Source organism: Onychomys torridus, chromosome 1 (genome assembly GCF_903995425.1).
Source record: "Onychomys torridus chromosome 1, mOncTor1.1, whole genome shotgun sequence".
NCBI lineage: Eukaryota > Metazoa > Chordata > Mammalia > Rodentia > Cricetidae > Onychomys > Onychomys torridus.
The window spans coordinates 104180418-104249686 of NC_050443.1; the positions used below are offsets into that span (position 1 = coordinate 104180418).

At 48.7% G+C, this 69269-nt stretch overlaps 4 protein-coding genes across 7 annotated transcripts; all 4 read right to left on the reverse strand.

Annotated features, from left to right (window-relative positions):
• Positions 1 to 5153: 5153 nt before the first annotated feature.
• Lat (linker for activation of T cells) lies at positions 5154 to 10649 on the reverse strand. 2 transcript variants are annotated; one of them, XM_036191918.1, is made up of 12 exons: positions 9864 to 10649; positions 9657 to 9684; positions 9523 to 9557; positions 9214 to 9301; positions 9008 to 9072; positions 8897 to 8926; positions 8752 to 8815; positions 8588 to 8682; positions 5921 to 5983; positions 5759 to 5821; positions 5561 to 5662; positions 5154 to 5393 (listed from the first exon to the last, which is right to left on the reverse strand). In XM_036191918.1, exons 1-11 carry the CDS (start codon positions 9964 to 9966, stop codon positions 5568 to 5570), a joined length of 729 nt encoding a protein of 242 aa, XP_036047811.1. In that variant the 5' UTR covers positions 9967 to 10649; the 3' UTR covers positions 5154 to 5393; positions 5561 to 5567. The 2 variants fall into 2 exon arrangements, with proteins under 2 accessions (XP_036047811.1, XP_036047799.1); XM_036191906.1 differs by having other exon boundaries at positions 8752 to 8926.
• Positions 10650 to 10701: 52 nt separating this feature from the next.
• On the reverse strand, positions 10702 to 18511 carry Spns1 (sphingolipid transporter 1 (putative)). The gene is made up of 12 exons (XM_036191893.1): positions 17898 to 18511; positions 17733 to 17798; positions 16028 to 16164; positions 14894 to 15045; positions 14603 to 14669; positions 13381 to 13526; positions 12990 to 13145; positions 12511 to 12700; positions 12102 to 12167; positions 11785 to 11883; positions 11387 to 11558; positions 10702 to 11045 (listed from the first exon to the last, which is right to left on the reverse strand). Exons 1-12 carry the CDS (start codon positions 18136 to 18138, stop codon positions 10951 to 10953), a joined length of 1587 nt encoding a protein of 528 aa, XP_036047786.1. The 5' UTR covers positions 18139 to 18511; the 3' UTR covers positions 10702 to 10950.
• Positions 18512 to 24465: 5954 nt separating this feature from the next.
• LOC118571167 (nuclear factor of activated T cells 2 interacting protein) lies at positions 24466 to 36998 on the reverse strand. Its single transcript, XM_036170094.1, has 8 exons — positions 36568 to 36998; positions 35859 to 35931; positions 33520 to 33640; positions 32926 to 33006; positions 32648 to 32834; positions 30786 to 30930; positions 30563 to 30672; positions 24466 to 26756 (listed from the first exon to the last, which is right to left on the reverse strand). Exons 1-8 carry the CDS (start codon positions 36937 to 36939, stop codon positions 26598 to 26600), a joined length of 1248 nt encoding a protein of 415 aa, XP_036025987.1. The 5' UTR covers positions 36940 to 36998; the 3' UTR covers positions 24466 to 26597.
• A 12060-nt stretch (positions 36999 to 49058) lies between these two features.
• On the reverse strand, positions 49059 to 55467 carry Cd19 (CD19 molecule). 3 transcript variants are annotated; one of them, XM_036174946.1, is made up of 15 exons: positions 55353 to 55467; positions 54870 to 55136; positions 54376 to 54582; positions 53966 to 54244; positions 52694 to 52801; positions 52402 to 52450; positions 52095 to 52183; positions 51670 to 51771; positions 51444 to 51545; positions 51297 to 51365; positions 51140 to 51196; positions 50967 to 51023; positions 49837 to 49923; positions 49631 to 49737; positions 49059 to 49476 (listed from the first exon to the last, which is right to left on the reverse strand). In XM_036174946.1, the coding sequence occupies exons 1-14, from the start codon at positions 55438 to 55440 to the stop codon at positions 49646 to 49648; spliced, it is 1653 nt and encodes a 550-aa protein (XP_036030839.1). In that variant the 5' UTR covers positions 55441 to 55467; the 3' UTR covers positions 49059 to 49476; positions 49631 to 49645. The 3 variants fall into 3 exon arrangements, with proteins under 3 accessions (XP_036030839.1, XP_036030832.1, XP_036030847.1); XM_036174939.1 differs by having other exon boundaries at positions 52694 to 52804; XM_036174954.1 differs by lacking the exons at positions 49059 to 49476; positions 54870 to 55136 and having other exon boundaries at positions 49646 to 49737; positions 52694 to 52804; positions 55353 to 55440.
• Between the last annotated feature and the right edge of the window lie 13802 nt (positions 55468 to 69269).

Below are 69269 nucleotides of genomic sequence, written 5' to 3' on the forward strand. Positions count from 1 at the left end.
CACCCACCCACCACCTCGGGGTACTGATTCTCTAAGTACCCACCCCACTGTGCTCACACCTGTGTCCTAGAGAAGTCTACTCAGTGAGAAGTCCTGTGGGGAAGCACAACACAGAGAGAGAAGGGCCTGGGAGCCACTCCTAGGGACTCCAATGAGTGTTGTGTGCTGGCTGAGAAAGGGGAGATTCAAAGCAAAGACTGGCCCCGAACTATTCCCTGGAGGGAGAACCACATCCTGACTAAGCCTGGCTGTCCTCTCTGGGCCTTTTTTTCTCTTGCTGAACAGTAGCACAGAGAAGCCATCCAAGGATGAACAGAATACACATACACAGGGCGTTGCACATGGCAATGTGGCAGGTGCCTGGAGCTGGGGCCCTTGTTGCAGCTGATGCTCCCACAGCATCCTGTCTTTGTGAGTCAAGACACTTTCATTTACAAACAGCAGACACCCAGCTGAAGCCCAAAGGGTGCTGCAGAACCAATGTCCAATAGCAGGTGTATCCAGGCCTCACTGGAGTTCTCTGGAACCTGCCTCCCTCACCACCCTATGTGGTCTGCTCCTCAAAGCTCCAGGCCTGTGTCCCGCTGAGTGGCCTCAGGGAGAAAGAGCGTCTTCCGATGTGTCAGGGAGAACTAGCTGACTGTAGTTAGTGACTCTTCTGCTTTGCCGTGTTTTTTCCTTCACCAACATCCAATGGTACACACAGCTCCCCTTCCTCCACCTCCCTGCAAACTGTGATTCTGTTAATAACTATGGAGATAGCTGTGTGGCCTTAAGGAAAGCATTTAAACTCCTAGGCCTGTGTCCTTGTCTACAGAACGGAGCTCCTACCTCCGAGTGCAGTTGTGAGCAGCTCAGCCACATCTCAGCAGTCCAGCACCTGCTTTTCTTCAGATGCCTTCTTATTTCCAGTCCCTTTGAGTTCAGGGTAGAATATATAACATGGGCAAGCCTAGGCTAGTGCCCAGGCTAGGCAGCACATGGGAGTTCTATCAGCTAGTGACTGGTTCGGGGGAGTCATGTGTCCTGATAAAGCTCAGTAAGAATAATTTTGTTTTTGCTGGAGAGGCTGAGACCTATTTCATGGGATCCTAGGATGTGACCCCTAGAGCAGCCAGAACCATCACATGACCACACAGGGAAACGCTGTGAGAACACACTCAACAGAGAACAGCTGAGAGCTGGGGAGACAGCTGAACGGGGAAATTGCTTGTGTTCAGTGTGAGGGTCTGAGTTCAGATCCCAGTACATATGTGAAAATCCAGATGTGGTAGCAAACACGTAGCTCTGGAAGGCAATGATCAACTAGGTTCTCCTTGTGCCTCCAGACACAGCCAACCAATCACTGTGGTCACTAGATTGTGCGGCCGTTTCTCTGTTAGCCCACAGGCTCCTCACGCTCTCCCGCTCTCCCTCCTCTAGGCCATTTGCTTCCCCTAGCCAGCCTCCACAACTAATGCAGAGATAGTTCTAAAGCAGAAACTTGGCCAAGCCATTCTGGGCTCCACAGCCTCCAGGGACCAGCCATGGTCTCGGGATGAATCTGTCGGCCTGCTCAGCCCCTCTGTCCACCCTCATGTCTGTTATGGAATAATCTTTGTGTACACTATGAAGATATGCCATTTAGATTGGCTTAATAACGAGCTGAATGGCCAGTAGCTAAGCAGACTTTCTAGGTACAGAGGATGCTGGGAAAGAAGAGAGCTAGTTAGAAACAAGCCCAAGCTATCTGCCAAGCTTTCGTAAATAGTAAGTCGTCTCCCTGTAGTGATTTGGGAGCGGCTGGCAGGACAGAGAAAGACTAGCTACATGTGTCTGTGCTTTCTCCTGTATCCTAACTAGGTTTTCTTCAGCTCTTCAAGTCACCTCAGGGCTTTGGTATATGTTGCCCCTAAAGCCTGGAGCACCTTGGGTAATTCATCCAATTGTCACAAACCAACCAATGACACCCTCTCCCATGGCTGCTTGTGACACATACACACACACACACACACACACACACACACACACACACACACACGCCCACCCTTCCTTCCTGGGCCTTGATCTTGTTTTTGTTTTGTGTTTATTTTGTTTGTTTGTTTTTCAGACAGGGTCTTGCTATGTAGCCCTAGCTGACCTGGGTGAGACTTGCCATGTAGACCAGGCTGGCCTTGAACACACAGGCGCTGCCTGCCTCTGCCTCCCGAGTGCTGGAGTTAGACACACACCATCATGCCCCGGCCCTTGTCTTAATTATTATGAAATCACTCAGACCTGAAAACACTTGAAGGATAGTTATCAAACACTTGTGGAACCCTCCCCGATCCCACTGTTTTGGGGGAGGCAGTGCTAGGGACTGAGCTCAGAACTTCCCACGGGCACAAGTGCTCTGCCACCCAGTACCCCAGGCTACCCCAGACCCCACTGCACAGTTCACTGAGGCCTTTGCTCCACTCCCACCTCAGTTCTCTCCCTCCACCCAAGGTAACACGTCCCCGAATTTGGTGTTCTCTACTCCTATACACCTGCCTTAATACACCACATACAGTGTCCCCAAGCAACATGTACAGAGAACATCCCTAATCCAAACATCTGAAACCCAAGATATCCCAAAGTATAAAACATTCCGAGTGCTGACATGATGTCCTGAGCAGAAAATCCTCTTCTGATTTCATGGGGTGGGTTTCAGTCAAATGTAGGTGCATTTAAAATAATGTATGAACCTGCCTTCAGACTATGTGTAGAAGGTGTATATGAAACATAAGAATTCCATGTTTACATTTGGATCCCATTCCCAAGATAGCCAATCATTCCAAATAACAATAATAATAATAAATCCAAGCAGACACAGATGGACTCTATGAGTTCAAGGACAGAGTTCCAGGGCAGCCAGGGCTAAACAATGAGACCTATCTAAACAAAGGAATCCAAATCAGCATGGCGCTCCTGGCAAGTGACCCACACCTATTTCACATCTTTAATTGCCTTTACGTGGCTCCCTTTGTTGCCTCCATGCATGCATGCTCTTCCAGCTGTGTATCTCCTGCTGACAGGCCTGACTCATTCTGCTGCTGGCACCCCACCAGAGACGGCACCCCACCAGAAACGGGACCCCAGGGCCGGCGCCCCACCAGGGCCGGGACCCCACCAGGGCCGGCGCCCCACCAGGAATGGGACCCCAGGGCCGGCGCCCCACCAGGGCTGGCGCCCCACCAGGACTGGCATCCTGCCCATCCACTGGCCCTGGGTCCCTCTGTTGTGTCCTGCTGTGACCACTGCAACACTGCCCTGTACAGCTTGTGCCTGTACATCCACTGTGATGACAAAGGTCCTGCTCAGGGAACCCACTAAGCAAAGGGCCGGTCTGTCTTCGGCTTTACCGTTTGTTGCTAGATTTTTTGACAAGGTTGTTCTGCCAAAGTGCCTTTGTCAGGAATCTGCTATTGGTGCCTCTGCCTATTCCTCCTACCCCCGACACGCAAATAAAAAGACCGAGGCCCATTAACTTACACCGAGGCTTCCCACACCCCACCCCCACTTCAATCTGCTGCAGCTGGATAATCTGAAGGGCTTCCCTGTCTACCTCACCTCTCTGAATCTGCTCCCTTACCTACAAAATGCAGACACCAGCCATAACTGTCGATAGGGAAGCCACAGTAATTATGGGAGGGGTACCTGGAACTCAGATTACTTCAGCAGCCAGAGAAAACTACTAGCTCTGTGTATTCATCAGAGCAGCGTTGGTTACACAACAAACACACCAAGCCAGTTGCTGACACACTGTGATTTACTGGCCCGCATGACCCAGAGGTTGTAGAGGTCATCTTGCTCATTTGTGATTAGATTCAGGAAAATAGTCATGTCTCAATCACCCCTCTCCTTTCCATGGCTTCATTCACAGGCAGGCTATGCAAATGCGGTCTCCAGAACTATATCCTTCTGGCCCAGTAACAGCTGGGATCAAAAGGGGTTTCCTGAAAAATCCCAGGCCCATCCCACTGCCCAGCAGGCCACAGGCCCGACCCGAACCATCGTGCAAGGCCAGAGAGGGCCAGCTCACATCCCAGGATGGAGGGCTGCATTGGTGCCTCTAAATCCACAAAGAATGGAACTGGGACAAGAGTGGGTTCTGAAGGAGACCAAGAGAAAAACTCCCAGAACACGGGCGATGGAGCCAGGCCAGACAAACCAGCAGATCACCAGGCCATTCCCACGACCAAACCTAGCAAGCCGGCAGTGAGACCCACAGACATGTCACCACACAGCAGCTGAAGCTTGCTGGCTACACATGAACTTCAGGTGCCTTAGCCACTTTGGTGGGGGATAAGATATGTTCCCACTATGTGTATTAGGCAGGCTTTAAACTCCTGAGCTCCAGAAATCCTCCCATTCCACCTTTGGAACAGCTGAAAGTACCAGTATATGCCACCAGGTCTGACTTGCTCAGACCACTTCAGTTATTTCATGAGAGCCACACAAAAGACAAGACCCAAGACACCTACTGAGGTCATCAAGGCCAGCCCTTTGTTTTGCAAGTAGAAGAACAAGGGTCACCAAGGTAGGATCTTGCTGCTGACACACACTCCCCACCCAGAGGTGCCCTGTACCCTGATCTGCCACTGCACAATGAACAGCTGCACGTCTATGAACTCTGTGGGGAGATACATTCTGAACCCCAAAAGGGCCAGGCTGGGTCGAAGGCCTCACTCGGAAAATGGCTAAGTCCAAGTCATGGTCATCTGTCATTTACAGTCTTTAAACCAAGACAGTTAAGAGGGCCCCTGTGGAGGAGGGAGACCCACAGACAGACAGACAGACAGACAGACAGAGCTATCCAGACACTCTGATGCAGACTTGGGGACACACACATGCACACACACACACACACACACACACACACCCCTAGACCCATAGGTCATGTATGCCCACATTCACAAACATCCCACAAAGAAAAGGACGGTCCTCAATCCAACACTACCTTCACTCAGCCTTCCAGGACCCCAAAGCCAACAGAGCTATGCACACTGGCACACACCTGAACTCCCAGCACCAGGGAGGCAGAGGCAGGATGATCACCCACAAGTTCAAGGCCAACCTGATCTACACGGCAAGACCCTGCCCCAATAAAAACAACAACAACAAAACAAAAAAAAAACAAAAAACAAAAGGAAGACTTTGGGCCACCACAGCCTTTATTCCATGACAGAGTCAAGCAGGAACTAGATTCATTTTCAGGCTTCGTCAGAAGATGCAGAATACTGGGGACACAGATTGGACCCCAAAGTGACAATAAGTTAGGGGGGTTCTCAGACTGTTGACAAGGCAGAGATCACATGGGACTCTCTTAGAGCTACGTTCAGCTGCCCAGTTCTGCCCTCCCAGCAGGCTAGTTCCAGGACAGATGGTTGCAGCTGAAACACAACAGGGCAGGGGAGACAGGGGGTGCAGAGTCACCGAGTCATGAAACCAGCCAGTATCCAGCCAGAGCCACCAAGTACGTGCCTAACCATTGGGGGTGGCCAGGAAGGGGGTCCTGGAGAGAAGGCCCAAGACAGGGGTGGGGACAGAGGCCACTCACCAGGCTCTCAGTTAAGTTCCTGCAGATTCTCATAATCGGGAGCTTCCTCTCCCTCCACTCCTTCCTCTTCTTCATCTTCCACCTCCTGGGACTTCAAGGCGGCTGGGAGGGAAAGACAGAGGAAGACTGGTGTTCGGCAGGCAGCTATCTGCTGAAGGCAACTCTCCAGCTCCTGCCCACTTACACCTCGATACACACCCAGCTCGGCCCTGGTCACTGGCTGCAGCTCCTGGGACACATTCACATACTCCCGGCTCCCATCTGTGGGGGAACAGATCAAGACGGACAGTCATGTGAAGGGCAGGCCATGTGGAGGGTGGGAGAGGCTATGGGCCGTACACAGAGTGCAGTGTCACCTACCCAGAGATGCTTCTGCACTCTCCTCGCTCTCGGGGACATTCACGTAATCTTCACCCGACTCCACTGTGGGACGGGAACAATTAATTACTAGAAGGCCCTCAGCCAGGCACTGGTTCCCAGAGGCCCCCCAGGTCTCCAGACACAGCCTTCCCCCCGAGGCAGTCCCACAGGATAGAGAGAATATCCAGGAAAAGCAAGGGGAGCAGCCTGGGAAGGGGAAGGGCCATGGAGGTGGACAGAGATCCACTGGACCAGTACCACTGGGGAAAATCGAACAGTGACAGTGTGGGACTCTGACAGTACGGCTGGGAGCAGGGACCATAGGAGCCCAAAGTACAGACATCTTGGTGGCATGTGGAAGAGACGGCATCCCCTCTTCATCAGACCTGTCTGGCTTCTCAGTATTACTAGCCATCGCCCATATTACACCTTCCCAGGCCCATACATGTCACTCGCTATGTTACATGGCTTTTTGCTTTCTGGTTTCACAGCTGCCTGGATTCTTTATGAGCATGTAAACTAGCTGGGCTTCGGAGCCAAATATCCTGGTTCAAATCCCAGTTCTAGCACCAACCAGCTATGTTACCTCAGATAAGTTACCTAAATGCTCTGTGCCTCAGTTTCCCCATCTGCAGGGTAAAATTTATAACGGGACCTGCTCTGCAGGACTACTGTGAGGATTGAAACAGTAAATAGTAAAATAGAGCCTGGCACACACCATGTGCTGCCAAGTATCTATTAATAAACCCACTGGGTATGGCAACACATGCTTGTGGGCCCTGAAGGCTGAGATAGGAGTAACTTGGGCTCCAGGCTTCAAGGCCAAATTTGGGCATCACAATAGCAAGACTATGTCAATCAATCAATCAGTCAATAGAAATGAAAAAATAAACCCTGGCATAGTACAGAGGCAGAAGTGAGGGGCAGGAGGGAAGGGGGCAGTCAGCAGTTGAGTTAATGTATACTACAAGGGCATAAAGTAGGTCCTCAGGTACCAGTACCTCTTTTAGTACCTTTGTGTATATGCTATGCCGATGCACACACCCATGAACACGTGGAGGCTTTATCCACTCCACCTCAGTCCATTGAGACAGTGCCTCTCGATGAACTTAAAATCAGCCATTTTGGCCCTAGCAATGATTCTTTTATCTTTACAAATTTGCTGAATTGACTCACTAAATCCCTAACATAACCCAGCAGACATACCCAGGAAATGAGTGAAGGGATGGATGGATGATGGATGGATGGATGGATGGATGGTGGATAGATGGATGGAAAGAATCACTTAAACAGTCTCAAGGTTTAAGAGAGAAATGACAAATTAGAAATCTGGACTACAAATGGAACCCGAGGCCAGGTGTGGTGGAACATGCCTACAATCCCAGCACCCAGCAAACGAGGCAATTGGATCTCTATGGGTTAAAGGCCAGACTAGTCTACAAAGCAAGTTCCAGGGCAGCCAGGGCTACACAGTGAGATTCTGCCTTAAACAAAACAAAACAAGCAGAGCTAGGGTACAGACATAATCGTCTAGAGTAAATACAGGTTGGGTGTTCCTGAATTAAAGCTCCAAAATTCAGAATATTCCAAAACCCCAAACCTTTGAAGTACTGGTGTAATGCCACAAATGGAAAACTCCACACCATGAAATTTTGGTTTCATGCAAAAGATTAATTAAAATTTGCATAAACTACCTCCAAAGCTGAGCATGGGCGCACACACCTTTCATCTCAGCATTTAGGAGGCAGAGGCAGGTAGATCTTTGTGAGTTTGAGGCCAGCCTGGTCTACATATCAAGTTCCAGGACAACCAGGGCTACATAGTGAGACCCTGTCTCAAAACAAAACAAAATCCTACCTTCAGACTATGTGTGTGTGTGTATATATATATATATCCTCAACAAAATTCACTATAATCTTAGATATTCCCAAATTTGTATCGTGGTAAGGGACATTCATGCTACACAGAGAGAAGAGGATAGAACATTGAAGATCACCAAACCCTAAGGGAAGTTCAGGGAAGGACAGCAGGAATGGAAGAGACCAAAGCAGAAAAACGCAGCCCAAGAGAAACAAAGACCACATGGTAAGCAGAAGCAAGCTTCAGTGAAAGAGTATGTGAGTGAGAGGCAGACAGACAGACAGACAGAGACAGAGAGAAACAACCTCTAACCAAAGTCCTTACAGATACATTAGATGATAATGCTTCCATGAAACAAGAACAGGGCACTATACAAAAAGAACACTGAGAAGCCCGAAAAAGGGCTTTCAGATAAGAGAAATGATTTTTCTCTTTTCTTTTTTGTTGGTGGTAGCGCTGTTTTGGTTTTTGAAACAGGGTCTCATTATATCGTCCAGGCTATCCTCAAACTCAACCGTCCTTCCCAGACTCCTGATGGCAGGGTTATAGGCGTGTGCCCTCGCATCCAACCCAGAAATAAAATTTCAATGGAAGGGTTAAAGAAGAGTGAGAAAATTTCTTAGACAACAGGAAAAATGGTGAGACAAAGAGGGAGGGAGGAAAAGCAAGGCAACCCGAAGTGAAGAGCAGGAAGTCCAACATCTGAAGGAGGAAATGGGAGGGCGGCAATCATCTCAGAAATGAGAGGGAAGAGAGGTGTAGCTAGCAGCACATGGCAGAGGGAGGTAGACAGAAACCCTGACTCACTGGAGAAGGCGCTGTCTCGGAGGCCAGGGTTGCTGGGCACAGGAGCAGAGGAGACCACAGGAACGGCGGCAGGGGTGCTGTCAGGGAGCACTTCTCTGGAAGGAAGGAACGAGGAGGTAAGAAAGGGTCCCCAACTTCCGCCCCCTCTGCCCCTCCCCACTCACAGGTAGCCCTCATTGGGATAGTCATCCTCGTCCTCATCTTCATCCACATTCTCACAGGCTGGCTCTGGGAGGAAGAAGAAGTCAACGTGACCTGGGACAGATCCAGCCTCCCCACCCCACCCTGTTCCCCGGACCCCAGACCCACCCTGGTTCTCGTAGCTCGCCACACTGTTGGCTTCGAAGAGAGAAGGGGAGGAAGACAAATCAGCTCATGCTGCACACCCTCCCCCAGTCCACTAACCCCGTACACTCTTACCGTCATCTGAATCTTGCCGGGAAGATGGCATCCGATGGGAGCCCCCAAGGGGCTGTGGGGATCTCCTGGAAGTCAAAGGTCAGGGACCAGGTCTAAGTAGGACTCTGGGACAAGCGGGGTGGCAACAGGGAAAAAGCCGCTTCCCCCAATCCTAGAGGGTGGGGCAGGCACAGTGGCTCAGAGGGAGGGAGCTGAGGGGTACTCACGGAATGGGGAGCAGGTCTGGCTGCCTCAGGGGTGGGAAGGAAGTAACAAGAGGGTAGGAAGTGGCGGATGTTCGGGGGACAGTTATTTCTGAGGACATAGAACCGAGCTTGAGGGAATGACTCCAGACACCACCACCCCCAACCCATGTCAAGGCCTCTAAGGACAGATGTACCCCTAAAAACCATGTCCTAAACAGGCACGGGGGGCTCCCGCTTTCCCCCAACCCAGCCCTACAGACAGCTTAGGATGAGCAGGACAAAGGCACACTCCTAAGAACCCTCAAGGAAGGCCAAGGACACTGAACTCACGAGGCGGTTTGATGAGGATGCTCCTTGGGTACAAACTGGCAGGAAAGAGGTAGCTGGGGTATAGGCCCAAGAGGGCCCCGGCCCCAAGCCCTCCATCAGAACAAAGGGAAAACACATGGGGAAATGGGACTCACCTTTCTCTGGAAGCACTCTCATAGGAGGCTGGAGGAGAGAGGGCCAATGAGGCAGGATCAGGGTGCAACAGGAACAAAGACACTCAGTCCCCTCCCGTCCCCACAGCAGGACTGAGGTAGGGACAGTTATAGGGAGAATGGGGCTGGGAAGAGCACGAGGATCCGGTGGGGTACCCGGCACCCAGTACCCCAGAGCTCCCCACTTACCTGGCAGCTCACGGCAGCGCACACACAGGGCAGCCAGGAGCGTGACCAATAGAGGCAGCAGCAGGAGGCCCAGCTCCAGGGGGCTCAGAGTGTCTGCTTCCATCTGCAGATCACCTGCCCCAGGCCCCGCTGCACTGCAGCCCCTCCAGGCAGAGCGGCAGCAGAGCTGTGGCACTGAGTGGGCCACAGCCTGGGATCCAGCGGCAGGCAGCTGTGTCCTCCTTTGGGGCTCAAGGACCCCCACTTCCTTGCTGGACCGAGTTGAGACCAGGGCTGGCAGTTTCTAGTCTGGGAGCCTGAGCTGGGGCCTGTGCCCCAGCTAGCAGACCCGCGATCCCCGTGCCCAGCTGTACCTGCCCCTCTCTTGCTCCCCGCCTGCCTCTTCTCCTCACCACCCGCGTGCGACAGGAAGCTGTGGTGAGGGCAGGAAATCATCAGGCTCCTCAGGCGGCTGCGCCTGCCCCCTGCCCACTCACCCCCACCCAGCTGTGGGAAGGGGGAGGAGGCAGAGGGACTGTGTGGGAAGGGGGACAAGCTGGCAAGCTGTGTCCTCCCCATGGGTGGGAGAACTGTAGGGAGGCTCTGTCTGGGACTGCGTGGAACAAGGGCAGCACCGCCCCCACCTCCCAGGCTAGCCTCTGGGAGAGCAGCTTCCAGGGACCACAATGAGTCACGGTCACACCGAAGCAACTCACTCAGAAAAGAGCAGTCCTCTAGCTCACCCAGGCCAGAAGACAGGGACCAACCCACAGGGTGACCCGACTGCCCTGCTAAGTAAGTCCTGAGGCGACAGACATTCCCTGAAACCAACGGCGCCCGCAGAGAGACAAGCGGCCAGTCACAGTCTGCTTACAAATTTTATTCCATTACAAATAGCACCAAACCCCTTGGGCTGCCCTAATAGACAGGACACCCCCCATTTCTGGACCCCCATCACTTCCCTGGGCTGCCCATGTAGTGTCTGGGAGCGGGGACATATCCCAGGGCTTCCTCCTTGGACCTGGGCCTGGTGAGGGCTTCTGCCTGGGCACCTCCTGGGGTGGGCCTGGAGCCAGCTGTGGTGCACCTGTGGCTGGGTAACAGCTCCTCAGATGAGCACGCTGGACACGGGGACCCGGGTAGAACGGCCTCGCTGAGGTACCACAATCCGGTCATCTGAGGGCCCCGTCTCATGCAGCAGACCTGCGGGGAAGGGGTCGGAGCCAAGGACAACCAGGTAAGAGCCAGCAGGGGACAGGAGACAAACAGGCAGAGGGGCACAGAGGAGGTGGCAGCCCAAGTCCTCAGAACTGTGAACAGACAGAAAGCCTGGTCCACTTTCAGACAGACTCAGAGCTGAGTGGGATGGTACCCGGGAGCTGGGACTCTCAACCCTGGCCGGTGGCCGGTGGCATGGGCCTGGGCGGATGGGATAGTCCGAGTGGAGGGAGAGCCGGGGACTAAGTGACGCGGGGTTTATACGGACGAGCCACAGATGAGCAGACTGACAGGCAGCGCGTGGGCTGACAGTGGCCCTCACTGACCCTGCACGTGGAGCTGAGCCCGCCGGCGGTCGTCCTCGATGAACATGGCCGTGCCCAGAAAGGCCGCACCACCCAGTGCCCCAACGAAAGCACAGAGCATGAGCGAAAACTGCAGGGCCCGGAACTCGGACAAGAAGGAAGCAGGCCAGCTCCGTCGGAGGCGGTCAGAGATCTGCCGGGACAAAAGAGTCAGCCCCACATCCCCACAGGTAAAACCTTCCCACAGCTTCCTTCCCACCCACTAGAGGCACCAAGGGGAAAAGTGCCGCAGGTGACTGGCGAACTAGGCCAGGCTATCCTAGCCGTCTAGGCTCATATCACCAGCCACAAGCCAGCTGCCGGGGTGGGGAGTACCAGGTCCCTAAAACCATCCCATCCCAGCCAAGGAGAGTACTCACTAGACCAATGAGGTAAGGGCTCCCAGCATCGCCCAGCAAATGCGACAGCACAATCTGGAAGGCCTCAGCAGTGGAGCGCCGAGTTGGGATCACCACATACTAGGAGGGATGGGGGAGGGGGCGGGGGGCTGGCTCAGCAGGGATCCCAGAGAAACCAAGGCCCAAGTCCACTGTAGGCCCAAGGCAGGCCCAGAGGCCCCTCTGTGGCTGGACTCTGACATACATACGCAGCTGAGGTTTGAAGGGGAAAGGCCAGAATCCAGGGCCACCACCAGAGCCCGACCCCTGCTCCCTTCAGCCTCTGCCCAGCTACTCACCAGTAGGATATCAGCCACAATGGCCCAGTTCATAGACAACAGGGTCTCCCCAATAAAGATAAAGATCTGGATGGCAGAAGCGGGAGAGAGTCACATGACCAGGCTTAGCCATCAACTCACATAGTCCCCATCACACCCCACAAGGCAGGAGCTAGCCTCACCACACCAGCACCTTACACGGGAGGAGACGCTGCTTTGCCAGCAGCGCCCAGCTGGGAAGGCCCAGGGCTGGGATCTGGAAGGAGGCACTCCACCTTCAGTCCGCTCTAAACTACTCTGCTGGCTGACTCTGCACCCGGAGTCGGCTGCTGCTGGTCCTCCCGATGGACACGGCGGTGCCCAGGAAGGCCACGCCACCCCTCCTGCCCCCGTGCAGAGATACCCACTAGGCCCCTGGTATCCGACTCACGTAGGTAGCCACGATGCTGCCTCGGGCACAGGCCAGGGACAGGAAGAGGAAGGGCGCCGAGCCCAGGAGGCCGGTAGCACAGACCAGTGGGTCAGCCCGAGGGTTGAAGCGGCGAAGGCGGCGGCTGATCTCCACACCCAGGCCCACACCCAGGACTCCAGTCAGGCAAGTGATGAGTCCAAAGATAAGACTGGGGGTTGAGTCCAAAGATGAGATTCCCCCTGGCATGATTCCTTCTCCTGCGAGGCCCTCTGACCCCCGCGAGCACGGTCCACCCCAGCTGCCCTCATACCCAAATCCATCCGGCACAGACCCTCAGAGCCAATGTGTTACCTCATCACATGGTTCTCGGAACCAGAAACTGAGACTCCAAGAGTGGAGGGAGCTGGTAGAGTCAGTATTCAAACTTTTCTGGCCCGAGTCCGAATCCCTCTTCTATCCCCTACCCGAAGTCACCCGGCCCAGCCCCTCCCACGCACCTGTCAGAGGAAGAGCATGATTCTCCAGGGAGACAGGGCAGGGTCTCCCCCAGAACAACACGGGAGCGCAGCAGGAACGCTGGGGCCCAGAGAGCCAGGGAGCCCGTGACGAAGGCCACAGCAGTGAAGCCAAGGGAAGACAGGACGAAACTCGGGCTGTGGGCATTGGGAGGAAGTCAGACCCACGGGTGTGCCCTCTCCTCCCTCCCTGGCGTATTCTACTGTCAGAGTTGACATGACCTGTGTCTATATCTCAGGCAAATGCCTCAGGTGGGCAGCAATGCCTGGGTCTCTGGCCATAAATACGGCTCCCTGGCAGGACACAAAACTCGGCCTGTTGAAGGCTGCAGCCCTCTGCGGCCTGAAACACGGAAGGAAGGGGTAAACTCACTTTCGTGCCAACGCCTTCAGATCTGCCCACCATGAGGTGGGGCTCAGGGGTGGTGAACCTGAGTGGCGCTCCACAGCTCCTCTTGGGGGCTCTTGTACCACCAGGAACAGCAGCAGAACAGCCACCACCCCCAGACCTGGTGTCACCTGGGGAAAGAGCAAGCTTTGGGATGCAGGGCAGGGGTATACTGACCCTCTGGGGCCACCGAGAATGAGGAGGGCAGGCAGCTTAGCTCCCCAGGTTTAAAACTCCACAAGGGCTGGTCCAGAGAAGTTGGAACTGCGACTTAGGAAGGTTTGCCACCGGGGACATCCCGTTTCTACAGGCCTAGGTTTGCTTCTTCTTTGGCAACAGCACCCTGATTTTGTTTCAAGGACCCCCAACCAAATTTCTCTCAGTCCACATGGTTCAAACTGGATCTAAGGCCGAACCAAAAGGGCTGTTACTCTCTAGCCTTCCATAACTGATTACATATTGGGCATGTGACCCACGTTCATCCAATCGGACACCATCTCATGGCTACTGTCCAAGGGTCTGAGGTGCCCAAGTTGCTCAGTTGAGGATGATCGCTTGGGAATAAAGTTAGCATGGGGAAACCAAAAAATGAGCAAATGCAGTGATGGCACGGGAGTCCTGGGTCAGCTTCACTTTCCAGTAGGAAAGCTAATACTGTCCCTTTCTGGGGCTTCCAGCTTTACATCTGCGAGCAAGACTTTTGGCTCCCTTTTGAAGACCAGGCTTGCTGAGGCTCAGCTCAGCACAATGAGCACTGCCACAAAGAGGGAGTGTGTGGGGCCAGGGAGCTTGCCTAGTGAGTAGAGGGTCTTGCCGCAAGCCTGACAACCTGAATTCAATCTCCAGGACCTTCAGGTAAAGGAAAAAACCAACTTCCTAAAGTTGACCTCTGACTCCCACGGTCAGGCATGTATGCACACACATACTTTTTTGTTGTTTGTTGTTGTTGTTGTTTTGGTTTTTTGAGACAGGTTTTCTCCGTGTGGCTTTGCGCCTTTTCTGGAACTCACTTGGTAGCCCAGGCTGGCCTCGAATTCACAGAGATCCACCTGCCTCTGCCTCCCAAGTGCTAGGATTAAAGGCATGCACCACCACCGCCCGGCACATTTTTTTTTTTTTTTTTAAAGAGAGTTAAAAAAGGGAATATCTGAAGAAAGAAAGGGAGATCAGTAAGGTTGCTGACTCCTCAAACTATAACCAGACTCACCCGCAAAGCCCAGTGCCAGTCTCCGGCCACATCCTTCACTTTGGAGCCTGCAATGTAGCCTAGTCCACTGTGGGAAGGCAGAGAGGAAAGTTACATGTGGTCAGTCAAGGCACACGCCTGTAATCCCAGCACTCGGGAGGCAGAGGCAGGTGGATCTCTGTGAGTTCCAGGCCAGCCTGGTCTACAAAGCAAGTTCCAGGACAGCCAGGACTGTTTCACAAAGAAACCCTGTCTCGAAAAATGCCCCATCGAGCCCTTGCCCCGCATCAGGCCTGCCCACAGCCTACTCACCTGCCCACAGGAATGGCAAAGTAGAAGACACTGAGCATCCGACTCCGCTGGTCTGCCACGAAGAGGTCGGCGATCAGGGTGGGCGCAATGGTGGAGTAACTGGCCTCCCCGACCCCCACCAGGCCCCGGGTCAGGAGGAGCAGCCAGAAACGCTGGGAAAGGAGACATGGGGGAAGTGGCATCCCACCCTGGAGCCAGCCTCCCAGGAGACCTCGCCAGGTAGTGCTGGAGAGGCAGCAGGGACAGTGAGAGAGGCCTGGGTTGAGAATCACACAGACCTGGCTGGAATCCTGGCTCCACTTACTAGCTGTGACTTTGAGAAAATAACTTAACCTCTCTGAGCCTCAGTTTCCTCATCTGCAAAAGGGGAACAACAACAGTTTGTTCACATGGTACTCTGAGGGCTTTGCACTCAGTAGGTGCAAAGTAAATCTTGGGTTTCTATTTTCCCTCCCACCGAGGACCCACTCCAATGGTGAATAATGATCTAAACTGGGGGACAGTCTGCTTACCAAAGGCACCTGGAGCCAAGGCCAGGGCACTAGGGCTGCCTGGGCCTGAGGACAGCAGAGAGGGGAAGATTTCAAAGACACAGAAAAGCATCTACCAGGGAATTGGGAGGGAAACTCGTGGCATCGTGTGTTTTCAGAGTTTGGAGAAGGAAGAAGTGGGTCACTGTGTCAGAGGCCCCCAAGAATGGGGCGAGAAGAAGAGCCCCATGAAGCAACCAGGAAAACACTGTAGTCTGCAGAGCCAGCAGAGTGTCGGGGGCAGCACTGGAGGGTGGGTGGACAGCTGCCCCAGGCTGCTCTCTCACCCACACTAGCACCAGCCTTAAGAGGAAGCCCGATCCCAGGAAGGGAGAAGACAATGGCCATCTGCACAGAGATCAATGGTGAAAACAGTGTTTAGGTGTGCAGTGGGAGAGTTAGGGGGCAGGCCAAGTGATGCGTGGAAGAACGCTCATGAAGAACAGTGAGCACGATAGGGTGGGCAGGTTAACTCAGGCCATGAAAAAGTGGAAGAAGGAGCAGAGGATGGACACCACAGAGGTTCCCCACACTCAACCCAAAATGTCTCCGAGGAACAGCAGCAAACACGGACAGGGAGTGGGGAGAAAGCATAGGGCCTCACCTCTCTGGGGATGAAGGATGACCCCAGTGTCACCAGAGACCAGAAGGCAATGCCCCCGCACATGAGGTACTTCCTATTGTACCTGTCACCCAGGTAGCCAAACACTGGTGCCAACACCATGTAACTGGAGATGAACACTAGGGGGAAGCAGAGAGTCACAGCCCGGTTTGGATCCCTTGCTGCCCCAGCCCCTCCCCCACTCCTATTCCAGTTAGGGAGCAGGGTATAGAAATGCCCAGAGATCCCCACCCTCCTCTTCCCTGATGAACACCATTCCCATCCCAACCCTGTGGCCCATCAGAGCCAGGGGGGCCACCCAGGCTCATCTTCACAACTTTCCAAAACATCCTGTATAGAATGGATCATCCAGCTGGCTTGTTCCTCCCTTCCACCCAGCCTGAAACAAAACCCACATCCACACCAGAGGCCTGTGTCCTGCCTGTCCTGTCTAATCCAGCCCCTTCCTCTCTCCCTCCCTGCACCTTCCCGACAACTGCCAAGATCAACACCACGTTAGGGTTCGGGACTCACTGTCCTCAAAGGAACATTTTCATTTCTCTCCTGAGCCTTACAAAATCCAATTGCTTCAAATTCCAACCCAGACAGTTACCCAGACTACCATCCATCCCAACCCCATTTTCTTTTCTTTTCTTTTTTTTGGGTGGGTGGGTGGGTGGGAGGGGAAGGTCTCCTGTACACAGGCTGCCCTGAGCTCACAGTTCTCCAGCCTTTGCCTCCCAAGTGCTGGGATTAAAGGATTAACACCTGCTGTGTGCTTTCTTTTACACTTTGACATCTTATATGTCATACTCATCCATCGGAAATTATCCCATGTTAATTAGCCCCCTTGGGCACAGGAGGACGTCCGCTCCGGCATGGGCCATGACTGTGGGTCTCACTTAACCCACAAGCTAGCACAAAACAAGTGTTCACGTGTGTTGCATGAAAAGCAGGATGGATGATGGAACCATCTAGGAAGGTCTGCTGCTTCTCTAACTCAGCACCACCTTGACCTAAGACCTCACTCTCGCTTTCTCCACACTTAAGGATGGAGTAAGTTCCGCATGGGCCGGGGGTTGGGAAACAAACACTTCAAGACCCGGTTTCGAATTCCCATTCACCTACCTGCTTATGTGACCCTGGGCAAATCCTAACTCTTCTCAAAGTCTGAGTTTGCTTATAAAACCTAAATCTCCGTGCAAAGCAGGAAGAACAACATTGCTGCTCAGCTGTAGGAGAAGCAAGCAGGAAGGCCTTGCCAAAGTCCTATAGGGCTACCACACTTCTAAGGTGCTCTACTAGGACCTGGCATATAGTAGGTTCTCAGAAAGAAAGGAGAGAAACGACCCCCACTCCCTCCCCCCAAGTACTCTTGCTTTGTTTACTGGTGCCTACTAGGTGCCACACCCAGCATTTCTTCATCCTCACACCAGTCCAAAGAATTAGTCCATTTTATTACTTAACTTCATTCTACAGACAAGAAAGATGAGGCTTGGAGAAGGTGAGCATGTCGCCTACCATCACATAGTTAGTAGCTGGCTCCCTCTGTAATTGTCACGTCCCAGCTCAACTCGGCAGCCCTAGCGCAATCAACCATTACCTCCGAGAGCTCTGGCCAACAGCCCTCATTGGCAAACCTGCATGTATGTAGGCCCAGTTGAGGCCACAAGAGGCGAGTGGCTGTGTGAGCAGGAGCCTCACTCACCAGTCTGGATGAGGCCAGAACTACCATCTCCAATGTTGAAGAAGTGCTCAATGTCTGGAAGGACTCCTGGAAAGAAAAAAAGCTCAGGATGAGCACGGAGAGGCGGCCCCATCCTGGGAAATTGCTTCCTTCCCCACGTCCCTTCTTCCGAACAGCAGTGCCTACCAGCCACGGTGAAGCGGTCCATGTAGTTCAGGAGGTTGATGTAACACAGCACCGCCACTATGAGGGTCGAATGGCCCTGGGACAAACCAGTGATGCGCTGCAGGCCTTCACGGTCTGGGACCTCGGGCTCCCCGGACTTGGGATTCCCCATGGGCCCCGGCAATCCCGGGTGGCCAGGCGCTGGCCCGTCATCTGGGTCATCAGCTTGGCTGAGGAACGGCGCTGTGTCGGACCCAGCCATGGTCCCACGAGAACGCAACCGCCCACGCTCCGGTCCCACCTCCGACGGAAGGAGATTAGCTTAAGGATGGCGAGGAGAGTTACCCACAGCCGGCTAGGAGCGTGCTCCAATGAACAGAGCACGACTGGGGAAAGCCCTGGGATTCGTCATTCCCTCTGGTTCCAACAGAGAGGTCGTGTGAGATGCAGGTGACGTTGGGGACAGGGGCGGGAAGACGAGGACCTAGTCGCCCTTCCCACGCTGATGCTCTCCTCACCCTGGGAAGGAGCGCGCCACACTCGCTGTCGTTCAGTCCCGGCGCTGCACCACGGCCGTCGCCATGTTGCCCCAGAGCAGATCATGTGACACCGGAGCCCGACCGGAGAAAGTCACCCGGTGCAAGGATTGAGCACGTGACCTTCCACCGACTACGGAAGCCTCCAAGGCTTCTTGGGCTCCTGCACACAGCTAAGCACCATGGCAATCGGATGCTTGTTCCCACTTTCACCAACAGTCTCCAGGGGGCCTCCCAAGATGACAAAGTCGAGCGCCTTAGAGGGAATGCCCATTTATCCGACTTCCTGTCATCACACAAGATAGTAAATCATAAAGGTTTGGAAATAATACATCTCTCCAGATGCTAGTGAGAAGTCCCCACTTTCTTCTTCGGTGATTGTCTGATGGCTTCATTGATCAGAAATTGTTGAATGAATAACGGCGAGCAGCTGCCCCCTTTTATTTCCAATCATGAGCTCTTACAAAATGTGGATACTTAGATTCCTATAGAGTCAGGCGCGGTGTCGCATGCCTTTAGTCCTAGAACGCAAAGGCAAGCGGATCTTTGCAACTTCAAGGCTAGCCTGGTTTACATAGCGAGTTCCAGGACAGTGGAAGCCACAGAATGAGACCCCGCCTCAAACAAAAGATTCCCGTAGACTAGAAGGAAGAGGACGCACCAGCTACGGCCACAAAGTTTACCTCCAGCAACCAAGACTGGAGTGCTCACGCCCTCTGGTGTCTCTCCTATAGAATAGGCAGAGGCTCAGAAGCAAAGAACTGCCAGCCCAACACGGAAAGCCAGGCAGTGATGGCACACGCCTTTAATTCTAGCACTTTGGAGGCATAAGCACACAGGTCTCTGCATTTGAAGCTAGCCTGGTCTACAGAGCAAGTTTCATGACGGCCAGGGCTAAACCAAGAAACCCCCGTCAAAACAAAACAAAACAAACAAGAACCAATCCCACTGGGTGTGGTGGCTCAAGCCTCTAATCTTAGCGCCTGAGGTTTTGTTTTGTTTTTGCTTGTTTTTAGTTTTTCTTTTGTTTTTTTCCAAAGTTTCTCTATGTGCCCCTGACTGTCCTAGAACTCATTTTTTTAGACCAGGCTGGCCTCAAACTCAGAGATCTACTTGCCTCAGCCTCCTGAGTGTTGAGGTTAAAGGTGTGCACCATCCCTACCCCAGATTGCTTGTTTTTCTTAATATACATACATTCTGAATAAAAATTACTATGATCCTATGAAAGTACTGCTCTGCAATCCCACTTCCAGAACTGGGGATGTAGCTCAGTTGATAGCATATTTGCCTAGCATGGCTGAGACCCTGGGTTCAATTCTCCAGTATCTCACAAGCCACGCCAATGAGTGGCAGGAGGCAGAGAGAGGAGGCTTGCAAGTTCAAAATGTTCCTTGATACAAAGCAATAGTAAGTTCAAGATGAGCTTTGGGTACATAAGACCCAGTCTCAAAAAAATTAAGAATAATTAAAAATAAATACGTATGAGGGTTTGAGGACGGAACTGTATTGCGAGTCATAAACCAGCCTGGACGAAATGATGATGAAGGTGAGGATAATAAACAGAGATAAAGCTCAAAATACTTAAGGGCCAGCAAGATGGCTCAAAGGATAAAATACTTGCTGCTAAGGCTGACAACCTGAGTTCCATCCCTCTGACCTCACATGGAGAAAAAGAGGACTGCCACAAGCTGTCCTCTCTCATATGGGTACCATAACACGCACCCAAATGAAAATATAATAAAAATAAACATATTAAAATAGTTAAATTAGAAGCTGGACATAATAGAATGCACACTGTATTATTCAATTCATATGAAAATCCGGTGACTGAGATGGGCCTATAGTCCCACATGCTTAGGAGGCTGATATAGTGATATTTTATTTGTATTGACATGTGATTTTATTTGTATGTTAATAAAGTTGCCTTGAGGTCAGAGCAAGCCAGAGCAGAAGCTGGGCGGTAGTGGTGCACGCCTTTAGTCCTAGCACTTGGGAGGCAGAGCTAGGTAGATCTCTGTGTGTTCAAGGACACAGCCCGAATGGCAGACACACGCCTTTAATCTCAATACTAACCATAGAAGACCTGGAGGTCTGTACAAACAGGCAGTGATGAGGAGGTCATGTGGCTGGGTTTACAACCAATGAGAAAACAGAACAGAAAGTATATAAATAGACAGGACACTCAGAAGTAGGTTTCTTTCGGAGAGGAAGGACAGCAGAAGCAGTGAAGGGTAAGGTTTTCTGCTCTTGCTCTGGCCTCATGGTTTTTAACTCTGCAATTGGTTCTGTGTTTCTTATTTAACAAGACGGTTACATCTACAGGCTGAGGCAGTGGATCACTTGAACCCAGGAATTTGAAGCCATCTGGGCTATTTAATGAGTCTGACCCCCCCCCATCAATATTATCATATTTGCATTGGAGAAAAGCTAACAATCGGCTGCAGATAGACTGAAGAGGGTTAGGAGGAAGCAGTGGCTTATGTTATACTGAAGACAGGACATGGGAGAAGAGGGACAGAAAGGCACTTATCTGAGAACTGAGACAACAAAGGTAGAAACTAATTAGAAGCTAGCCTGGGCTACATCTCGAACCTCATTGCTGGGGGCAGGGGTGCATGCCTTTAATCCCATCACTCAGGAGGCAGAGGCAGGTGAATCTCTATGAGTTCAAGGCCAGCCTAGTCTACAGAGCAAGTTCCAGGACAGCCAGGGCTACACAGAGAAATCTTGCCTTGAAAAACCAAAAAAATAAACAAAACAAAAATCATCAAGAGGGGTGGGGGTCAATCATGGAGTAGATAATGAAAATGAAGCAAGTGTCAATGATGCTTAAGACCCCAGGTTCCATCCTAAGCATCACAAAACAAAGTATGAACCCAGTGGTAGAGCACCTGCCCAGCATGAGTGAGGGCCTGGTTTCCATTTTCAGCACAAAAAGGAGGCAGGGGTGACACATATTTCTGGCTCATTCACTGAGATGGTGGCAGTGGGGTTTTTGAGACATGAAATTTATTCCTTGAATAAATTTTTGGGAGGAAACAACTGTGTATGAACAAAGAGCATTGTTGAAAAGAACAAGACATTGTTTGTCAAGCACTTACAGACCGATGGGAAAGCAAGAAACAGATAATCAAACAGATGTAAAAAGAGCTACAGCTTTGTTTCAGGCTAAGGTGCAACATAAAAATGATGTGACCATGGTTAGGTGGTGGTGGCCCACACCTTTAATCTCAGCACTTGAGGGGCAGAGGCAGGCGGATCTCTGTGAGTTCGAGGACAGCCTGGTCTACAAAGCAGATGCCAGGATAGCCAGAATTGTTACACAGAGAAACCCTCTCTTGAAAAACCACACACACACACAACAATGTGGACGGCTCTTCAGGAGCTTTAGGAAGAACTAATCTCTGAGTTAGAGAGGATAGCAGGAGTTGGGGAGATTGGAGATTGTAAAGGTACACAAGACAAAATAGTCGGTGTGGTGGCACACATCTACACTCCCAGCTCCTGGGAGGCTGAGGCAGAAAGATCTAGAGTTAGAAGGTAGCCCGGGTTACATGGGAAAACTCTGTCAAGAAGGGTATGGGGTCTTTTCAAAGATTTCTAACTTCTAGTAGTTAAGGATTGGGTACGAAGATGATAGGAAGAAAAAGAACCAAAGCACAGTGAGTATCTCACTGCCAAGTGTGGTCAGCAGAGATAGGTATCCAGGCTCCTCAGAGCTTCCGGTCCAGACCACATGTGCCAGTACAGGCCTCCACCCCCCCATTTTATGAGCGTTTTGCCTGCATGTATGTGTGTGTCTGTGCCCTCAGAGGTCTGCAGAGGGTGTGGAATCCCTAGAGCCGGAGTTAACAGGTGGTTGTAAGCCACCACGTGGGAGCTGGGAATTGAACCCGAGTCCTCGTCAAAAGCTACAAGTGTTCTTAATCCCAGAATAATCTCTCGAGCTCCCTACTCACTTCTTTTTGAGATGGGAGTCTCGCTACGTCACTCTGGCTGGCCTGGAACTTGATACATAGAGCAGGCTGGACTTGAACTCACAGAGATCCTCCCACCTCTGCCTCCTAAGCACCACTACTGACCCTTCATTTTAAAACAATGGATTTTATTTATGTGTGCATGCCTGTGTAAGTAATGCCACGTGTGTGCAAGTGCCTAGAGAAGCCAGAAGAGTGCATTGGATCCCCCAAGGTTGAGTTTCAGGCAGTTGTGAGCTGCCTGATGTGGGCGCTGAGAACTGAACTCCAGTCTGCAAGAGTAGCAAGTGCTCTTCACCACTGAGCCATCTCTCCAGCCCTTTACCAGGATCCCAGGGCACTTTGATTACACACTTAAGTGTGCCAATCTCAAGAATTCAGAGTCTCAGGTCAGGCCTACATGTATGTACATCTGGTTCTGCAGTGGATGGCTGTGAGAACTGTCAGGTTAATCTCATTCAGCTTTCGTCTCTGCAAAACTTGTTTCAGAGTTAGTCAGACATTGAGTAAATGCTCATACCGTTACAGAGGCATAGTCTTTGTTAAGTACAAGGGAAAATTGGAGAAAACTGGACCTTCTAGCACTTGCTACAGGGTCAAAGGTATGGATGAGCAATCCTACAGAACTCAAGAAGCTAAGGATTGACCCCAAAGCCATGCAAGCACACATACGTATTTTTATGTATGTCCTCAGTCCAGTTTTGAACTCACTCTAGCCCAGGCAGGCCTTGAGATTTCTAACACCCTGCCTCAGTCTACTGAGTGACCAGGATTATAGGTCTGTGCCACCAAACCCGGAGACTAGGTAGGGGCATATTCATGCCCACTCCATTTCTACAACTAGACGTCTGTGGAAACTGCCCTACTGCCCAAAGAGAACCACTATAATGCTGTTTGCAACAGGTACAACTTGAGCTGTTGTGTTTGAAGTAGCTAACATCTGGGCTGTTATGTCTGGAATAGCTACATCTTGGGCTGCTGTGAGTGACAGAAATCCTTAAGTAAGTGATTTCAACACGACAGTTATTTCAGTGCTGAGGGAGACCAAGACACGGGCTGCCCTGTCTCACTGTGCTCCCACTGAGTTCCAGTTCTGAAGTCTGTTCATAGAACATTCTACGTCCAGTTGGCAGGAAGCAAACAGAGGAGTGCACACTGCCTCTACAGAGGTCCCTGGAAGGCAGCCCTTTCCACTTCCATCCCAGGAGGCTGAGTTACGCCTAGCTGAAGTCCTTCTAATGCCTAACACAGTATGAGTGCTACATTAACAGCTACACCACGTCTTTGGGGAAGTAATGATGAAGAAGAGCCTATATTGAGTTCTGGCATAAATATTGTTCCATACATAAAAAATTAGGTAGGGTCTTGGTGTGTAGCCCAGGCTGACTTCAAATTCACAAACCTCCTGCCTCCCAAGTGCTCATATTACAAGATAATCTCAAGCCCAAGTTTCCCTAACAATTTTGATCCATAGTTGGTTCAAGTCTACAGAAGCTCCATAGACTCACAGGTTGGTGATAGTATCTGTGAGCCCCTTGAGGCCAGCCCCTCCTCTGAGAACCCCCAACTGCCAGGTTCCACTCACAGAACACTCTAACTGCCCTAAAGGCCAGCCCCAGCCCCTGCCGTACAGGTAAAAAACCCAGGCTCAGAACTTGAAATCCCACCAATCCCTGAGTTCACCCCAAGCTCTGGACTTGAAATCCCACCTTGGAAAGCTCCACCCTCCCAAGAAGTCCTATATAAATCCTGCCTTCTGCTTAGCTGTCCGGCTGCTTCTCACCGGAGCAGAGACAACCATCCTCCTGGGTTCTTCCCTCCCAATAAGTGTCTTGTGTGAGGTTTTGTTGGACCACCAGTTCGACTTGGTGGTATTCCTTGGCTCCTGACTGCCAGGATACCTGTCTCATCGGAGCTGGAACACTTCTTTATTCTGAATGTCTCTGCACAGTTTAAAAGCCATGGATTTTGTTAACCAAGGACAAAGGATGGGTGTTTGGGAATAACTAATGGTCTCTGTCACGAGAACTTCAAATGGGATCACATGAGAGAGACAAAGACAGAAAGCACCAGGTGTTCCTAAGTTAAAGGCATCTCCCTTTATTGGCTGAGATTGAATACATAATAGTAATGTGTTCAGATTCATTCATTGTCATACAAGAGCTGAGAAACCTGGAAGCTATACTATGTCATGGAGGTTTTAAATGTTAAAAATTCAAAGGTATAACATATTCTCACACAAAAAAAAAATTTTAAGAAGTTGACATACTTCTTGTGAAAGTCAGACTACATATTAATTTTTTAGTAGACAAAGCTTAGAAAACTGGCTCATTATAATTAAAACAAAATAAAATTTGCTCTCCCACACAAAGGTGCATTTCAGATGGTTAGATGTGACATACAATAGTCAGAAACCAGTACAGTCTAGCTGTAAGTCTAGTGAGAAGCAGAGTTGAGAGCTCAGAACAGTCAGCATCTACTGCACAGTAGATCAGTTAGAACTCTATTCTCATTAGTGGTCTCAATATGAGAGATAAAAACAAAAGAACAAAAACCTAGCGAGCTAACAGAAGACAATGAAAGTTTCTTAACTAGTTTAGAAATCCAAAAGTAGCAATCCTGAGACTCCCCACTAGAACCCTTCCCATTCTGGAAGTTCTCTCTCATTTTCCCTTAAAAAAAAAAAAAAAAAAAAAGCCTTTCTAACGAAAGCCAACTGTCTACATTAAAATTAAGAATGTCTGTTGGTGAAAATCCCCCTGGGTACACAAAGTGCTATTCTGAAGGTTATTTGCAATTGCCCAGAACACAAGCAACTCCTCACAGAAAAAACACACAAAAGGAAGCCTCACAAGAAAACAAGCAGCTAACAAAGAAAAACCAGAAGGTGGACATTGATAAGAAATGGTGATCAGATAAAGGATATCAAGATATACAGTGCTTTATACACAGTAGACTGGCAAATCAGAAAGTACAGCAACACTAAATACTGGTAAAGATAAGGAAAGAGAAGCTCCAAGAAAGGCCAGACCACATTCTGAAGAAAACTCTGGAAAAAACAGGAAAATGAACCTGTGTAACCCACAGTCCTACCCTGGGCAAGTATGCCAGACAATCACCTACCCTGGCCCAGAAGGGAACACCCAAAAAGATGTTTGCTATGGTCTGGGATTTGGTTCCTAGGAGCTGGAGACTCAGGTATCCCTCCAATTAAGGCAATGTGTGAGTAAAATCGTCTAATGCCACTATAGGGCACCCACAGCAGATCAGAGCAACAACAGATCTCGAAGGTGCTAACATGGCTAGACTGTCACTCATACTGAGTGAAGACAGGACGTCTATTGCACAATACCGTGTACATACACTAAAATCACACACATCCAGAAAATCATCTTCTAAAGACATTCATAGTCAACAATACAAATAGACTAAGTAGGTGCTAACAGGAGAGGGACCGAAAACTAGAGTAAACATCAAACTCAACAGCTGCATGTGCTCAGATGTGGCTAGATGTGCACGCCAGGAAGTATGTATGTACCAGATGCTGGCCGAGTCCTGGAAGAGTGGATGCCCAGGGCTGAAGACACCACTCCTGTTGGCCTTTAAAAATTACCCACTGTCTGCCTAGTCCTCAGCTTCAGCATAGACGTCATCGCTTGTTTATTTCCCTGCAACAGAGTATCCCCACCAGGGAAGGTACCTGCATCTCAGCCCCCAAATGAGAATTAAAATCCCTGTTGGTCCCCAATGTGGCATAAATACCAAGCCTGGGCACCCAAATGCAATGCTCATTTAGTTCAACAAACCCAATAGACACAGTTTCACAGAACAGATGTTTGAAGAAGTGCACCAGTGAACGAAATGGTAGGGAAGCCAATACCCCTTCTCCGTGTCCCGGGAGCTGCCATACACTGCACAAGCATACACACACCACATCCACCCAGGGCAGCCACAGCCACACAACTACCAATCAGTCAACCGCTTGAGACTACGGTCAACAAGACAGGGCAAAGGTCATGCCTTGGTTTTACCTCAACTTCACACATCCTTAGCATATGCACAGCCCAGGGTTCAATCCCCAGTGCCGGAAATAAATAAACGAGTTCTAATTCAGTTTCTGTTAGCCCTTATGGGGCAAAAAATAATAATAAAAGTGGGAGCTGTTGTCCCCAGGTCTTGGCTCTGCATCCAAACAGGAGGAGGAAGCTTCAGCCCCAAACTTCAATGAGATCCCCGGATTCCATGCCCAGATCAGCTGGCAGCTCCTTGCCGGACAGCTTTGTCCCATCAAAGAAGAAGGAGAGCTTGTGTCCGGAGAGTCCCATGGCCTCCTCATAGTGCGACATGAGGACCTCGAGAGGAGAGTCCTGTACAGAGACACAACAACAGATATGAGAGAATGAAAGGCAGGCCGGGGAGATCCCGCCGGGCAGGCGAGTAGTGGGTCAAAGGCCAGGAACCAAGTGCAGTGGTCAGCACGCACTTTCAAGTGACATGTGCTAAGTTCATTCTCTAGTACCAAAAAAAGGTCAACGTTTAGCCAAACTTGAGGCATATGCCTGAAATGACAGGCAGGACTTGCAGAGAGGAGGCGAAAAATCACAAGTTTCAGGCTAATTCAGGCTATATTGTGAGTCCCAAGCCAACCTGGACTACACAGTGAACTTCAGTCCAGCCTGGGCTACACATTAAGTCTCAGGACACCCTAGGCTACATGAGACCCTTTCTGAAAATAAACAAAACAAAGAAAAAAGAACATGGGACAAGGAAGACGAGGGCACATCAATAGAGGAAGAACCCTGGAGGGGAAGGCAGGCTCCTCTCTGGGAACTAGTCACAGGCTCCTCGGGAACTGTTGAGCGGGGACCACAGAGGACAAGACTCCAGGGCACAGACTACGGGATAAACAAGTTCTCTAAGCCTCAGTCACATCCCCTCTTAAACAGAAACATGAATAAAGCAAACGCAAATTCTAAAGGAACTTTGTGGTGACATTTTATCTGTGTACCCCAATAAAGTTTATCTGAGGATCAGAGGAAAAAGCCAGCCACTATAGTAAACAGAGGTCAGGCAATGGTAGCACAGGCCTTTAATCCTATCGCTCGGAAGGCAGAGATCCGTCTGGATCTCTGTGAGTTCAAGGCCACACTGGAAACAGAGCCAGGCGTGGTGGCACAGGCCTTAAATTCCAACACTAGTTAATCATAAAGATCTGGAGATCTGTACAGACAAACAGGAAGTGACAGAGCTGGGCAGAGAGAGGAAATGATGGCAGAACAGAAAGGCATATAGGTGTGGGTATACAGGAAGTAGGTCTCTTTGGAGATGATTTCTAAGTGGTAAGAATGTGGCTGGCTTCTTTCTGCTTTTCTGATCTCTCAGCTTTTTACCCCAATATCTGGCTCTGAGTTTTTATTGTTGTTTTTTTTGTTTGTTTGTTTTTTAACTGGAGCTGAGGACCGAACCCAGGGTCTTGTGCTTGTTAGGCAAGCGCTCTACCACTGAGCTAAATCCCCAACTGGCTCCAAGGTTTTTTTTATTAATAAGACCGTTTAACAATTGATCCTACAGAAGTTGTTATGTGTGACTTAGAAAAGTGTTATGGGTTGGCATTTGTGCCCAAAGACACCTTGTCATCCTGACCAGGTACATTTGAATGTGGCCTTATTGGATTTAGGGCCTCGGCAGATTTAATCAGGGTAAGGTGTGGTCACACCTCATTCAGATAGCTAATCCAACGTGACTTAGGTCTTCACAGGAGAAAAGAGAGATACACCAGGAGTACACCAAGGAACTCTGGCTGCCACCAGAAGCTACAAAGAGAAAAGATTCAGGTGGAGTCTCAGTCTACAGAACTGTAAGAATTGACTTCTGTTCCTCTAAGCCCACCAGCTGCAGTAGCGTCGCCCCGTTCATTTCAAGGGGAGATACATTCCAAGACACTTAGCTGGTATCTCAAGTCAACAATAGTACCAAACCCCATACGCACCATGCATAATGACACACCTATGACACTTTGGGTACTACGGGGCATGAGATAGCTTAGCAGGTAAAGGCACTTGGCTGCCAGCATGAGGACCTAAGTTCAATTCCCAGAACTCAAAACTGATCCCTTACAGTTGTCCTCTGACCTCCATACATATAGACACTACACACACACACACACACACACACACACACACACACACACACACAGAGAGAGAGAGAGAGAGAGAGAGAGAGAGAGAGAGAGAGATACAGGTCAAAGCATCACTTGCTAAAATATTCTCAGGAAATTTAAATTCCAATAATTTATCTTATTAAAATAGACAAGTAAGTTATATGAATTTTCCTGCCCTAGATTAGTTACAAAAATCATCGAAGTCACACACACACACACACACACACACACACACACACATATATATGCACACACAATTTTAAATAGGTATATTAGGAAATTAAACAAAAATAAAATTAGTTTTTTGTTGTTGTATTTGGATTTTTTTTTTTTTTTTTTTTTTTTTTTTTTTTGAGATAGGGTCTCACTATATTCTTAGCTGGCCTCAAATTCAGAGATCTGTCTGCCTCTGTCTCCTGAGCTGCTGGGATTAAAGGAGTATCACCACAATATACTATATACTATAATAAGAGTTACATATAATTTATGATTATACAAAAATCAAACAAGAAAAAAAATAGCAAGTTTTAAAGCAAAGGATCTCAACCTTCCTAATGCTTCGATCCTTTAATACAGTTCCTCATGTTGTGGCAACCCCTAACCATAAAATTTTCGTTGCTACTTCATAACTTTAAATTTGCTATTGTTATGAATCATAATGTAAATATGTTTTCTGATGGTCTTAGGCAACCCCTGTGAAAGGGTTGTTCAACCCCCAGAGGGGTTGTGACCCACAGGTTGAGAAGTGCTGTTTTCAAGTGAGCCAGAGAGTTGGTTCACAGGTAAAGGTGCTTGCTGCCAAGCTTGATGACCTAGTTCAATTCCCAGCACCCAGAGTAGAACCACCTCCCACAGGCTCTCCTTGGACCTTCACATACACACTGTGGCACAAGCACCCACACAAACACAAACGGAAAGAACCTAAGACTAGGAAGTGAGATGTGTGGCTTTGGGATCTGGCTAGAGCCCAGTGACACAGCAACAGCTTAGCATGCACACAGTGTGGGTTTACTCCCTAGCACACCAAATAAATAGATAAAAGCCATTATTACTGCACATCGTTACTATTGCACAAGAGTCTTTCCATCTAATGGGAAAGGGATATGGGAAGGGAAACTGTGGTAGTCTGACTGAACATGGCCCCCATGGGCTCATAGGGAGTGGCACTATTTGAAAGGATTGGGATGTGTGGCCTTGTTGGAGGAAGTGTGTCACTGGGGGTGGGCTTTGAGGTTTTCAGAAGCTCAGGCCAGGCCCAGTGTCAGTCTCTCTTCCTGCTGTCTGCTGATCTGAATGTAGAACTCTCAACTTCCTCTCCAGCACCATGTCTGCCTGTGTGCCACCATGCTTCCCACCGTAATAATGGACTAACCCTCTGAACCTGTAAGCAGCCTCAATTAAATGTTTTCCTTTATGAGAGTTGCTGTGGTCATGGTCACGGTCTCTTCACAGCAACAGAAATCCTACCTAAGACAGGAACACATGGTTGCTGGTGGGAAGAAAGCTGTGGTTTGAATGGGAAAGGCCCACATAGGCTCTGGCATTTGCATACTTGATCCACAGTTGGTAATGTCGTTTGGGGAAGCTTAGGAGGTGTGGCCTTGTTGGAGGAAGCAAGTCACAGGAAGAGGGCTTTGAGAGTTTAAAAAATTCTGTCCCTTTGGTGTTTCCTGATTGCGGTTAGCAATGGAAGCTCTCCGTGACTGTTACAGCAGCCTTGCGGGATGCCTCCACTCAACCATCATGGACTCTAACTCTGGAACCAGACCCCCCAAAACCCTTCCTTTTGTAAGCTGCCTTGGTCATGGTAGTGTGCCACAGAAACAGAAGAGAAACTGATACAAGACTTGAACAATGTTCTTTTCTCCATGACCTAGGCTGGGTAGGCACACAGAAACACAGGGGCATTTGCAGTAAATGAGGATCAGGAGGAGCCCATGTCCTGCCAACTGACCAAATGACAGGAGACTGGCAGAGGAAAGGGGAGGGCATGGCAGCACTTCTCCTACTTACAGGAGAGAGTGAGATCTCCAACATCTGGTGCTTCTCCTTCCCCTGCACCCGGAGCCGGAGTTGCTGGGATGTCTCTGTGGCCTCTGAAGAACTTGTCAGCACCACACAATCTATGGAGAGGAGGATTGAGATGCCAGGCTGCCTCTGGAATTTCCCCTTATCTCCCAACCCCCACCCACAGCAAAGGTTTCCTCAAGACCCCTCTTCCTTGCCTTCCACTCACCAATGATGTCAGCCACACCAAGCTTTAGGGTCCTAGGGGTGGCAGTAGGGGACAGTTCTGTCTCTCCAAAGAGTAAAAGAATCCTGCTTGGAGACACCCCAAGATGATTGGCCATGTAATCCACCACATTCTGAAGGGGTTCCGACTAGGAGGAAGACAAGGGAATCTTCCAGCCTTGAAATTCCACACCCCAGCCCCGAGCCACCTCCCCAAACACAAGTTTCCGGGCTGGGCCACTTGCTGAACTATTCAGCTGTGAGATTCACTATATTTACCTGCCAAGTACAAAATTAAATAGTGTCACTCAGTGGTCCAGGCAAATGGCACAGAGAAATTAAGCAGCTGGGGCTAAGGAGGTGGTTCAGTCAGCAAAGTGCCTGGCATACAAGCAAGAGGACCTGACTCTGGATCTCCAGCACTACATAAAAAACATGGAGTAACAGGTAGTACCTGCAATCCTGATGCTGAGGAGGGGGAGAAAAGAGAATCCCTCAAGCTCATTGGCCAGCCAGCCTCACTGCATCTCAAAAAACAAGGAAGAGGCCATCTCAAAAAACAAGGTAGCCAGCAACTGAGGAAGACACTAGACATCATCCTCTGGCCTCCACAAACATATGCATGCACACAATCATGCACACCCCTCCATATGCACGCAGGCACACACCCACAAGAATATAACCCAAACACACACTAAAAGAAAGGAAGAGAGGAAGGGAGGGAGGGAAAGAGGGTAGGAGGGAAGAAGAAAAGGAAGGAAAGAAGGAAGGAAGGAAGGAAGGAAGATAGGAAGGAAGGAAGGAAGGAAGGAAGGAAGGAAGGAAGGAAGGAAGGAAGGAGTGAAGAGGTAGGACCTCGAATACACTCCAGGCACTTCTACATTTTTTTTTCCTTAAAGTCAGAAATCTGGGCTCTTGAGGAAATCACCCATTATAAAGTTGGGTACAAAGTCGTTCTTTTCTCACAGTGCTGGAGACGGAACTCAAGGCCTCATACACACTATGCCACGTTCTCTGTCACTGAGGCATAACTCCAACCACACGTCTACATTAGAAGCACCCTATGGAGCAAAACAGCAGCGCTGATAAGACCACAAGCCACCAGTTTACAAGCCTGGGCCTAGCTGCTTGGCCACACATGGTCCATGCTCTGAGGGCTCATTTCCACTAGCACCTTTGAACCGATCATCCTACCCAAAAGCCAGCCTTTGCCAGGAAGCTGGGTGAGCTCAGAATTATTGTGTGCTACCTGCTGTGTCCAAGGCAGTAAGAGCATAAAAGGGAAGCATGGGGCCCTGGAGGAGAGAAGGGGAAAGACAGCCTAGAGAAGGACTCTGCTTGTTTTTTCAAGACAGGGTTTCTCTGTGTAACAGCCCTAGCTGTCCTGGAACTAGCTCTGTAGACCAGGCTAGCCTCGAACTCACAGAGATCCACCTGCTTCTGTGCTGGGATTAAAAGCATACACCACTACCACCCAGCAATCCCTAGGCATAATTTAAAAATAAATCTTTAAAAAAAAAAGCTTCATAAAGACCATGTATTCCTGTGTGTGTTTTCAAACAGGGCATAGCTATGCAGTCTGTGCCGGTTTCAAATTCTAGATTCTCATGTCTCTACCTTCCAAGGGCTGAAATTACAGATATGTGCCAACCATCAAACCTGGCCTCAAGACAGCATGCCTAAGTAGCCCTGAAAACGGGTCAAGTTTGCCAAAAGGAGACAAGAATGAGGAAAATGTAGACAAAGGCGGGGGCTCCAGAGAGCAGGATGGGAAGGAAGATGGGCTTGCTGGTCCACTACCACTTCAATACCCGCCCGTCTCTCCAAAGGCAGGCACTGATCCTGCCCCTGCTTCCCTGCACTCACTGTCATGACAGGCAATCTGACTAGGTCGGCCCGGCACCGGATCTTGAGGGTGAAGAGTCTCGGGCTCTGTGACAAGACAGACCCCTCCACTAGGACCACCTCATCATCTGGGTTCTGAAGGGCTGGACTCTGGTGCTGTTTGGGGCTCAGGCAGGATCGGAGATCTTGGAGACGCTTGTTCACTTCCCTGGGTACAGACAGGACATGGGACGATTGAGACTGAAGAACCTCTCTCTCTGCCCTTCTCTGCCACAGCCAGAGCTCCCCAGCCCCAGCACCTCAACTTCTGGAGTGCCTCGGTATGCTTTCTGCTTTTGTTTCTTGATGAAGGTCGGGGCAAAGGAGAGATGTCCTGGTCCCTACAGAAAGAAGAGAAGAGCAGGATGACGGCAAAGGAGAGATTCCAGCACACACTTTCGTGGGCTGGGGACCTCCAGGAACCTGAGAGAGTGGAGAATCAAGAGAAAGTACTGTTCAGTAACATCACTTTACTAGATTACATGTGCAGTAAGAAACACTGTTTTTATATTTATATGACTCAAAAATGAGCAAGGGAAACACTCCAGTTTAGGATTAAGTCACTCTCCAGGAAAATGTCAGTTATCCAACAGACACCAAGCACTTACTGCCAGCTACTCGGTGATTCTCAAGCAGCATGACTAGCCCCATTTTACAGACAAGGAATGAGAAGCAGAGTGGACAGGGACAGCTGTAGAGTCTGAGCCACATCCTACATTTCCACCTCCATTCCTAAGGACGGTCTGGAAGACCCCGTGTCCCGTCCAGGACAGACCACCTCTCTGACGTCGGAGTCTCACTTTCCATCCCTTCTTAGCCTTTCAAGAGCCACCCAAAGGTCCAGCCTCACTCACGGAAAGGCTTCCATCTTCATCTCTTCCTTCTCATGCTTACTCCTCAGCTTCTTCTTCCAGGGAGAACCTGGAATCGGGGCATCCTCAGGGGGAGGACTGCCACAATCCATCACATCTGCCTCTAGGGGCAGAGGAGCAAGAGCAAAGGGTTAGCTAAGGGTGGCAGGGAGGCCGAGAAGAAACAAGTCAAAGGCTTTGGGAAGGGCCAGAGGAGGCCAGGTGTGTGGCACACGCACGCAAAGCTTGGTAGTGGAGAGGCTGAGCCAGAGGTCAGGAGTTGCAAGCCAGCATAGGCCACAGCGACTCTGGGAATTTTTGTTCTAAATATGGGTGGGGCAAGAGGTGGGATATAGTATAGTTCAGTAATAGAGCCTAGCATCCAGATGCCCTGATTTCAATCCCCATTAACAAAACAAAGGAGGGAAGGAAAAAAATAGGCACACATAGCACTTTGAATGTATGTGTACACATGTATAAGTGCATGTTAGAGTGTGTATGTATACATGTGTAGATCAGAAGTCAACTACAAATGTCATTCCTTAGGTACCAGCTCATCTAGTTTTTTGAGACAGGATCTTACACTGGCCTGGGACTAGCGGATTAGACCAGGCTGGCTGGCCAACACAAGGATCCACCTGCTCCACCCCCCGGTGCTGGACTATGTATACCACCATGCTCAGATTTTTTCTCCCTGGGTTTGGGGGGCTCAAGTGCAGGTCCTTAGGCTCACACAGTAAGCACTTTATTGATCCATCACCCCAGCCTCTAGGCAGTACTTCTCAATACTAGACAAGTACTTGTGGGGTGGTTTTGTTGACTTATTTACTATGCTTTTATTTTTGAATCATGTGTCTGTGAGATAAATGCAGCATATGGAGGTCAGAGGACAACTTTTGGGAGTTGGCTCTTTCCTTCCATTGTAGATTCTGGGGATTGAGCTCAGGTTTTCAGGCTTGTTCAGTAAGCACTTTTACAAGCTGAGCCATTTCCCCAGCCCTATTTGTTATTTTTTATTTCATCACTCACTTGAACTTGCATTTCTCTATGTTAGGTATGAGCATGCTCTTCATTCAATTCTCCACACCACAAAATAGATACTGAGCAAATAAAACCATGATAATAAAACCTACATGGTAGTTCTCAACCAGAGACAAGTTTGCCTCCCAAATGGCATGTCTCAATGTCTGAAGTGGATTTTGACTGTCACAACACAGAGAGGAAAGGGTTAGAGCATGCTACTGGCATCTAGGTCACAATGCTCCTAAAACTTCTATATATCTACCTTCTACCAAAAATACAAGGGTCTCCCCGGTATTTCTGCCACTGGGTGCAGGGCTCCAGCAGAATCTCCTCCTGTTTTGCAGTAAGAGTGGCAGCATTGCAGATGCACACCACCTCATCTGGCTTTTTATGCTGCTGTCATCAGGCTTATGTGGCAAGTGCTTTTACCGACTGAGCCATCTCCTCAACTCCAAGTCGACACTTTTAAAAACCTTCCAGAGATACCCAGCACTACATCAAGGACACAGGTATCTTTTAACTAGCACTTCTACATTCCAGGTGCTAGTCTAAACCATGTACATGGCAAATAAATATATATGATCCCTTTAATTCTCAACAAGAAAACCACTATTCCCCCATTTTCCTGAAGAGGGAAACTTGCCCAAAGCCACACAGTTATGAAAGATTCAAACACAGGCACATGACTCCGAAGGCTGTTCTTAATCAGCCTGCCACACTCCCTCACCTAACAGAAAGGAGTCTGGATTCAAGGTCTTTGGTCTGGATCACTCCCCTATTAGCCTTAACTCTTAGTCCCCAGCCTTTACAAAGGGTTTGCAAAGATCCTATCAACAGGGAAGAATAAAGAATGGGCAGTCCTGATAAAATTCAAGAACACTCTCTGGCTCCACAGTGTTCCCAAGGAATGGAACACTGTAGGAGTTCTGGGGTAACATGATGTCCTCCTCTATTATGACAGCACAACCAGAATGACTGGAGGAGGGACTTCAAAACCTGTACACTAATATATATGCCTGTTAGGACCTGAAGGGGGAAAGGGGCGGGCATCGCTGCTAAGTAACGTCCTGTGCCTTCTGATTAAATAGCCAGCTCTTTTCTGGACCAGAACCTCTCCCTGGGTCAGATACAGGAGTCCCTTCTCCCAATCCCAGTTAGAATCAGGGATGTGCCTCATTGGGACAGCACCTGGGCACCATTCTCCAGACCCTAGGTTCCACTGAGGCAGAGAGAAACTGAGAGAGAAGACATTGACTGCAGGGATGTAAACTCTAGGAAGATTAGTCAGTGCTGGACACTCCCTACAAGCCCATCCTTACCATCTTCAGGCTCTGAGGGGCAAAGTTTCAAGAGGGATGAATTATCTGGGATGAGGTTGAGGCTGCTTTGTACCTACAAAAACGAAAGGGGGGGAAAGGTGGGTCTCACATCGTGTCTACTCAAGCTGGGGATGGTTCTTCCCCCCACATCCAGCTCTTAAGTCTTCCCTGAGGAGTCCAACCTCTGAAGGGCAGAGTCCAGCTTCCTCATGATCCAAAAATGCAGTACCCTCTTCCCACCCCGTTTCCTTAAGGCACTTGAGGATGCAGGCTTAGTTTCCCCCTTCTTAACCACTTTGCTAGCCCCAGCCACCTGGCTTACCCGAAAACCTAAGGACCTGGGTTCCTGGTAACCTCCAGTCCTTTCGGAATCCCCATACACGCTCCCTCCCACCCGCACCCCCCAATAAATATCCCCCAACTCTTTGGCTTCCCTAACACTGGCTCCAACCTCAAAATCCAGCATGCGCCGAATACCAGTCCCCAGTCCTTCCAAATCCTCCCTGAATCCTCTGGCACCTCGCCCCTCAGCCTCCCTCTGCTGAAGACTACAATCCCAGGTATCCGCGTACTTCCAACATACCCGAAGCCCTCGCATCTCCAACCTAAAGGTATCCATGACACCCCCACACATCCCACCGCCCTGAGCCAAACCCACAGCGCCAGCCTTCGCCCTCCCTCACAGCCCTCCTTGGGGACCTGGCTGCACCTTCCCGGAGTACACAGGAACCACCGGTGCTTCGCCGGGATCCAGCAGCCGCCGCCGCCGCCGCCGGACCAAGGTCTGAGGGGCTCCTGCAGGCCCCTCGTCCGCCCCTTCACTGTCACTGTCGCTGTCCTGCCCATGTGCGGCCGGCGCGGGGGGCCGGGCGGCGGGCACGTCTACCGGGTCCGCGACCACTTCCAGGATCTCCTCGTCGCTGTCACTGACCAAGTCCACAAGCACTGTGTCTGGAATGAGCCGAGACAGAGACTGCGGGGCGCGAGGACGCCGGCCACGGGCGACCCGGGCTCTTCGAGCGCCTCGGCCGGCGCCGCCACCGCGGGACCTCGGACCCCGTCTCCTCCCGGGTTCCGCCATCTCTCACACAGCTTCTATACACACCGGCCTCCACAGCCTCGCCGGCCTCGCACCAGCGACACTACCTTTCATTGGACGCACAGCTTGCCAGTCAGAACCTCTCCCCGCCCACACGCTCTGGATCCGCCTACCTACCTCCTTATTGGTCAATTTACCCGTCTATCTACCCCCCTCCACTAAAACAAAGGCGCCAAAGATTCCAATCTCTTCGGTGCAATCAAAGAAGGTTTCGATTCTGTACAGTTCACCCATTGGCTAAATTTCCTCCAGACCCAGCCTTCCCCAAGACCCGCCCTTTGGAGAAATCCGTCTTCCTCGTTGGTGGAAGTCTTGGGGTATCCTGGGAATTGTAGTCCTCATACTCGGAAGTGACGGGATAAACCGGTTGGGCGGAACGTTAGAAGCTGAGGACGAAGGCCTATGTCTTCGGGGAGTTAATACCCCTTTGTCTCCTCAACCTCAGTGTGACAGGAGTTCCATTCAACACCAAACACTTTCATACATGTCACCTCGGACATCCTCTACAAACACAATTATCAACACAACATATACCTTAGCACAGCACAACTCAGAAACACGTTTTAGGGCCAGTACAAATTAAAATAAGATGCTCACTTCTCCCCTGTTGCTTCAAGCTCCTCCCTTTCCTGTTCTTTGAAATACAGATGCTCCTCGATTTATAGTGGGGTTACTTCTGATAAAGGCCTCGCATTTACTACACCTAGCCTACAGAGCCCTGCAGCTCATCAACACAGTTTACTACAGAGCGATTGCAGGCTGATTAGGAGCTTGTGCTGGCCCTGGCCAGGACAACACGATGCATGAATAGCTAGTTTGGGAAAAGAAACAACTTCAAAATTGAGAGAGGGGTCCCTACTGCTGATCTATTGCTTGTCTGGTGGTCAATACCCTTGTGCATGTAGAGCATCAATTGGAAAAATGTAAGTACTGCCAGTCAGTAACATGTCTGTGCAGATGTTACTCCTAATGTCTTAATAAATCCCTTGCTTTTTCATAACTCAGCAATTCATAGTAGAGCATCAAAGGAATTAGCTACTCAGGCTTCTGGTTCAAGTGAAAGGGTCAAAGCCTAGACTCAGAGGTGGTCTTGTGTTGGCAGAAGTTTCCTGTCCCGACCACTTGCTCCCAAATAACTGGCAGCCATTTCCCAAATAACTGACTCAGAGACTTAATATAAATTATAACACCAACAGCACAAACACTGAGTACAACAATTAATAAATGGGACCTCTTGAAACTGAGAAGCTTTTGCAGGGCAAAAGATACGGTCAATAAGACAAAAAGACAGCCTACAGAATGGGAAAAGATCTTCACCAACCCCACATCTGACAGAGGATTGATCTCCATAGTATATAAAGAACTCAAGAAATTAGACATCAAAATACCGAACAATCCAATTTAAAAAATGGGCTACAGAGAGAAACAGAGAATTCTCAACAGAAGAATCTCAAATGGCTGAAAGACATTTAAAGAAATGTTCAACATCCTTAATCATCAGAGAAATGCAAATCAAAACAACTCTGAGATACCACCTTACACCTGTCAGAATGGCTATGATCAAAAACACTAATGACAGTTAATGTTGGAGAGGATGTGGAATAAAGGGAACACTCCTCCACTGTTGGTGAGAGTGCAAACTTGTACAGCCACTGTGGAAGTCAGTATGGTGGTTTCTCAGAAAATTGGGAATCAAACTACCTCAAGACCCAGCCATACCACTCTTGGGCATATACCCAAGGAATACTCAACCATACCACAAAGATACATGCTCAACTATGTTCATAGCAGCATTATTTGTAATAGCCAGAACCTGGAAACAACCTAGATGCCCATCAACTGAAGAATGGATTAAGAAAATGTGGTACATATACATAATGGAGTACTGCTCAGCAGAGAAAAACAATGACAACATGAAATTTGCAGGCAAATGGATGGAACAAGAAAAAATCATCCTGATTGAGGTAACCCAAACCCAGAAGGACAAACATGGTATGTACTCACTCATAAGTGGATTCTAGATATAAAGCAAAGAAGAATCAGACTGCAACCCACAGAACCATGGAAGCTATATATATGGCATTGGGGACCCTAGGATGACTGTAGCTTATAACAAGATTTGGTTTTACTCAATCACTGGGCAAGCCTCAATGAAACATTACACTATTAAGATAAGAATTTATACTGTATCAAGCTGGTAATAGGAAATTAATTAATTAATTATAACTGCTCGGCCAATAGCTCAGGCTTGTTACTAGCTAACATTTACATTTTAAATTAACCCATTTCTATTAATCTATGTGCTGCCATGTGGCTCATGCCTTGTTACCTCATTTTGTACACGTCCTGCTCTCTCTGCATCTGGCTGGCAACTCCTCTGACTCTGCCCTTCCTCATCCTATCATTCTCAGCTTGGCTTTTCTGCCTAACTTTATCCTGTTCAGCTATTGGCCAGTCAGCTTGTTTATTAAACCAATCATAGCAACACATATTTACATGGTGCACAGAAGGATTATTCCACAGTAGTCTTGTTCCAACATTCTACTTCCTACACCCCCCCCCAGCCAACTAGCTAATAGAGTTTGTCTCCACATTTACCATGATATAGTTCAGACGGACAGACCTGGAGAGATGCCTCAGTGGGGTATGAGCCCTTTCAGAAGACCCAGGTTCAGTTCCCAGCACCCACTTGGCAGCCTGCAACCACCTGAAATTCCAGTTCCAGGGCATCCAATGCCCTCTTCTGGCCTCTGTGAGTACCTTCATGCATGTGGTGCATAGACAAACAAGCAGTCACACACATATAGACACATAAAAACATTTTTTTTCTTTGAAGTTAAGATGACTGTTGTGGAATATTACTTTAACTACGTAAAGATGTATTACATTTGTTTATACTGCATTTGTTTAATTGTGTAAAGATGTGTTACTGTTTCACCATGACTGTTTAAAGCACCTGATTGGTCTAATAAAAATCTGGATGTCCAATAGCTAGGCAGTGGAGGGATAAGTGGGGCTGGTGGGCAGAGAATAAATAGAAGGAGGAATCTAGGCTCCAGAGAGAAAGAGAGGGAGATGCCCAGGGCCAGCCAGGTAGCCACCAGCCAGCCAGACACAGAATAAGCAGAGAAGCAGGACATACAGAAGGAAAGAAAGGCAAAAAGTCCCAAGGTAAAATGTAGATGAAGAGAAACAGGTTAATTTAAGTGGTAAGAGCTAGTGGGACTAGCATAAGATAAGGCTGAGCATCCATAACTAATAATAAATCTCCATGTCATGATTTGGGAGCTGGTCGGTGGCCCAAAAGAAGGCCTACTACAGATGACTTTGTGTTTTACTGAAAGATGTTATCAAAGGCTGCAAAGATGGCTTAGCAGTTAAGAGCACTGACTGCTCTTCCAGAGGACCTGGGTTCAGTTCCCAGTACCCACATGGTAGTTCACAACTATCGGTAACTCCAGTTCCAGAATCTTCTCAGGCTCTGCATGCACATGGTACACAGACATACATGCAGACAAAACACTCATACACAAAATAAATGAATTTTTTAATTTAAAAACCATATTGGGGAAACCAGGTCCAAGAACTTATCAGACAAGCCAGACCAAGGAAAGAGTATAACTCCCTCACACAGAGCCCCTAAGGTGATGGACACCTAACACTGTGATGGGACAGCCCACACTAACCTGTCACCTGAGACCTGACGGGTACATCACGGACTGATGAGTAAAGGTTCTCTGACTTTCCCTGGAGCTTCAGTTTGGCTCAGTTTCCCACTGTTGCCTTGTCCTACGCAACTGCCTGCCCCACACCTGTTTGCCTGTCCCACCTGGGCTCAAAGTCATCATTTCCTGCCTTCGAACCCTGGTTTCAGCCACTCCTTCCTATCACTGGTCTGGTTAGTTATCAATACAGACTCTCTCAGCTCACTTCTGAAACCTTTTGTTGTTGTTGTTTGGGGTCTTGAGGGTTTTTTTGTCACTTAGTCTGCGATGCTGGATGTCTCAGCCATCCCAATCTGGTGTTGAAGGCCTGGAGGGTTTCTGGAGAGCTGCTGATCCTCAGTCTATGTTGGAAGCCCAGGAAAGTTGGCTTTGGCATCAGTGTGGTGACACCCCAGGAGCAGGGTGGATGAGCTTGCCAGCAGAGTGAAGGCAGCAGACAAGAAGCAGAGTTTCCTTCTTCCTCATCTTTTATCCAGGATGCTATTCCCATTCCACCATCCAAATAATCCCTCACAGGAGTTTCCAGAGACTTGCATTTAGATGATTCCAGACCCAATCAAGTTGGCAAGTACGCTCTCACTGAGCTACGACCCCAACACACACACACACACACACACACACACACACACACACACCTGTTTTCAGACAAGTCTCACTATGTAGCTCCAGCTGGCCTGGTCCAGATCCTTCTGCTGCTTCAGCCTCGTGAGTGTTGGGGTCACAGGTGTGCACTGCCACCCACGGTTCCAAATGGCATCTCGACTGCTGTCCACAGTCCATCCAGGACACCCAAACTACCATACAACAGTGACAACCCCTCACACACCTGCCTCAACTCAAAAGCACCTCAGATGCTCCAAAGTGACTCAGCCCTGGTCAGGATTAAAGACACGCAGCCATCAGTAGGTGGGGCCCTTTTCCTGGGGTCTATCCAAGAATGGCAAGGTCTTCCAGCTCTGCTCAGTAGTCAAGCTATATGCCCAATGCAGACCAAAATATGCTGCCCTGCAGCGTACTTCTTTGACATATTTTTCGGTGACTATTTATAGAAATGCAGATGAATATGTAGCTCTGGAAAGTCATCCTCTGTAGAAGAAACCTCTATAAAGGAAATGCACATTAGGCTTGTACACAGCAAGGCCAAGTGGTACAACACACCTGTAAATCCCAGCACAAGGAAGACTGAGACAGAAGGATCATGAGTTCGAGACCAGCCTGGGCTAAATAGCAAGACTATGTCAAGATGGAGGGGGAGGAGGAAGGGAGGAAGAGAGGAAAGAAAAAGAGGGAAGGAAGGACAGACAAGACAAGAAAATGAAAAGTTAATGGGTGATGTGAGACAAAAGCATTTTCTGGGACCTCACATGGCTTGCCTCTACTTCCCCAAGAAGTCCCAAGCCCCTGTTTCCTCTATAGCTCAGGACAATACATAAACTTCAGTCATCTGCCCCCACCGCTTTTTAAAAAGGGTTCTTTTGTTGTTGTTTGAGACAAGATCTCTATATAACCTTGGTTCTCCTGTAACTCACTATGTAGACCAGGCTGTCCTTGAACTCATAGAGATCTGGTTGCCTCTGCCTTCCAAGTAATGAAATGAAAGGCATGCACCACTTCATTCTGACCCTACCACTTTTTTGTGTGACTGTCATACATGTGCACATAATTAAAATTGTTTTTCTCTTGTTAATCTGTCAGTTCTTCTATTTATCAATCGTTCAGACAGAGAGGAAATTTTTTCCTTATAAAAAGATTTATTTTTGTTTTTAAGTGTATGGTGTTTTGCCTGCATGGTTTTCTGTGTACCACATGCATGCAGTGCCTGTGGAGGTCAGTAGAGAGCATCAGATCCCAAGGAACTGAGGTTACAGATGTGGTGAGCCTCCATGTGGGAAATCCATCCCAGGTCCTCTGCAAGAGCAGTCAATAGTGCTCTTAAGCACTGAGCCATGTCTCCAGCCCTAACCTTTCCTTTTCGTTTTCCCTCTTAGAGGTAGATTCTCACTCTCCTAACCAGGCTGACATTAAACTATGGAGCCAAGTAGTAGGACTGCAGGTGCACAGCAGGCCTAAATGAAACTTTAACCTCCTCTACATCCCTTTCCCAACTTTGGACCTACCTGGAAAGTAACTGCAAGTTTAGGGATGCAGGGAGAAACACTGAGAAAATTTTTCTCCAAGTCTAACTCAAGAACTGAGAGTGGTCCAGGCCCTATCCTGCTGCGGGCTGCAGAAATATATCATAAGAACTCAGAGGGTTATGGCAAAGTCACTACCTGGAGGGATCAGGGAATTCCTCCAGAGGAAGCCAAATCCCAAGGAGTTTTTGATGTTACTTGGCTTGTTTTATATCAGCTGTATTCTGTTATGAAAATCGTGTGTGCCTTCATAGTTTTCCCAATTGACTTTTCCCTAAGAAGGGCTAACAGTGTGGACTGATCACTCTCTGGACATACACATTCCAGGTATTTGGAGAACAGCCTCAGGAAAGGCTTTCTCTGGAATCAGGTATCTCCCTTAGCCACTTTCAAGGACTACAGGAAGCACCACCCAGGTGGGCACCCAACTTCCAAGAACTACAGTGATAACAACCCATGTGCAGGTCTCCTGACTTAACATAAATTCCACAAGGAGACACCGCCCAGCTGGGCGCCCAACTTTCAAGGACTAACAGTGATAGCAGCCCACATACAAGTCTCCTGACTTAAGGTAAATTCCACAAGGGGACACTGCCTAGGTCAGGTGGACATTAAGTAATAGCTTTACACAATTTAGCTCAGACCCTCCCTTTATATACCGGGACTTGCAGGGCACGAGACAGAGAAGAGAAAAGAGAACAGAAGAACTAGATGGGGAAGAATTTGAGAGGAACAAACTGAGATGGGGGAGAACTAGATTGAAGGGCTAGAAGAGAGTACTAGAGGAACAAGATGGAAGATGAGGAAGAGCCAGATGGGGAAGAATAAGAGGAGAGAGAAGGAGATGGAAGAGGAGCTGATAGGGGAAAGAATAGATGGATGAGAACCTAGAAGGGACAGAACTAGATGAAGGGATTAAGATAGAACCTAGAGGGGACAATAGATAAATATATAGAGAAATCAGGCAAGAAAGGAGCTAGGCATGAGAGCAGAATAGAAGCTGTGTAGAGAGAAAACCGTCACAGAATAATAAAGTGTATGAACTAAGGAGTTTCGTGTACATAGATTCATTTCTTTTCATCAAAGATTAATTATCAGCTGGTTGTAGATTCTTCCCAGACCCTGGGAGGAGACTATCGAGGGGCTGGACCCCCATAGTTCCCAATACTATCCAAAACTAGAAGCATGCAACAGTAAGTTGAGCTGCTTTGAGACATGACTCCTTCATAGGGAGGTCTCTACATAATGCTTTGGTGACTGCCGGCTCCTGGTATACAACAGAGCCTCAATAAATGCCAGCTTAAATAGTAGTTAGTGTTAGTTATTTATTTGCGCTCTTACCCCGCGAGGAACATGTCCCGAACACAACAAATCCACAGAAGAGCTGTTTATTAATAGAGGATAGAGGTGACAGGCCTGTGTGAAGCACACACGTGAGTGAGGAGAGGAGAGAAGAGAAGAGGAGAAGAGAGAAGAGAGAGAAGAGGAGAGAGAGAGAAGAGAGAGAGAGACCTATACAAAATGGCGCCGGCTTTTTAAAGAGTGAGCCGCGCATGCGTACAGGACCGCATGTGGCTACTCCACGCATGCGCGTAGATTACATGGCCGCCCGCGCTTTACGCAACCATGTAAAGCCACAGAGCCCTAGTCACTCGAGATGTTCTGACCTGGAAATGGCTATTTTGAACTGGAAATAACTAGGCGGTCCGCCGGGCAAGCCCAACCGTGTGGACATGTTGTGATTTCCTATCAATTAGTGCTTACTATGCTAGTCAGATATGTTCACATCATTCACTCGGGGGTTGGGTGGTTAGTGTGCTTCCTTCCTAGCATGAGCAAGACCTTAAGTTTGATTCCCAGCACCACAAAACATTAGACAGATTACTTCAGAAAGAAACCATCACCGCTGTCCTTGTTTCTCAGATCAGGAAACTGCCATATGGAGACCTTGAAGCACAGAGCTAGGGAAGGGAGGAGCTGATGTTTCGAATCCTGATAGTCTGCATTGAGCTACTGTCAGCACAGCTCAGCTCCAGCCATAGCACCCCTAGATGGCAGAGCCCACCAAAGTGTCTCTATCCTCTGCCTGAATACATGGTACCCCCAAGGAGTACTTTTCACACCCCATCATTCCACATCCATTTCCCTTTCCTTCTCATCTCTGAGTCCCTGATGTGCTTCCAGCCTAGCTGACCTCGAACTCATTGGATAGCACAGGCTAGCCTCTCAGCTCTGTCGGGTCCTTCTACCTTAGCCTCTCAAGTGCTGGGATTACAGATGAGAGGCAGTACATCCAGCTCACAGACAAGAGCTAAAATGAAGCAGGCGGGGTGATGGGCAACAGAGAATTCTGTGCATGAGGGGGGCTACATGGAAGAATGGGTGTTCAGGCAAATGCAGGTGGCTTTGCTACTGAGATGGAAGCCCAAGGAAATGCCGGAGGTTCGAACCCTTAAACATGCATATATTATGTGAATTTAACAAGGAGTGTTTCTTTAGTGGTTTGAATCTTGAAGGCTGGGAGTGGAGCTCCAGGTTTCCCCCATGCTAAGTAAGTACTGTAGCACTGAGTCATACCCCCAAGCCACTAAAAAAAATAATAATAATAGTAATTGAGCTCAAAAGCAGAATCCTCATGATGCCAGAAATTAAGAAATCAAAGCCACCATAATGGGTGAGTGGGGAAATGTGTGGTCTAGCAGTTCATGACATTTGCAAGAATCCCTGGAATCCCTGACTGGGGACAGAGGTGGAGACTGAGGCCCTCGGAACAGCACATAGCTGAAATGGAGTTTCCTGCCTGAGGCTGGAGACTAAGGAAGGACACAGACAATGAAGAAAAATCCTTCCCTGAGCCCTGGCATTCAACATGAGAATAAAAGTCGTCGTGCAGCCTAAGGGAGTAAGTATCTCAGTTGAGAGTGTTTCCTAACATTTGTGAGGTTCCCTGTTCCATCCCCAGCACCAAGTTATCCATACACACCTCTGATCCCACAACTGAGGAGGAAAAGCAGGAAGGTCAGAAGCCCAAGGCCACCCTAGGCTACAGAGACAGCTGGAAGCCAGGTATACATGAGAACCTGTCTCAAAAACAAGATAAAACTCAAGGGACTGGAGATATGACTTAGCAGTTAAGAGCACTTACAATTCTTACAGAGGACCTGGGTTCTGGAAACAGAACCCACATAGAAACTCACAAGCATCTGTAACTCCAGTTCCAGGACATCTGATGCTATCTTCTGACCTCTGCCCACAGAGCACATACATGGTACACATACATGTAGGCAAAACATACAATACATATCACAATACATACACATAATTCATACATATAAAATATATATAAAAAAGAACACTGGAAAGTTTTTTTTTGTTGTTGTTGTTGTTTTATGTAGTCTCACAGAGAGCTTTGAAATTTCTTTTGAATAGGTTTTGTCAGATGATGGTGGCACACACCTTTAATCCCAGCACTCGGGAGGCAGAGGCAGAAGGATCTCTGAGTTCAGCCTCATCTGAACAGCCAGGGCTACACAGAGAAACCCTGTCTTTGTGGGGTGGAGTAGGGGTGGGGAAATGGGGAGGGAAGAAGGAAAGAAGGGAGGGAGGGAGGGAGGGAGAGAGAGAGAGAGAGAGAGAGAGAGAGAGAGAGAGAGAGAGAGAGAAAGAAAGAAAGAAAGAAAGAAAGAAAGAAAGAAAGAAAGAAAAAGAAAGGAAGAGAGAAAGGAAGAAAAAGGAGGAGAGAGGGAGAGACAGATAGACAAACAGACAGACTGGGTTTCACAGACTGGAGAGATGACTCAGTGATTAGGAGCACTGGCTTCTCTTCTAGAGGACCTGGATTTGATTCCCAACAACCACGTGGCAGCTCACAACCATTTGTAACTCCAATCCCAAGGGATCCAATATCCTCTTCTGGCCTCCAGGCACCAGGCAGGTAGGTGGTGCACAGACACACATACAGACAAAACACCCATACACATGAAATAATAAACATCTTTAATCTTTTTAAAAAGAAGGACTAGGTTTTGGATGCCAGTCTGAGTTTTAAAATGCCACAGAGCTGAAGACAATGGTGGCAAGGAGATCAGGACCAATGGAGGACATTGGGAATCAGTGACCAATGCCATCTCACTTGGTCACTGCTGATGGCCTGGAACTTGCTCAGGATAGTTTCTAGGGCTGAGGACTTGCTCTGAAAGGCCTTGCAGGTGTGGTCTGTGTAAGGACAAGGCTCCACCCACGTACACCAAGTGGAGAGACAGGGTGACTACATGCTCAGACTTTAGCCAAGTGACCGAAGACGTGTCACTTAGCTTCTCCAAAGCTCAGTTCCCCTTCTACAGTATTGTGTCAGGAGGGAGGAGGCTGGGCTATAGCTCAGTGATGGAGCACAGCCCTAACATACCCAGAACCCTGTGTGTCATCCCCAGCACCACAACATACCAGGAAAGAACCAGAACGGGGAGGAGAGAGGTTGAATGTGGGCAGAGAACTGGAGCGTGAGGCCTCACCATGTGCTAACTAGACAAGTCTTGGCATGTTATTTCTCTCCTCAGCCTGCCTCAATCTCTTCATCCATGAAGCTGTCAAACTTAGAGGGGTTTTGTGAAGATGACATGACTTAATAAACATAATCTGATAGTATAGGAAAAAATACTCAAATGCTTTTCCTCCTGCACTCTCACTAAGTAGCAACCACCCCAGATTTGTATGATCCCAAAATAGATATGGAGCTTTCTCTCCACCAACAAGTGACTAATTTTTCAGGGGACAGCAAGTGGCAGCCTTTGGCCCAGCTGAGTACTGACCGTGTCTACCCGGAGAAGTCAGAACCCGAAGGATGGGGCGCAGTCCCAAGGCTGGCCCCTGCTGCACCCCAGGTCGTGTACTTGTGCTGCCTTGTTCTGAGACCAGGTGGCCTCAAACTCCATCCTCCTGCCTTTGCCTCCTAAATCCTACGTCTATGCTTAGCACACCACACCTGTGCTCTGGGGAAACTGATACAAATCAGGGTCCTCACAAGCCTCTTCGTGGGCTCACTTTCAAAAAGCCTCCACGTGCTCAGCAGCCTCGGTGTTCTCCAAACCTGTCCCCTCTTTCCTGCTTTTGTTTTCACAGTCCAAGCTGGCCTGGAACACACGATCCTCGTGCTTCGTCCCTCCAGATTTATACATAGGCATGATTACCTCAGTGGCCATCAACTTAACCTTCAGTCCTCTCCCCTTTCTGGAAGCTGGATGAGCTGCAATTCCCGACCCTCTAATCCTGCCTGGTCTCTCTGGTGACCATTCTCATCCTGAAGCTACCAACCATCAGTGCTGCCAACCGTCAGTCAAATTACTGGTGTGCATGGGTACACACACACACACACACACACACACACACTTCAGAGATGCTTAGAATTCTAGACATTGAACACCAGGAAATACAGGATTATCTTTGTGAGCTTGAGGCTAGCCTGGTCTACGAAGCAAGTTACAGAACAGCCAGGGCTGTTACACAGAGACCCCCTGTCTCAAAAAAGCAAAGAAAGAAAGAAAAAAAAACTACCACAGTGTTCTTAGTAGCATGTGTGAGGTCCTAGGTTTGACAAGCAGTAGCATTCAATTATAGTTCCAACTATTCATGAGGCAAGGGTATCTTTTGAGCCCATATGTTTAAGACCAGGATGGACATATAGTGTGCTGGTTAGTTTTTTTGTCAATTTGAGAATATGGAGTCATCTGGGAAGAGGGATTCTAAACTGAGAAAATGCCTCCATTAATCAGCCTGTAGGTAAGTCTGTGACGAGTTTTCTTGATTAATGATTTCAGAGGGCCCAGTCCACTGTGGGCAGTGTCACCCCTGGGTAAGTGGCCCTGGATTCTATAAGAAAGCAGGCTAAGCAAGTCATAGAGAGCAAGTCAGTAAACAGCACTCTTTCACGGCTTCTGCATCAACTCCTGCCTCCAAATCCTGCCCTGAGTTCCTGTCCTGACTTCCCTGGGTGATGGGCTACAAGCTGTAAGATAAACCCTTTCGCCCCAAGTTGCTTTTGGTTATGGTGTTTATCACAGAAATAGAAACCCTAACATACACACATTCAGTTCCACACATAAATTTACTTTGATAAGTCCTGGCATACTCAAGAAGTTTGTGACCTTATTGAAGGATGAAATGGCTCATAGATATTAATGCTTAGAATAGAGAAGACAAAAACAAATCTGTAGTGATGCTAGATGATGTTTGATGTTTTCTATCTAGACTGCCAATCCCATCACTGTCTCTTCCTCATGGGACATCAGCTGGATGGTGGATGAACGTATCAGCATCCCTGGATGTTCGGGAGGTGGCTAATGCCAAGCCATGGGGAGGCTGGGGCCGGGCTACATTCAAACTGCAGCCCTCCTTCTTTTGGGTGATTTGGGAGAGCATCCAACCCCATCTTTCCTTCCTCTCCCACACAAGGGCATTGCTTCAGAAAACTTGAGTGGCTTGTTGACTTTATTTGGGGAAAATAAGAAGGGCGGGAAGGAAGCTTTGTTTGTACATGCATATGAGTGTGTATGTGTCCACATACACACATCCTAAACAAGGTTATTTCAGTGACTGACACCATCTGCTTAGGACCTCCAGATTCCAGAGTTGGATGTGGTTCTTGGGGCCTGAGGATGCCCAGGCTATATAGAAAAAAACAATGATGGGCAGGCGTCGAGGCCCCATCCACCCGGCCCTGGAAACTCTCCCCTTCCTCTCCCCATAAGCCAGCACTTCACTACCATACTTATTTATCCCCCTCTTCCTTCCCTTTCCCAGGGGCAGTGTCCAGCTCACCTAGTCACTTGGGAGTCACCTGGTATCCCAAGTCCCCATGTGGTCCTCTCCTCCCCATGCTGGTTCTGGATCATCAGATTTATCCATGTTTTCATAAGAGTCTGCATCTAGATAAGACCAGGAAAAAAGGAAAGTATCAACAGGATGGGAAGGAGGCAGGAGGGAGTGGTCCAGAGAACAACTAAGAAGCGTGCAGAAGCACCCACCTTCCTCGTGACTCGGACCAGACTGAATCGATCGGAGCTGGGGAGCTGCATACAGTATCCCTCTCATATCCTCATAGGACTGGGACCCTGCTTAGGTAGGGAGTAGAAAGTTAGAGACCCTGAAACCCTGCTGGGGCTTTGGGGGAGGGAAGTGTGGCATACCACGAGGCAGGAACCAGGCAGGGGAAAGTGGAAACTTCTCATGTCAAACTAGGAATGATTTGCTCAGCAACAAAATCCTACTTAGAGCTGGGTGGTGCTGGCGCATGCCTTTAATCCCAGCACTCAGGAGGCTGAGGCAGGCCAATCTCTGCGAGTTCAAGGATAGCCTGGCCTACAGAGTGAGTTCCAGGACACAGAAGTCCAACTCGAAAAACAAACAACAGGCAGTGGTGGCGCACGCCTGTAATCCCAGCACTTGGGAGGCAGAGGCAGGTGGATCTCTGTGAGTTCGAGGCCAGTCTAGTCTACAAAGCGAGTTCCAGGACAGGCTCCAAAGCTACAGAGAGAAACCCTATCTCGAAAAACCAAAAAAAAAAGAAAAAGAAAAAAAAAAAGAAAGAAAGAAAGAAAGAAAGAAAAACAAACAACAATAACAATAAAAAGATTCTACTCAGTCTTAGGATGGCCAAGGCCAAAGGAAGAGTCAAGAACAGAATCTGGAAGAGTCAAAGTCAAGATCACAGGAGCTTACAGACAGCTGGAGTCAAGGTTAAGACTGCACTAGACTGGATTTTGGTAGAGGTCAAACTCTGGGTGGGAAAACATTGGCTTCAATTTTTTGGTTGGTTGATTGGGTATTTTTTGTTTTGTTTTTGCTACAAGGCTCCAGCCTAAGCTGGCTTGGAATTCACTTAAGTACCCCAGGCTAGCCTCAAGCCCATGGCCATCTTCCTGCCTCAGCTTCCCTCCCACAGGTTTGGGATTCCAGACACAAACAACTATGTCAGGCCCACTTGGGTCAACACTGATGTTTAAGGTTAGAGATGGTATAAATACTAGGAAAACAGGATAGAGGGTGGGGGTGGAATTTAGGAATGAAGCCTAATATGAGCCTTGGGCTTGGGGTCAAAGCTAAGATCATATCAGCCTGAATTGACCAAATAAGGGTGATCCTCAGCATCTCTCACCAAGAGAGGATGCTTCTCGGCTGGGGTCCCAGGCAGATCCATGGGGGCTCAGGAAGTCTGGAACAAGAAGAGACACGTCACTTTTTCTCCTGGTCTCCAGCCTCGTCCCAGAGTGACCACTTTTCACACACACACACACACACACACACACACACACACACACACATACACACCCATTGTCCTGCCGACTGGTTGGGCCAGCTCCTCATCTGCATTTTCATAAGACTCGGCTGTGGAAGAGAGAACTCAAGCAGTGTTCCTGTGTGTCAGGAGCTCTACAGCACCAAGCATGCTTCCCTGGCCACCAGCCCCGCAAGGACCCCACATTACCATTAGAGAAGGAGTCTTCCTCCCCTGGACCGGTGGGCTCATCGTCAGGGTTCTCATAACCGCTACCATCTGGTAGAGAAAAAGGGGCATCTCTAACAGAGGTCCACAGTCGGGGAAGTGCCAGGACCAGGGCAAGTGGGGCCTCACCCTGAGAAAGCTGGTCCTGCCCAAGGTTGGAATCGTTCTCATAGAACTCGGAACCCTCCTCACTGTCTGGCTCTTCATAGGCCTCCCCTTCTTCTTCCAGCCCTGAGTTTGGGACCAGTGTGGAGAACTGAGTTAGCAATCTCTCTCCTCCTCCACCCCCAGTCCACTGATCCCACCGCAGGCTGCTCCAACATTCTCAAAGTGAGGAACGATCCTTCAATCTGACCTGTCTCATGGCTCTGAGCTCCAGTGTCCTGGATTTCAATGCGAGGATTTCCATAGGACCCACTGGTACTCCCCAGGCCAGCAGCCCAACGCCGAGAGTGGGCTGTTGAGAAAGAGTATTTTAAAATGGTCATCAGAGACAGGGTGAGAAGGAGACAATGCTTTCTGCATAAAGCCTCTGTGTGCCTGGGTAACTGGCCTTGAACCATGGGGAAGGGACCTAAATCTGGGGCTTGGCCTCAAGTTCTAGGACAAGGTTGTGTTTTGACCAAAGACCCAGGGGCTGGCCTTGGCTGACTGGGTGGGACTCGGCACTGTGCTCTGCTCTGGGGAAGACTGGAGAAATGAAGGCAACATGCAGCTGGCTAGCTCTGGAGGGAAGGGTTTGAGCGAAGGCCCCGGTGGGAGGTGGGGAGAGCGGCTCACCTGAGCCAGAGGTGGGTGTCGGGAGGGAGAGCACGTTCCCATACTGATTCTGGGTCCCGTTTCCTGAGGGAGGGGTCACTTTGAAGAATCTGGGGGAAGAAAGGGTTAGTGCACCTTGAGGCTAAACCATGCATTCTCGGTTCACTCTGTTCTGGAGGTTAACTGTGTAGGGACAGTCTATGATGAGTTGGGGACTGTGCCGAGGAAGGTGATTTTGGAGGCAGCCTCTGAATTTGGGTAGTATTTCAACCACAGAGATGGTGCCAAGGACCGCAGGACAGAAGAAAGCTACAAGCTGCTACTTTACCTCCTGGCCGGGTCCGTCATCCGCTTTCTTTTCCTCCTCAGGATAAGGGCTGGTGGAATTTAAAGAGATCAATCAAAGCGGGGCCTGCCTAGCAGGAGGAGAATTTGGGGGACACAGGGGAGGTCCCTTGGTTCACTAGAGGAGATGGTTGCACAAATACTAGGGTCCCTGGGAAGTTTGAGAGGCGTTAAAGAAGAAAGGGCAGGGCTGTGGGACATGTCAGATCGCTCAGTGTGGCTTTATTGTGGGAAAGATCAGGAAGAATTTGGGGAAACTGGGAGGCGTGACTCACCTCTTCGAAAATAGACAAAAGCCACCAGAGAAACCATACAGAAGATGAGATACACTATAGTCACAACTGGGACCATCCATCCACCAGTCCTCAACAGCCAGAGCCACACTGCTAGGAGGAAGATGCTGTGAGTCAAGGATCCCACAATGCGTCTAACTTACTACCCAACCCCACAAGAGACATATGTCTTAAAGACTTTAAGGACACAGCCTTAAAGTCTTGAGCTCCGCAGAGGGTTCTTCTCCACCAAGGAACTGTTCTTGCCAGGAGGACAAGGAGTATTCCACAGAGCCTGACACAGCACAAGACACCATCTAGCAAACCACATACAAAGCATGGGTATTATCTAAGCAATGTCAGGATTAGGGGAAGGTTAATTCTGCAGTTAAGGATAATCACGGTCAAAATGTAGGGCAAAGTGAGTCTACCAAGTTAGACTCCAATGTGTTGAGATCAAGTTTGGAGTGGAATGGAGGCAGCATTTAAGGGTTGTGGTCAGGAGAGCACAGTAGGATTGTATTGAGGAGACAGCAAAGGCATGACATTGTGGCCGATTTGGTGGACGGAGTGAGGAAAAGGAAGAAAGTCAAGCTCCTAAACTTGGGCACACGACCCATGCTCCACCCAAGAGCTTGTGCGAACCCAGAAGAGTACAGGTGGGAAAGATGCTGAGTTTGACTTTATATAGCAAGCCAGGGATGTCCATGGGACTCCAATGTCAATTCCAGGAGATGGCTGGGTTGGGAGTGTGGAGCCCAGGGTAGATGTGAAGGCATGGGAAACTAGGAGCCAAGGGAGGATGCCGAATGAGAATAGGGTGTGGACAGGAGTGAATGAATACAAGGCCCAGGGCTCCCAGCGGGGAGGGGTTTGGGAAGAAGAGGTCACCAAAGCTCACAGGAGAAGACCCAGAAAAACTAGTTCTCAGCAGCAATGAACAAAGAGCTCCAGTTAGTATTCATTCAGTGTACAAATTGGAGTTTGGGGTGAGGCTTGAAGCTGGTCCTGGTGCTAGACCGGCTTAGAACTTATATTCATGCCTCAGCTTCCCCAGTTCTAGGGTTACTATTGTGCACCACCATGCATAGTGTGTGTGTGTCTGTCTGTCTGTCTACACACACACACACACACACACACACACTGTGCTAGGGATGGAACCCAGGGCCTCATACATGCTAAGTACATACACTACCCCTGAACCACAATTCTTTTGAACCCTTCCAATTTTTTCAGTAATTCCACACAGATTCCCAGAATTGAGAGAAACCCTACCTGACCTTGCAATGACCTTCACATGCATCTCGATGGTCAGGTTTCCATGGAGACAATAATAGGTACCTTCATCTAAAGCTGTGGCTTGAGGCAGTGACAGAACACGCCCCCAAACCCACATCTCTCGGACTGGGTGCTCTCCCTTAAGGCTTAGGCTCGGTAATGAAATATTAGGCCTCCTAGGATGCACATGGGCCCAGGAGATAGAGCCTCTGGCCACTGGGTCAGGGGGTACCCCACAGGACAGCCAAAGTGTGGAGCCAGGGGCTACGGTGAGATCTGGAGCGTGGAGACAAAAGGTGATGAAAATATAATCCATGGGGTCTCATCTCCCCGCACCCTCCAGTTCCCAGCACCATCCCTATCCTTGGGTCCCCACTTCCCAGCCTCCCCAAGCACTGTATCCTTACCTTGGTTGATGAGACTCTGATTCAGACTGACCCTCCGTGGGGCACATATAGGCCCTGTCCCCACGGCCTCAGGGCGGTCTTTAGCCCACACGTACAGCCAGGAACTGTTTTGGGAACCAGAAGCGGGCCTATGGCTCCCTGAGGACCTGTTCTCTAGGCCACAGCCCATGTCCCTTATATCTGAAGTGTTCCAGCGAAACAGCTCCCCTGGGAAGAAACCCCAAACCATACATAGAACACGAGAGGGGGTAGATACAGAGACCCAGAAAGGCAGAGCCGGAGATACAGAAAGAAAGCAGCCATGATTAATAGAAGAGCTAGACAGAGATGTGGGGTAGCTCAGAGTAGTTACCAAGCCGTGGGAACCAGCTGCCTAAAACTAACCCCTTCCTCCTCAACTGCTATAGCCCCACCTTGACTGAAAAACTTTCTCGGTCTGTGGAGAGCCCCACTTTCCAATCAACACCCACTACCCAGCTCTGCCAGGCACTTACCACTATCCTCCAGGCTCACTGTCCAGGCAGGCTGCCAGGTATCGTTGAAAGGGTGACTCTTATGGCACAGGTAGAAACCCCCCATATGGTCTGAGACGTTGATAATGACTAACAAGATTCCCAGGGGCCCCACCTGCAGGCCCAGGCCTGGGGATCCTAGGGTCAGCTCCAAGAAGGGGGTTGACTGATTCCCTCGATACCAGGCCAGCTTCTCAGAAGAGACCCGTGAGGGGTCCGGGAGGCATGGCAGCAAAATGTTGCTTCCCTCTGTGGGAAGAGAAAGAGGGGAGCCCCAGCACCCCTTCCTTCCTCATAAACCAAAGGACCCCAGAAGTTCACCATATGGGAAGCCCTGAGGGTCTCTTCTAACTCCTCCCAGAAGTTTACTAAGAAAATGGAGGCCCAGAGAAGGCCAGTTACTAACCCCAGAACCCTGGGCTTCCAACCCCAGCTCCTTCTCTTCAGACAGACAAGCCGACATACCTTCCACCTCCACCAGGATGGGCTTCTGGGGCCTGCCTCCTACAAGGGTAAGAAAGAAGAGGCAGGAGAGGGGGCGAGGAGATGGCATGGTAGCCGGGCTCCCCGGAGCACTCAGCTTCTGTGTGTCGCGCAGAGGATGCTGGGGCGAGCAGGACGCTGGTGGGCAATGAACCGTGGGTGTCTGTGGGGGTGGTAGCAGTCTCCCTATAGAGGAAAGGGGCGGTCACACCTTAGGCCCCCTTTTGCAGGCACTGTTCCAGATCCACAACAGTTGTTCCCTCCCTATCACCCAGCACCTAGGCCAAGTAAATGACCTTATGTATGTTTCAGCATGGAAGCCCCATGAGGCAAAGCTAACATCTTCACCACGGCTCACACTGTGTTTTCCACATAGTGGCAGCTGGTGAATATTTGTCTAATGCGTGGATACAGATTTCAGGTCTCCTTTCCTCTCCCTTCTCCAGACTCTGACCCTATCTCATACCTCTGTCTCCCAAGTGGTGGGATTAAAGGCATGTGCCACCATGACTAGCTTCCTTTTTTTTTTCTCTATCACCTGTGGATAGTGTAAGGACTTTATATTGGATGTGCTGATCCAGTCCTATAATTCCAGCTACTTGAGAGGATCACAAAAGTCAAGGCGATCTTGGACTGCAAAGTGAGTTCAAGGCCAGTCTAAACTACTTAGTGAGACCCCCATCTGAAAAAAAAATTTTAAATAAATAAATTTTATGTCCTGGCTGCAGTTTCCCCTCCCTCCCTCCTCCCCTCTCCCCCTGCTCCCCCTTCTGTTCCTAACCCCCCCCCACACACACTCCTCCTCTGTTTCTGTTTCGGAAAGGGTAGGTCTCCCATGAGTATCAACAAAACGCGGCATATCAAGTTGCAGTAAGACTAAGCTCCTCGCCATGTATCAAGGCTGGGCAAGGCGACCCAGTACGAGGAGTGGGGTCCCAAGAGCCAGTGAAAGAGTCAGAGACGATCCTGCTCCCACTGTTGGGAGTCCAGGGCCCCTGCGTGTATGTCACAGTTGTGTACCGTCTGAAAATTTAAAAATATTTTTAAAACGCTGAGGACATAGTTAAGTGAAAGAGTATATACAAGACCCTTGATTCAATCTCTGCTACCACATACAGACACACACAGCGATACATACACACATCACATATTGGGTTTCATTCCAGCTTGGGCTACATAGCAAGACCCCATTTCAAAAAAGGAAGAACCAAACAGGCATAGTGGTGCACACCTTTAATCCCAGCAACTGGGAGGTAGCAGCAGGCAGACTTCTGTGAGTTCCAGGCCAGCCAGGGCCACATAGTGAGACCCTGTCTCAATCTCCCTCAAAAGTCAATCAATAAACAAACAGAAGGAATTGTGAGCTGGGTATGTAATGTAGCCAAATGATAGAGCACTTGCCAAACATATATAATTCCCTGGGTTCCAGCATAAGAAGAAAAAGTGGTGTGTGTGTGTGTGTGTGTGTGTGTGTGTGTGTGTGTGTGTGTGTGTTTGGCCCAGCCTACAGTTCAGTTGCTGAGAGACAGCATCAGCTAATGCCTGAGAGTGGAGCTATTAGCTGCTGCAAAACCATGGTTAGATTTCCTAGTGTCTAAGCAAGTTGGTAAGAGAGCTGATGACCCCAGAGACTGTTCCAGGAACACATCACTCAAAGCTGGGAGGGGGCTGGACAGCTGTGTGGGGAGCGAGAGCCACTGTCACCCTTTGCAGGGGTCTTTAAAAGTGACTTCTGGTAAGGTCCCTCTATCTTCCAGCTAAGGCCCTGATTCAGTCATGGAAATGGGGGCTTAGGCCTCAAGAAGGGAAGGGCATTCTGTAAAGTCACACAGAGAAGGGGGTTCAGTGGTTTGAGCATGTGTATGTGTTGTGCATGTGTGTGCCTCTGTGTGTGTGTGTGTGTGTGTGTGTGTGTGTGTGTGTGTGTGTGTATGTGTGTGTGCCTTTCACTGATGACAGGAAAGGAAAGACTAGAAGACCCAAGAGACATGCTTTCTCAGTTGCGTCCCAGGCAGGCCCGTCTCAACTGGGCTGTGACTTCCTGTTTGCCCCAGGCAAACCTCAGGGGACAGACACCACAGGTGGTGGGGGGGCCTAACTTCCCTTCATTGAGCTGAGGGGCTAAGAGGGGAGAATGAGGCTTAGGAAGCAGAGGCTTCGAATGGTAGGCAAATCCCCACCTGCCTCACACCCAGTGGCGTTTCTCCCTAGCTATCTCTTCTTCGAACCCCTTCTTAAAACCCCACAGAGACTTGGAGGCCACGTGAGGAGGAAATGATGCTATTTTCCATCATCTATCCACCTCCCTTCTTCTTTCATCACAGTCAGCTTACTGGGCAGCTCTGCCACCCACAGGGCCTTTGGACATGCTGCCTTTCCACTTGGCTGACTGCTCCTCACTCAGCTCTCAGCTCAAACGTTTCTTCCTCAGAAAGGCGGGCCCAGAACTCCCAGGGACTTTTCCGACTTCACATCCTTGTTTTCTTTCCTTTCTAGTGTGTTCCTCGGTTTTGAATTATACTTGCTGCTAGTTAATCTCCTTGTCTACATCTTGAATCAGAATGCAGACTGTTCCATTCCTTTTTTGTTTGTTTGTTTTTATGCCATTGGCAATCCAGGACCTTAAGCAAGCTGAGGGAGGAGCCACAGCCCTAGGATCTTCACTGTCCCTGGAAGCACCGGGTTTAGTGAGGATTTAATAAGTATTATGGACTAGAGGAAGAAAAGCTGAGAAGAAAAAAGAAGATCTTTTCTTGAGGTAGGGAGATAGCTTGCCTCAAAGCGTGAGGACCTGAATTGAATCCCCAGAATCTTGTGTAAAAATGCCAGGCATGATCTGGGGAGACTGCTTGGTGAGTAAAGGGCTTACTGCAAAAGTGTGAGGATCTTAGTTCAATCCCCAGAACTCTCATAAATGCCAAGTAGCCTGCCTGTAGTGCCAGCCTTCTCAGAACAGCTCAACTAGCAAGACTAATCTTACTGGTGAACTCTGGGTTTGATTGAGAGAACTGATTCAATGAATAAGGTTAAAGAGCTGGGGAAGATGACTCTGGATGCCTACATAGAGCCTCTACAAGCATGCATACACACACACACACACACACACACACACACACACACCTGAATGAAAAAGAGAAATAAAAAAGGATGTGACTGCCTCTAGGAATGGTGGAGGAGAAAGTTTATTGTAGAGATGAGGGAGAGCATAGTCAGAGGCAGGGACATCTGGGAGAGTCCAGAATGGTCGCGACCCTTACGTGGGCCATGTGAGAAGAGGAGAGAGGGAAAGCCAGGAGAACAAGAGGCCAAAAGAGTAAAAGGTATAAAGGACCACACAGCCAAAATGGCTGGATAATATAGGGAAGAGCCTCTGGGGGAAAGGCAGCCCAGCCCCTGGGCCGGAGTTCAGGGTACGGAGTAGAGTGTGCCAGTCAAATCCTGTAACAGGTAGGGACTGAGGGATTCTGGGAGAACCTGATGGCCAGGACCATTTTGATATGTTAAATAGGCACCTCAGCCATTTGTCCTGGGTTTGAGACCTAACATCCCAGCCTTTTTGTTGATAATAAATGATAAGGGGTGACATGTAATTGTTCAGCTGGAATCTCCAGCTCGGCCTCAGTTCTCTCTCTCCAAACCCTACCCTCTCAGAAAAGCTGCTGAGAGTCCAGTTCCGTATTCGGGGGGGGGGGGGGGGGGGGGGTGGCAATGAACAGCGGGGGCTCCTCCCTTGAGGGTGCTGGTTGCTGGAGACCCTGCCTACCATGATGGGGAGGAAGTGTCATCATCCATATTTAAGCCCCCTCCTTCAGAGGAGCCATGTGATTTCTCTCCTGTCCCCTTGCCCCTGCCTCATCTCTGGGGATTAGAGGACTCACTATCAGAATTCCTGGCCACTCCCCCAGCTACAAGACCATGCAAGCTCTGGTAACATGATTAGTCATTTCAGGGCTTTACATCCTACATAATCTGTGTGCTGCGTGATCGAGTAATTTGCGCGCAGCGTGATCATGCAATCTATGCGCATGCATGGTGTAGTTCCACAAGCCCATATGTGAATGTGCAGGGGAATCTATAAAAAGCAGGTCACAGACTCCTTCCCCCTTCTTTACCCCACATGTCTTCCATAGGCCTAAGCACATTCTCTTCTGTCCCTCCTTCCCTGATTAAACTCTGACAGTGCATCTTGTGGTGCCCTTGTGGCTTTTCTCACATGGTAACAGTGCTGCTTAATGAATAACATTGCACCGCCTCATTAAACCCAACACTCAGCAGGGAGTGCTTTGGGCCTGGAGAAAGGGTAGATAGCGTGGTGCTCATGGCTGGCCGCAGCTACCGCATGGAAAAGTCACAGTCACGACAGGACCCAGTGATACCTTTTATAGCTTTATTGGGAGAAGGAGAGACAGAGACAGAGACAGAGAGACAGCATGGAGGGAGAGTACAGAGAGAGAATGTGTGGGAGTGCATGTCTGCTTTTAGGCTGGGACACAGTCACAAGTGATGATGTAATAAGGACAGAATCCTGCCGGCAGTGGCGGCACACGCCTGTAATCCCAGCACTCAGGAGGCAGAGCCAGGCGGATCTCTGTGAGTTCGAGGCCAGCCTGGGCTACAGAGTAAGTTCCAGGAAAGGCGCAAAGCTACACAGAGAAACCCTGTCTCGAAAAACAAAAACAAAAACAAACAAACCTTACACCTGGTCTTTTACCTTTTAATTTGGCTTGGCTTGATCTGGCTTATTGCATCTGTGGAGAAACCTATTATCAGAGTACAGAAAATGTATCATCTTGGTGCCAGAAGCCCAGGAAGAGTTGAGCCTCCTCCGCCAGTCCCCTGACCACATGGCCACTCTTCTCTCTGTCCCCCCCCCCACCAGACTAGATTGACTTGTTTGGGTAAGTCACCCATTTCCAAGTCACTGCCTATAGCAGCCCCAACCTCTTCCAAGTCAAGACACCTTCTGGGTCCAAGATTCTTGGAGTTGCCGTCAAGCCGCGCCGCGGCCACGCAACCCCAATCTGTTTCCAGAGCAAAGACCATCTTTGTCCCATGGGACCCTTTGTGGGAGAGACGTAGACCCAAAGGTAGTTCCTACCCCCACCCCCAGGCTATAGCAGTTGATTCACAGGCACAGGCTTGGAAATGGGCAACTACGGGTCTAAATCCAATCTTCAGACAGTCCTGGGGTGTTTGCTACAAAATGTATCCAGATTGGGCCTGTCTCACACCATATGACAAGGTTTGAGCTCCCTCATCCAGGGTTTTGAGCCCTGCGTTCCTGCTCCTTCCTCTTCCCTGTTCTGTTATTCTTTGTACCTGTCTCTCTCATGGCTCCACTCCAAAATGGCCTTTCACTCTTTCTCTCCATCCACCAATAAACCTCTTGCACTAACTCTGTTATTCCTGGTGTGTTCTCTTAATGGCATATCTTGGTAGGGCCCACCAAAAAGAACCCACTTTGCCTTTTTACTCACTAGACTCTCCTGGCATTTGGTCTGATCGTGCTGGGATTCTATCTGCAACAGACCCGTTCTCTGTTCCTGCCTGCTCTCCCACCCTAAACTGCATAAATGTCCTGTCCTTATGCTTGTTACAACTCAGGAGTCAAAGCCGGAGAGGCCAGCTCCTTCATGGCCAGCACAGGTCTGTTCTCCCTGACAGTGTTTGCTGATCTGGCCCTCAATAGGGTATGTACAGATCATTTGTCTGTGACTGAATCTAACTCCAAATTTCAGAGTCCAATTCTTCCTATGTTACTTTCACATGGACACATGTATGCTTGTCTGGTTCTTTCGGCCTGCAGACCCACATGGACACCTCCCTTGTCTTCCGCTCCTTCCTGGCCTTCTCTCACCTTGCACTCAGACTGCAGACCCACTATACTATGACCCACATCTTAAACTGTAGCCCACTGTATTCTCCAGGTGGCTCTGGCTCTTTTGGCCTGCAGACCCACATTCCAAAGTCTCTGTTGGTTTTCAGCGTGCTCTTACCCTGCAAGGAAAAGTCACAAAACACAACAAATCCACTAACAAGAGTTGTATTAAGATGAAGAGAGAAGGATAGATGCGATCAGGACTGTGGAAAGGACACGTGTGACAGGGGGCGGGAGAACCTGGTGGCCGGCTTTTGAAGGCCAAGCTGCACTGCCCACACAGGCCCATGTGGCTACTCCACACATGTGCATAGACCACGTGGTTGCACTGAGCTTTATGCAATTATGCAGCCAGGGGTCATGGGTCACACAGGACATATGACAATGACCAAGTGTCCCACAGGGCTTGCACAACTGTGGGGGCATGGTAGGACTTCCTATCACTCTTACCTCTCCAGCTCTACTTCCTCACCCTAAAAGTCTTTTGTTCCTATGGTTTCTTACATGCTGCTCTATACTGTCAACTCTTATTTCAGAATATGTAAGTTGCTCATCTGACATGGTTTAAAAATCTATATAATTTGTAGCAAAGTCTGTTTTCCAAGGAAAGTTTTGTTTGTCTCGTTGTTAGAGAAGTCCTGTCTATTTTCTCTGTATGTATGGATCTGTGCCTCGATGTTCCTTGTGGACATGGGAGCCACACAGAATTGCTTCAGGTTCATTTGGGTGTGTAAATGTATGTGGCCACTGCATGCTTGTTTTTGACTGGTCCTGGATGCCTCAGTTTATGTTTTCCATGTGTCTTGGTAATAGCTCAGCTGTTACTATTCCAAGCAGCTGCCTGGGCTCAGAATTTGCCTGTGGGATTTCTGACAATTGAATCTGATGCAATAACAGAGATATCATTTGGGTATAAATAATATTAAAGTTATTTTATGCTGCTCTACCTTAAAAAAAAAAAGCTGAGGATATTGGGTATGGTTAAAAATCTGTAAGAAAAATTTAACTTAAAACTTGTAACTCCAAATTGGAACTGTTCTGGGAAGCAACACCTGGTCTGCCACTATCTTAATTAAGTACAGCCTTGTGGGCAGTCACCATTTTGACTAAGGTTGGAGAAGAGGGAGGTCATATGACTTCACGGCCATCTTGATTAAAGATGGCCACATGGAATGAGCCCACCAAGGAGACAACAGGTCTTCAAGGTATTTTGGATTAGGATGGATTTTTGTATGATAATTCCCATCCTGTCCTGAGAACAAAATTTATGAAACATAGGATTTAAAACAGTGCTGGTTTGATGAGGTATTAAAGCTACACCTCCATGCATTCATGTACAGGGATGTATCTTGCTGGCAGTCAGATTCTGTAACCTAAGAGTAATCCTCTTGGTATTGATTTTAGAGATACTGAATGGTTTACACTGTTAAAATTTGGTTTTGCCTTTGAGAGATACTGAACTGATTACACTGTTGAAACTTGGTTTTGCCTTCTATAAATTACGCTTAAGCTCCCTCCTTCAGTCTTAAAATAAGAATTTAGGACCACGGCTGAACACCAGAGACTAAAGCATTCTTGTTCTATGATGCAGTAAGATGATAACCTAAGCAGCCTGGCAAAGGGTCTCTCCTCACCTAAGGTCTGTTCAGGATAACAGAGGCTGGTTTACGAATGTTTGTCTAACTTCTTTGCTCTTACTAACATTGCTAAGCTGTAGCTAGTTGGGTAAACTAAGTCATACAGAAAACTGTTATATTTTATAATGGTATACTGTAAAGGGATTAGGGAAGATCCCAGTCTCTGTGAGGACTGTGCTTAGGTGTTAAAAGTCGGATCTTGGTATTAAAAGAGCTTCCATTCAGAAGTTGTTATTTTTTTAAGGCTAACCTTAACAGGATAAAGCTATAAAATCCTAATTTTGTTGTTGTTGTTGTTTTTTGTTTTTCGAGACAGGGTTTCTCTGTGTAGCTTTGCACCTTTCCTGGGACTCACTTTGGAGTCCAGGCTGGCCTCAAACTCACAGAGATCTGCCTGGCTCTGCCTCCTGAGTGCTGGGATTAAAGGCCTGAGCCACCATGCCCGGCCAGCCCCGTCTTAATGGAGGAATTTTCTCAATTGAGGCTCCCTCTTCTCTGATGACTATACCTTGTGTTAAGTTGACATAAAACTATCCAGCACAGGGCCCATCAACAGGTGAGCCGGTGAAGAAAATGTGACATATACAAGGTATAGTTTTTACTTTTATTATTATTATTATTATTATTATTATTATTATATTTTTTATTTTTTGTTTTGGTTGTTCGAGGCAGGCTTTCTCTGTGTAGCTTTGTACCTTTTCCTGGAACTCACTTGGTAGTCCAGGCTGGCCTTGAACTCACAGAGATCCGCCTGGCTCTGCCTCCCGAGTGCTGGGATTAAAGGCATGCGCCACCACCCAGCCTAAAATCCTAATTTTATAAAACCTGCAAGTTGGGTTGGGGATTTAGCTCAGTGGTAGAGCGCTTGGCTAGCAAGCACATGGCTCTGGGTTCGATCCTCAGCTCAAAAAAAAGACCTGCAAGCAAACCATCAGTCGCCTTGTAAGGGATAAACTCCTTTGGTATGTTCAGATTTAGCTTATATGTATATTCCAAAAAAGATGGGGTAACACTAACTGCTGGGCAAAACTGCCCCATGCCTTGCCCGCTGCCAGGGCCCTACACCGCCCCAGCCAGTGGGGTCTTCAGCGGGGACCTAAAGGGAGGCCCGGCGAATGAGAGGGACAAGAGACAAAAAATGAGAGCAAGACGGGATGTCTGATCAAGCTCCAAAATGTTATTTTTCTCTCAAGGCATATATAGGTAGGCAAAGGGGATTGCAGCAGGAAGGGACTTAATTATGGGCTGTTCAGCCAGCAGGAAATGTTGCTCTGAGGGTTGTCTATCTAGTCTTGTCTAACTGCCTAATTGCTTAACTGCAGCTCATTCACTTGATTTCTGAGAAGAGGTTCTGGTATCTGTGAGAAGAGGTTCTGGTGCTATGGAGACTTAAGCAAGGCCTAGATCTAAGAAAAGAGGAGAGAAGCCCAAATATGGCAGCATGTGTGTCAAGGTCGGACCCTTTGGGGTTGATTGCCCTATGTTGCCTGATCAAAATGAGGTCAGTTTCCCCAAGATCCTCCTCTACAGGAGCATCTCTCAGAGGCAGCCGAAGGCCCATGCTACTCTGTGTGGCAGCCGAAGACTGACCTTTGATATATTAAATATATATATATATATATATATATATATATATATATATATATATATATATATATATATATATATATATATATATATGTTAAGCCTAAAACAAGTAGCTAGAAACAAACAACATTTGTCTAGTTTAGATATACTTAACAAGTGATGACCCTCAAATGCTTCAGAGATCTGAGAATATGGAATTTAAAATGTTTAATAAAAAAGCTATTCATGATAGAGAGACATGCCAGTTTTTGGCAACACCCTTATCTCATCCAACAAAGATGGATGGGCACAGAAGAACCTCTACCTGGAGCTTGCTTCAAATGTAGCAAATCCAGTCACAGAACAGAAAAGAAACTGCTGCCAAGCCCCTGTCTAGACTGTGGACAATCACGACACTGGGGAATTGATTGCCTCGCTTGCGTAGACAAGGTAGGCCGGTCTCCCCAAATTCCTACTCCACGGGAAAGTCTGTCAGATCTTCTGGGCCTGGCAGCTGAAGACTGATACTACTCTGGGACCTCTGTCCCCAGTGGCCATGGAGGAACCTGGGGTAGCTGCCTAGGTAGCTGGTAACCCCTGTCACTTCTTACTCAGGTAAAATTTGTCCTTCTCAGATCTGAGGGTGTTGGATGACTAGGATACTGATAGATTTACCAGTTTAACAGCTATCCCCAGACCCCCACAAGGCCACAACCACCTTGGTAGCTCATTAGTTCATTAGTTAAGTTTCTTGTGAAAAATACAGACAGGTTTGCCTTGTTCACAGGCTTCATAGTAAAGGATAAACAGGTTTCAGATGTAACTTCCTACTAAAGGAACACAGAAAATGATTTAAGATGTATAAATGCAAGTTATAAAGGTAAAAGTAAATGATTTTTAAGGTGTATAAAGATGTTTTGGACTTTTGTCCCCTTTTTATGCTATTGTTACACTGAAATTTTAGAGGTTCAGAGTTTTGGCATTGATACGTGGAGTTCTGATAAACTGATAGAGCACTGACTATTTACTCAAGATTTTCAGCCCCAAACTCAAGATTTTAAATTTCCTCTGGTTGTCTTCTTAGTATAGCCCTAAAGAGGTGTGTTTCATCGGGCTAAAACCAGGCTGTCTAGAGATAGAAAAAATGTTTGCGCCTTTAAACTCAGAGACGTAGCCTTTGCTATGTACCAAGGTGTACATCTGTTCCAGCTGTTTGGCAGACATCTGCATGTTCCTGGGGAAAGAGTGCTGCCACTGGATCAAGGAATCAGCCTGATGGAAACTGATACTGAGTCACTCCACAAACTGTCTGAAGAACTTCGTCAATACAACCAGGGCACACCTCGGTTCCATTCCTTCTGGCTGTCTTCACTCTTCCCAGGGCTAGCCTCATTCATAGAGCTGGTATTAACTTGCCTACCAACTTGCCTTCTCTGCTCCCTCAAGGAACCCTGAGGTCTCCAGGATGGCAGTTAACCAAATGCTCCTTCAACCATACCTCCCGCTGAATGTGAGCCCACTGACTCCTGACTCCCCTTCCCTACTGACTCCTCCTGACCCTACCACCACCACCATGTCATCCCATGCCAACAGGAAGTAGCCAGATTTGAACAACTGCCTGTATATCCAAGAAGGTCAGGATGTTCAGCTGGAATCTCCAGCTCGGTCCCCAGTTCTCTCTCTCCAAACCGCTCCCTCTCAGAAAAGCTGGTGGGAGTCCAGTTTCGAATTTCTGGTGGTGGCAACTCTTCCCCCAAGGCTGCTAGCTGCTCAAGACCCTGCCTACCAAGATGGGACACAAACCCAACCTGTGGAGGAAGTGTCATCACCCCACACCTACAGGGCATTTAAGCCCCCTCCTTCAGAGAGGCCATGTGATTTCTCTCCCGTCTCCTTCCCCCACCTCATCTCTGGGGGTTGGAGGACTCACCTGGGAATACTTTGCTCAAATGTACCTGTTCCTTTACCTTTTAATTTGGCTTGATCTGGCTTACTGCATCAATGGAGAAACCTATTATCAGAGAACAGAAAACCTATCAATAATCTTTTCTATTATTATTTCCTGCTAACATTGGGACATCATTGTTGGGGACCCAAGAAAGCTGGAATACGGACAAGGCTAGAAGGAAAGAAAATGGAGGGCAGTCTGTTTCACTGTCCAGGCTCTGTGGGAGCATCTGAGGCTATGGAAGTGCAGGCCTCATTGTAGCAGTCTGTGATGCTGGTCCACCTGGGGCTAGCCACTTTGAAGCCTTCTGGGATGCAGAGTCCAAGGGAACACCTGGGGTTGGCGAGTTGTTGGAGTAATCTACAGTTAATCTGAAATCTGCTGGGACAGAGAGACTAGGACAGAAGGTAAAGTTAAGGAGTTTAGGGGAAACTTTTTATCTTGGGTGTACACTTGAAAAAAAGTAAAAGCTTGGAGACCCAAAAGTGACTTTGGTTTAAAATCATCTGTGAGTTTAACCCTCTCAAAGTCTGGGTCAACTAAACTGTCTTCCTCAGGTGGAGACCTACTAGCTCTAGGAAAGTGAGGCCTGAGGTCTGATTTTTATATACGAAGAGAAGGCAGATGGTAGCCTTGGGGAGGAGCTGGTATGTTTGCTGCTGTTAATGTTACATTTGTTCCGTCAATATAATCAGAGATCTCAGAAGGCAAGAGATACAATCCAAACGGCCTATGTATCAATTAAAATGACAGAGACTTATGCACTCCCTAGACTGCCCTAGGTTCTCATGGTCTCAATGGCTTCATTGGGGGTGGTGGTCAGTCTTTGGCTGTCAAACAGGACAGTGTTTAATCTTCAGCTGCCACACAGAGTAGCATGGGCCTTCAGCTGCCTCTGAGAGATGCTCCTGTAGAGGAGGATCTTGGGGAAACTGACCTCACTTTGATCAGGCAACATAGGGCAATCAACCCAAAAGGGGTCACAGTGTGTGTAGGGCCCTGGCAGCGGGCAAGGCATGGGGCAGTTTTGCCCAGCAGTTAGTGTTACCTCATCTTCTTTGGAGACCTGAGGTCTCCCTCTAAGATCTGGCATTCCTGTCTGTCATGGGAAGTGTTTTTTATTAAACATTTTAAATGCCATATTCAGCAGATCTCTGTAGAGTTTGAGGACCATTATCCATTAAGTATAACTGACCTAAACTAACTTTGTTTTCATTGCTTGCTTTAAACATATACAGTAGGCTTAGTGAATCCTCTCACTAAATAGATTATGTAACAGTTTACAAGTGAGTAGCTATTATAAGATTAGGATTTTACAGATTACCCCTGTTAAAAAGTTTGATCCCTAAAAATTTGATTTTTTTTGCTGGGCGGTGGTGGCACACGCCTTTAATCCCAGCATTCGGGAGGCAGAGCCAGGCAGATCTCTGTGAGTTCGAGGCCAGCCTGGGCTACAGAGTGAGTTCCAGGAAAGGCGCAAAACTACACAGAGAACCCTTGTCTTTTCAAAAAACAAAAAAACAAAAAAAATTTTTGATTTTTAAAATTTAAAAGATTTAATTGAAGATAAACCACAGATCCAGTAAACTTTAAAGCATAAATGGAGTTCATAGAGAGACTGAGAACTTTATCCGCTTATGGCATACCATTACAGAATATCAATTTCTTCAGTTTATCCAAACAGCTGAATGATAGGTATTTTGGGTACCTCCATAGTAGGTCTCTCCACCGATGCAGTAAGCCAAATTGAGGCAAATTAAAAGGTAAAGGACCAAGTTTAATCTGAGCAAAGTACTCCTGGATGGCTCTTGGGAAAGACAGCAGGAGAATAATTACATGGCCATTCTAAGGGGAGTTGTAGGAGCACAGGGTGATGGCATTGCCCAAGGTGGGTTTATGCTATGGTAAGCTGTGGGCAGGGTCCTGGGCCACCACCACTGCAGAACTGGGCTTTCGGCAGTTTCTCTAAGATGGTAGGGCTTGGAAGGGAGGAATAGGGTGGGCTGTAGTGCAGGGCAATGATGCGTCCTCCACAAACTGGTTGGAACTGGACCTCAGCTATTCGTCCCAGGTTTGAGACCTAATGGAGCCACACATGAAAATGCCCATATACATATCCATTTCTCTCTCTCTCTCTCTCTCTCTCTCTCTCTCTCTCTCTCTCTCTCTCTCTCCCACACACACACACACACACACACACACACACACACACACACACACACGAAACCTGAAAATGGAAAAAGGATATAAAGTGCCCAGCATGGTGGATGTACATATAACCCTAGCAATGGGGGAGCAAGGACGAGAGTCCCTGGGACTCAGGGGTGAGCCAGCCTAGCCTACTCAGCAAGCTCCAGACAGTGAGAGACCCAGTCTCAAAGGAAGTGGATGGCATTTCTGAAGATAACACCTGAGCATGTTCTCTAGCCTCCACATGCCCATCTAGTTTCATAGATGTGTGCACTCATGCACATAGGAACACACATACACGTGTGCATACATGCATACACAACACTAAAGAACAACTTTCCTTGCTCATGCTCTGAGTCACCCAGGTTAGCCCATTAATAGATTTTTGTTTGTTTGTCTGTTATTTTAAGACAGACTCTTATGTAGCCCAGGCTGGCTATGAACTCCATATGTAACTAAGCATGGACTTACACTTCTGATCCTCCACTTCTACCTCCCAAGTACTAGGATTATAGTTATGCCTCACTTTATGTGGTGCCAGGGATGAGACCCAGAGCTTCATGCATGCTTGGCAAGCACTCTACCAACTGAGCCTGGTCCTCAATATTTCTAAAATCAGTCTTTTCAATCACCTTTCCTTCATGGACTAATTTTCCAGTCTCTATTATGTACCCTGTACC

Excerpts from the sequence above, each read along its gene's own strand:
- Cd19 (XM_036174939.1), bottom strand. The coding sequence starts at position 55,440 with ATGCCATCTCCTCGCCCCCTCTCCTGCCTCTTCTTTCTTACCCTTGTA. Across the intron at positions 52,451-52,693 it reads TTTTGTCTATTTTCGAAGAG|CCCTTATCCTGAGGAGGAAA; the intron begins GTGAGTCACGCC and ends AAATTCCACCAG. Across the intron at positions 49,924-50,966 it reads CCGAGAAGCATCCTCTCTTG|GGTCCCAGTCCTATGAGGAT; the intron begins GTGAGAGATGCT and ends CTACCTAAGCAG.
- Spns1 (XM_036191893.1), bottom strand. The coding sequence starts at position 18,138 with ATGGCTGGGTCCGACACAGCGCCGTTCCTCAGCCAAGCTGATGACCCA. Across the intron at positions 13,146-13,380 it reads CTGAAGGCGTTGGCACGAAA|CCCGAGTTTCGTCCTGTCTT; the intron begins GTGAGTTTACCC and ends CAATGCCCACAG. Across the intron at positions 11,559-11,784 it reads GCCCTTACCTCATTGGTCTA|ATCTCTGACCGCCTCCGACG; the intron begins GTGAGTACTCTC and ends TTGTCCCGGCAG.
- Lat (XM_036191906.1), bottom strand. The coding sequence starts at position 9,966 with ATGGAAGCAGACACTCTGAGCCCCCTGGAGCTGGGCCTCCTGCTGCTG. Across the intron at positions 8,927-9,007 it reads CCGGCAAGATTCAGATGACG|CCAACAGTGTGGCGAGCTAC; the intron begins GTAAGAGTGTAC and ends CTCTCTTCGAAG. Across the intron at positions 8,683-8,751 it reads TATCCCAATGAGGGCTACCT|AGAAGTGCTCCCTGACAGCA; the intron begins GTGAGTGGGGAG and ends CCTTCCTTCCAG.
- LOC118571167 (XM_036170094.1), bottom strand. The coding sequence starts at position 36,939 with ATGGCGGAACCCGGGAGGAGACGGGGTCCGAGGTCCCGCGGTGGCGGC. Across the intron at positions 33,007-33,519 it reads ATGAAGATGGAAGCCTTTCC|GGACCAGGACATCTCTCCTT; the intron begins GTGAGTGAGGCT and ends TTCTTTCTGTAG. Across the intron at positions 30,931-32,647 it reads TCAGATTGCCTGTCATGACA|TCGGAACCCCTTCAGAATGT; the intron begins GTGAGTGCAGGG and ends TCTTCCTCCTAG.